A 72089-nucleotide genomic window follows, 5' to 3' on the forward strand; every position below is an offset into this window, starting at 1 on the left:
TATGTATAAAGTGGGCGGGCGCCGCAGCTCACTAGGCTAATCCTCCACCTAGCGGCGCCGGCACACTGGGTTCTAGTCCCGGTCGGGGCGCCGGATTCTGTCCCGGTTGCCCCTCTTCCAGGCCAGCTCTCTGCTATGGCCAGGGAGTGCAGTGGAGGATGGCCCAAGCCCTTGGGCCCTGCACCCCATGGGAGACCAGGAGAAGCACCTGGCTCCTGCCATCGGATCAGTGCGGTGCGCTGGCCACAGCACGCCAACCGTGGCGGCCATTGGAGGGTGAACTAACGGCAAAGGAAGACCTTTCTCTCTGTCTCTCTCCCTCACTGTCCACTCTGTCTGTCAAAAAAAATTATGTATAAAGAGAAAAATTATATAATGATAAAGGAATCAATTCAATAAGAGGATATAACAAATTAAATTATTTATGCACCCAATACTAGATAACTCAAATGTATTAAGAAAATATTATTAGGTCTAACAGAAGAAATAGATGCCATTATAATAATACTTGGGGACTTCAACACCCACTATCAACAATGGATATACCACCCACATAAAAAATCAACAAATAAATATTATAGTTAGCAAATAATATAAACTAAATAGGCATTTACAAAACATTTCATCCAACAGGTGCTTAATGTATCTTCTCAGAAAATCATGGAATATTATCTCATCTGTACAATGGAAGTATTAGTAATGTTTCCAACTTCATAAGGTTTTGTGGGAAATAAATGAGTTAATAAAGGAAAAAGTACTCAGCAAAGAATTTGTTAGGAGACATCAATTATTACAATTACACAATGAAAGGAGAGAAAAGGTCAAACAAATTAAATCATCTCAATCCCAAAGTAAAATATCAGTTTGAATTTCACTGAATATGTCAACATGGATTATTTATTTATCCAAAATGTGCCTTGAAATCTGGCTGTTGTTCAACTGACACTTTTCAAATATAATATCATATCATTATATTTTAATAATTTTATCTATTATTTCTGATGTGGTATATGTGACTTTTATTGTGGTTTTAATATCCTTACTAGTGAATATTGGTACTAAGGTGGTTGAATGGTAGTCAGTGGCAATAGACATTATTTATTCCCAGTGTTCAGAGGTCTATGGATTTCTGTCCTCAACAGGATGTAGAGACTACCTGTGCCCTTTTGGTCCAGGGTATAATCCCAAGGATTTCAAAAAGATTTGGTGTTCAAAATGATGAACAAATACCTGGGGATGAAAACTTTTAAGAGATCTTTGGAGATGCCAATGTCCACATAAAATTTGCCAAGCACAAGTCATGCAGTCACACTAGTTCTCATTTCCATCTCTCTTTTCATAATCACTCTCATTCCAATTTATCAAAAATGAAAGTATGCACACCTTCCATCGGAATCCTAACATACAGCATTGACTCTGCATGCAGAAATCTCTAGACTTCAAAGAGATAATTTAAGGTATTATTTTGTGACACAAAATTTTTTCTAGATCAGATAATATCTGATTTCTTACTTTTAATAAAAGCAAAAGAGATGCTAATTTAAAAGTGATTGAAAAATCATTTAAAATGATTTCTACTGACACATCACTGTCATTTTAACCTTTACCTTAGAGTCAAAGGAATAACTCTAACAAAGCTCATTCTTTCCTGCCTCTGACCATTTATATGACAACTATTTTTCAGTTTGTACTTATAAAGATGAGGAATATTTTCTCATTTTATCAATAAACAATATTATACATAGACTTATAAAATCAAAAAGACAAGCTCAACAAGAGATGCATTAGCAATTTACTTAACACATTTCATGATTGTCAAAAATTAAAATATATATATCAGGACCTTAGTCAAAGCTGCAAAAGTCTTTGCTAGTACCCAAATCACCAATGTATGCTTTGTAACAAACTCCATGAAGCCACTCAATTACTTCTTCCCTTTTACTATGTCACTTTACTATGTTATTTACTTGAGCCTACAAGATTTGTGTCCTGAGATCCAGCAGGTAAATGTGTGAGCTAATGCAGCCACTGCTTACTATTCCCATTGACCACCTAACACCAAACCTAGCAGATGTAATGCACACTCAGATTTTTTGCTCCAAGCTCTGTGTTGCCAAAGGAGCCACAACACAAAGAAAACTTAATTGGACATCTGAAATTGATTCCTTCACCTTGTTCATCAATTCCTCCCGTGACCACAAGAGCCTTTGAGAAAAGTCCTTTGCTGTGTGGTAGCCCGAAAGAAGAATGATGGAGAGAAAACAAAAATACTATTAGATTTTCTAAGATGAGAGTTTTGCCTTGTGTGTACTGTCCTACATGTGCTGTTTATAATGCTAGAAGCCAGTCCTGGTACATACATCCTGGAATTCCAATCCTGGAATACAACGTACAGTTTAGGGCCCCTTCATCTACCTGAATACTTATATCAAAGGTCATCATTCAAGTGGGGTAGTACCAAGACCAGTCAGTAATCTCTCAGTAAGGCATGAGATTTTGTCACCATGATTTTGCCTCTGTAAGACAATTCTTACAATTGCACTCAAATACACAGAATTTTGCAGTGACTATGCAACAGATAAAGGGTTAATAACCAGAATCTACAAAGAGATCAAGAAACTCCATGACAACAAAACAAACAACCCACTTAGGAGATGGGGCAAGCCAGCGCCACGGCTCACTAGGCTAATCCTCCGCCTTGCGGCGCTGGCACACCGGGTTCTAGTCCCAGTCAGGACACCGGATTCTGTCCCGGTTGCCCCTCTTCCAGGCCTCTGCTGTGGCCTGGGAGTGCAGTGGAGGATGGCCCAAGTCCTTGGGCCCTGCACCCCATGGGAGACCAGGATAAGTACCTGGCTCCTGCCATCAGATCAGCGCGGTGCACCGGCCGCAGCGCGCCGGCTGCGGTGGCCATTGGAGGGTGAACCAACAGCAAAGGAAGCCCTTTCTCTCTGTCTCTCTCTCTCACTATCCACTCTGCCTGTCAAAATTTAAAAAAAAAAAATAGATGGGCCAAGGACCTCAGTAGACATTTTTCAAAAGAGGAAATCCAAATGGCCAACAGACACATGAAAAAATGTTCAGGATCACTAGCAATCAGGGAAATGCAAATCAAAACCACAATGAGGTTTCACCTCACCCTGGTTAGAATGGCTCACATGCAGAAATCTTCCAACAATAGATGCTGGAGAGGATGTGGGGAAAAGGGGCACTAACCCACTGTTGGTGGGAATGCAAACTGGTCAAGCCACTATGGAAATCAGTCTGGAGATTCCTCAGAAACCTGAATAGAACCCTACCATACAACCCAGCCATCCCACTCCTTGGAATTTACCCAAAGGAAATTAAATTGGCAAACACAAAAGCTCTCTGCATCTTAATGTTTATTGCAGTTCAATTCACAATAACTAAGACATGGAATCAACCTAAATGTCCATCAACAGTAGACTAGATAAAGAAATTATGGAACATGTACTCTATAGAATACTATACAGCAGTCAAAAACAATGAAACCCAGTCATTTGCAACAAAATGGAGGAATCTGGAAAACATCATGCTGAATGAAATAAGCCAGTCCCAGAGGGACAAATATCATATGTTCTCCCTGATTGGTGACAAATAACTGAGTACCAAAAAGGAAACCTGTTGAAGTGAAATGGACACTATGAGAAACAATGACTTGATCAGCCTTCATCCCGACTGTTGATGAACAACTTAATACTTTATCCCTTTTAGTGTTTTTTTGTTCTACTTAATACTATTGGTTGAACTCTGTAATTAGGTATTAAGAAGGAAAAAAACAAATGAGCAGAAAGGTCATTCCTCAACAGTCAAAACAAAAGCTGTTCAAGTCATCACTTCTCAAAATGTCAATTTCACTTCTACAGGTTTCCTTTTAGGTGCCCTGTTAGTTATCACAGACCAGGGAGAATATGTGGTATTTGTTTCTTTTGGACTGGCTTATTTCACTAAGTATGATGTTTTCCAGATTCACCCATTTTGTTGCAAATGACTGGATTTCATTTTTTTTTACCACTGCGTAGTATTCCATCGAGTACATATCCCAAATTTCTTTATCCAGTCTTCAGTTCATAGGCATTTAGGTTTGATTCTATGGCTTACCTATTGTAAATTCAGCTGCAATAAATATGGGGTGCAGATAACTAGTTTATTTGCTGATTTCATTTCCCTTGGGTAAATCCCCAGGAGTGGAATGGCTGGGTGGCATGGTAGGACTATATTCAGATTTCTGAGGTAACTGTCTTTCATAGTGGTTTTATAGTTTACATCCTCACCAACAGTGGATTAGGTTACATTTTTCCCCACATTCCCACCAGCATTTGTCGTTTGTTGATTTCTATATGAAAGCCATTCTAACGGGGTGGTGGAGGGGTTGTGGTGAAAACTCATTATGGTTTTGATTTGCATTTCCCTGATGTCTAGTGATCCTGAAATTTTTTTCATGTGTCTGTTGCCCATTTGATTTCCTCTTTTGAAAAATGTCTGTTTTGGCCGGTGCTGTGGCTCACTAGGCTAATCCTCTGCCTTGCGGCACCTGCACACCGGGTTCTAGTCCTGGTTGGTGCACCGGATTCTGTCCCGGTTGCTCCTCTTCCAGGCCAGCTCTCTGCTGTGGCCCGGGAAGGCAGTGAAGGATGGCCCAAGTCCTTGGGCCCTGCACCCACATAGGAGACCAGGAGGATCACCTGGCTCCTGGTTTTGGATCAGCACGGTGCACCAGCTGCAGTGCACCGGCCGCACCAGCCATTGGGGGGTGAACCAACAGAAAAAGAAAGACCTTTCTCTCTGTCTCTCTCACTGTCCACTCTGCCTGTCAAAAAAAAGAAAGAAAGAAAGAAAAATGCCTGTTTAAGTCGTTGGCCCAGCTCTTAAGTGGGTTGTTTGTTTTGTTGTTGTGGAGTTTCTTGATCTCTTCATATATTCTGGTTATTAATCCTTTGTCTGTTGCATAATTGCAAATAATTTCTCCTATTCTGTTGGTTGCCTCTTCACTTTCCTGAGTGTTTCTTTTATAGTATAGAAGCTTTTGAATTTGATGTAAGCCCATTTGTTAAATTTGGCTTTTATTGCCTGTGCCTCTGGGGTCTTTTCCAGGAAGTCTTTGCCTATGCCAGTGTCTTGCAAAGTTTCTCCAATGCTCTCTAATAATTTGATGGTATTAGTTCATAGATTTAGGTCCTTAATGCGTTTTGAGTGGATTTTTGTGTAAGGTGTAAAGTAGGTGTCTTGCTTCATATTTCTGCATGTGGAAATCCAGTTTTCCCAGCACCATTTGTTGAAGTGACTGTCCTTACTCCAGGGATTGGTTTTGGATCCTTGATCAAATATAAATTGATTGTAGATGCTTGGATTGATACCTGGTATTTCTATTCTGTTCCATTCAACCAATCATTTTTATTTTTATTTTCTTTATTTATTTATTTTTTTGACAGACAGAGTGGACAGTGAGAGAGAGAGACAGAGAGAAAGGTCTTACTTTTGCCATTGGTTCACCCTCCAATGGCTGCTGTGGCCAGCGAACTGCAGCTGGCGCACTGCGCTGACTGAAGCCAGGAGCCAGGTGCTCCTGGTCTCCCATGCGGGTGCAGGACCCAAGAACTTGGGCCATCCTCCACTGCACTTCCCTGGCCACAGCAGAGAGCTGGCCTGGAAAAGGGGCAACTGGGACAGAATCTGGTGCCCCAACTGGGACTAGAACCCGGGGTGTCGGAGGTGCAGGCGGAGGATTAGCCTATTGAGCCACGGCGCCAGCCCCAATTATTTTTTTTTTAAGAGACATTAAGATATTAGCAGTTGCTTTACCCAGTTTCTTTGTTCTTGTTCAATTTATTTTTTAACTTTTATTTAATGAATATAAATTTCCAAAGTACAGCTTATGAATTGCAGTGGCTTTCCCCCCGATAACTTCCCTCCCACCGGAAACTGTCCCCTCTCCTGCTCTCTCTCCCCTTCCATTCACATCAAGATTCGTTTTCAATTTTCTTTATATACAGAAGATTGCTTTAGTATATATTAAGTAAAGATTTCAACAGCTTGCACCCACACAGAAACACAAAGTGTAAGTTCTGTTTGAGTACTAGTTATACCGTTAATTCACATTGTACAACCCATTAAGGACAGAGATCCTACATGAGGAGTAAGTGCACAGTGACTCCTGTTGTTGACTTTACAAATTGACACTCCTGTTTATGGCATCAGTAGTCTCCCTATGCTCCAGTCATGAGTTGCCAAGGCTATGGAAGCCTTTTGAGTTCTCTGACTCTTATCTTATTTAGACAAGGTCATAGTCAAAGTGGAAGTTCTCTCCTCCCTTCAGAGAAAGGTACCTCCTTTGAAGACCTGTTCTTTCCACTGGGATCTCACTCACAGAGATCTTTCATTTAGGTGTTTGTTTTTTGTTTTTTTTGTTTTTTTTGTTTTTTTTGCCAGAGTGTCTTGGCTTTCCATGCCTGAAATACTCATGGGCTTTTCAGCCAGATCCAAATGCCTTTAGGGCTGATTCTGAGGCCAGAGTGCTGTTTAGGACATCCGCCATTCTATGAGTCTGCTGTGTATCTCGCTTCCCATGTTGGATCACTCTCCCCTTTATTTATTCTATCAGTTAGTATTAGCAGGCACTAGACTTGTTTATGTGATCCCTTTGACTCTTAGTCCTTTCATTAGGACCAATTGTGAACAGAAATTGATCACTTGGACTAGTGAGATGGCATTGGGACATGCCACCTTGATGGGATTGAATTGGAATCCCCTGGTATGTTTCTAACTCTACCATTTGGGGCAAGTCAGCTTGAGCATGTCCCAAATTGTACATCTCTTCCCGCTCTTATATTTAACAGAGATCCATTTCAGTTAAATTTCAACACTTAAGAATAACTGTGTATTGAAACGGGGGCTGCCCGAGCCGCCCGGACCCCGTGGGCACCCCAGAGCTTGCCGTGTAGCAATTCTAGAGCTGCCTTTTGCTGGAGGGGCCTGGGCCGAGCTGGGGAGGGGGCCGGCCTGGGCCCCTCCCGAGGGGCGGGGCCTGGAGGCAGCTGGGACAAGTGCAAAAGGCCCCAGACGCCCTGGAGACTGAGCCCTGGCACTTGAACCCGCGGCGTCGGCCCGCCCGGCCTTCTCTGTGCTCGCTTCACTTTGCGTTTGGTTTTCTGTCTTACTTTGCCCCAAGTGTGGACAAAGCGGTGTGTGACGGCCGGCTGGGAGGGGCCCGGCTGCCCAGCCGCATGGGCCCTGTCCCCCTGGGAGGGGGGTCCCGGGGTCGGTGACGTCTGGTGGGGGTGACTGTGCCGCCCGGGGGTGTGGTGCTTGGAGCCGGGGGAGGGGCGGTGGGGGTGACGAGGCCTGGGCGGCCGACCGCGGGTCACGCGGGCCGTACTGTGGACGCCTCTTTGCTGCGGGCGGGGAGAGGCCGGGGCCTGAGCAGCCGCGGTGAGCAGGCCGTGGGACCGGCCTCTGGCGCTGTGATTACTGTTTCAGAAAATCGCTGCTGCAGGCTCCCCCGCAGGGCTGGGAGCGCGAGGTGGCAGAGGTGGTCTTCTGTCCGTCCGTCTGTCTGTTTTGTTTTGTTTCTTTGGGAAAAAAAAATACAAGGAAAGGCAAACCACAGGATGGAGAAGCCTCAGGGTGGGTGCCTGCTTGCGCGATCAGTCGCTTCCATTGTTAGCCTTGTGCACGACTCTAATTTCTATGTCAAAAGAAGCCAAAACTTGCAATACTATTTTTAGCAGACAAAAAAAAAAAGAACTCAGCATAAAATGTATAAATATTTTTGACTTGAAAATGTGGATGGCAGTGGGTGCAAACACGCTCGGAAGCCGTGCGTGCGGGAAGAGGGCGGGGCCGCAGGGCGTCCGGGACCTGTGAACGCCCGGCCGCCCAGGCAGACGCCACCACGGCGACGCCAGCTTTGGTTTTCTGTTTGTCTGAAGAGGGAGGAAGCGTCTCCCTCGTCCTCACTGGCTCCCGGCTGCCCTGGCGTCGGGGCCGCCATCCCCGGGCCACAGCCACAGGCGCGTTTCCGGCCAGGGTGCGGGGGCTCCCGGGCCGAGGCAGGAGCCCAGGATGTTTCGTTCATGATAAAAACGCTTTGTAAAATTCACATTTACAGAATAATAAAGTCAGTTCAAACCCCAAAAAAAGAATAACTGTGTATTAATTACAGATTTAAACCAGTAGTATTAAGTAGAACAGACAAAAAAATACTAAGAGGAATAACATATTAAGTTGTTCATTAACAGTTGGGGCTATGCTGATCAAGTCACTTTCTCATAGTGTCCATTTCACTTCAACAGGTTTCCTTTTTGGTGTTCAGTCAGTTGTCACCGATCAGGGAGAACATATGATATTTGTCCCTTTGGGACTGGCTTATTTCACTCAGCATGATGTGTTCCAGATTCCTCCATTTTGTTGGATCCCTTTGACTCTTAATCCTATCATTATGATCAACTGTGAACAGAAATTGATCACTTTGACTAGTGAGATGACATTGGTACATGCTACCTTGATGGGATTGAATTGGAATCCCCTGGCACGTTTCTAACTCTACCATTTGGGGCAAAGTCTGATTGAGCATATCCCAAATTGTACATCTCCTCCCTCTCTTATTCCCAATTTTATTTTTAACAGGGATCACTTTTCAGTTAAATTTCACACTTAAAAATAATTGTGTATTAATTGATCCCAGTAAAAAATAATAGTAGGAATAAGAGAGGGAATAGGAAGTTTGTAATTGTAATGCTGTATAGTTCTACAAACATACCTATAAACTTACTTCTAAGGATATGGTTTAAAAACTTGACATGGGACTCCAAGTCCCATTAAGCTGGGTGGCAATAATGCCATCTTAAGTGTTAAAGTGCTCATATTGTCTTAAATTGATCATATAGATAGGATTAAGTGTTAAAGGGATCATACAAATAAGATCAAGCATTTGGTAATAGTAATAGAATGAAAAAGGAGAGAAGGTTCCAACATGGGAAGCTGTCTACACAGCAGACTCATAGAATGACAATTGCTCTAAATAGCACTCTAACCTCAGAATCAGCCCTTAAGGCACTCTGGTCTGGCTGAAAATGCCATGAGAACATTTCAGGCATGGAAAGCCAAGATGCTGTGGCAAAAAAATAAATAAATAAATAAAATTTCCTTACATGAAGGATCTCTGTGAGAGAGACCCAAGCAGAAAGAAGGGGCCATCAAAGAAGAATGTACTTTTCTCTGAAGGGAGTAGAGAACTTCCACTTTGCTTATGGCCTTGTCTAAATACTGACAGATACTGTGGTCTCAAAAGTCTTGCATAGTAGGCCGGTGCCGTCGCTCACTAGGCTAAACCTCCACCTGTGGTGCCAGTACCCCAGATTCTAGTCCCAGTTGGGGCACCAGGTTCTGTCCTGGTTGCTCCTCTTCCTGGCCAGCTCTCTGCTGTGGCCCGGGAAGGCAGTGGAGGATGGCCCAAGTGCTTGAGCCCTGCACCCACATGGGAGACCAGGAGGAAGCGCCTGGCTCCTGGCTTTGGATCAGCATAATTCTGGCTGTAGCAGCCATTTGGGGTGTAAACCAACAGAAGGAAAACATTTCTCTCTGTCTCTCTCTCTCTCATTGTCTAACTCTGCCTGTCAAAAAAAAAAAAAGTATTGCATAGCCTTAGCAGCTCATGTGAAGAGCCTCAGGTGATCATTGATGTCATATATCAGAGTGTTTATTGTGAAATTAACAACAGGAGTCACTATGCAGAGGTCCCCCTGCAGGACCTCTGCCCTCAATGAGTTGTACTATGAGAATTAACTGTAAAACTTGTTCTCAAACAGTTTTTTATACTGTGTGTGTGTGTGTGTGTGTGCAAATTGTTGAAATCTTTACTTAGTATAGAATTGGTTTTCTGTATATAAAGTTAATTGTAAATGAATTTTATTGGAGAAGGGACTGGGAATGGGAGAGGGAGAAGGAAATGGGGTGGGATTGGGGGTGGGAGGGCGGGTATGGTGGGAAGAATCACTAAATTCCTAAACTTGTACTTATGAAAATTGTACTCATTAAACAAAAGATTTCTTTAAAACATTGGTTGGTTGGTTGGTTGGTTGATTTCAAAAGCAGAGCAATGAAGATAGAGGGAAAGAGGGAGAGATATTCCATCCATGTGTCACTCCCCAAACGGCTGCAACAGTCAAGTCTGGGCCAGGCCAAAGCCAGGATCTAAGAAGTCCATCTACGTCTTCCACATGGATGGCAGGAGCCATCTTCTGCTTTCTTCCCTGGCAGACTAACAGGAAGCTGGATTGGAAGCAGAGTAGCTGAGATGAACCACCACTCTGATGTGGTATGCTGGTGGTACAAGCAGGAGTTTAACCCACTGTACCACCATGCTGAACTCATCTTGTTATTTCTCTCATCCTTTTCTGGTTTAGGCTCCATAATGACCCATGTCCTGTGTTAAATCTCACTTTCTCTTTCCCACAAAGTTTCTCATCCTCCAGCACATGTTTGGACTTTAGTTTCCTATGTCCTGTTTCTCTGTAGATTTCATTCTACTTGTTCTCTACCTGTCTGCACATCTTGAACACTTCTAATCAAATATTGACACTTTCTTATCCTCCTCCACTGTTAAGTTGACTGATTACTACTTTTGTTTTAAATTCATTTTTGTTATTTTGCAAGATCTCTAAGTAGGATTGGCAAACATTAAACTGATGCTTTCTCTGTGTTCTTGTTCCAATATCAGTGGTTCATTTTGTTTGCTGATTTTCACTGTGGCCAAGTGCTTCAACTGACAGATAACTGTGATAATGAAAATGGCTTGGTAAAGGGCAATTTTGTTTGCTATGTTTTGTTTTAAAGCAAATGTAATTCCCTCTAAATATCCTTTTGACATTTACTTCTGTAATGAGAAACTATAAGCTTCCAAGATTGGATATTAGTGATGGAAAGGAAGATCATTCTAGGAAAAAGAGTTTGCAACACTAGGGAAATGTGTTCCAATGTCACATAGGGAGAAAATTAATGCAACATTCCATGATTCATGATTTTAGAATTTTTCTATCTGTAGGACACCATTGATTGGATGTCCTGATGTTTTCTCACGTACAACAGAGAAGTGGCAGCAAAGAAAATCACTTATTTCCTTCCCATACAACACCAACATGACCATAAGTGCTAGAGTTTGAATCGTCTCCAAATTCATTCATGCAGGAGTTTAAACGCCAAAGTCATAAATTAATGGTACTAAGAGGATGGAAATTTAATCCAATTTAATCCAATTATGGTGTTTTAATTCTTTGTACACAATGCAAGGCCACCTCTAACAGTACCAAGCATCAACATTCCCTCTTTTCTTTTCCTTCCAGTTCAATCTGCAAATACACTCACATTTTGAACACATTAAACACCACAGCATTTTACTTATCACAGATTCTTTGGATCACTGCTCTCAACAGAGCTTAAGTATGGAAAAATTGCAATTATAAAAACAATGATTTTACTAACATGAAGGCAAACTAAAATATTCTGTAGGCTAACTAATGACTTAAGGGTTTTATATATATATATATATATATATATATATATATATATATATATAACAGTGCTTAAAATTCATTAAGATGCATATTATCAAAAATTATACATGGGTTTCAACTTTTTTCATGAAAATAAATGTATTTTAACTCAAAAATAAACAAAATGTATTCTCTGAAAGTTATTAGATAGATTTTGGTCATTAGAGTGTTACCCCCGTGATTGAATCCTGCTGGCTTCATAAGAGACACACAGGCATAGAAAAACAGATATGATCCCTCTCTCTTGCCATGCGTGGTTTGTACTACCTCAAGGCTCAGGCGGGAAAGATGTCATCACCAGAGGCCCAACAAAGATCACCCAATCTTGAACTTGAACCTTCTCAACTGTGAGTTTAATAAACCTTTTGTTGGGGCCAGCACTGTGGCATAGCAGGTAAAGCCACTGCCTGCAGTGCAGGTATCCCATATGGACACCAGTTCAAGACCCAGCTGCTCCACTTCCAATCCACCTCTCTGCTATAGCCTGGGAAAATAGTTGAAGATGGCCCAAGTGCTTGGGCCCCTGCACCTGTGTGGGAGACCCAAAGGAAGCTCTTGGTTCCTGGCTTCAGATCTGTCCATCTCCAGCCATTGAGGCCATTTGGGGAGCGAACTAGAGGATGGAAGATCTCTCTGTCTGCTTCTGCTTCTGCCTCTCCTCTTCAAACTCTGCATTTCAAATAAATAAATAAATCTTTCTTTTAAAAAAAACCTTTTGTTTATACAAGTTGGCTACTCTCATGTATTTCATTATAGTAATGAAAATCTGTCTAGTACAGTACATTGGTACAGAATGGGTTTGTTGCTACACCTGAAGATGTGGAGGAGCCTTTGGAATGGGGTTACTGGAATGGCTGGAAGGGTTGGAGAAGTGGTCTAGAGAAAGTTTAGAATTCTGTCAGAAGAATATTAAGGATGGTTCTGGAAAGGACTCAGATGACTTGAATGCTAATACAAATCACTATACAGCACGTTGCTGAAGCTTCAGATGGAAATGAGAATTCTGCTGGGAATTACAATGAAGGCCACCATTGACCACAGGACAAAGAACCTTGCTGTACTGTGTCATGCCCTGAAACTGTGAGAGGTTGGACTTAAAGGTTATGCACTAGTTTATCTGGCGCAGGCAATTTCACAACAACAAAGCATTCAAGCTATGGCATGGGTATAACCAGCAGCTTTTTTACAGTGAGAATAAGAAGCAAGAAGTAGTAAAATGAGAGGATCCAGAAAATTTGCCATTTAGCTAGAGAAGAAATGAAGAAAAGCATGTTCAGGACAAAAGAGTGCAATAGAGAAACCATACCCAATTAGCACAGTGAAAAGGGAAATTTTGTTGTAATCAATAGAACAATGCTGTGGCCTGGGAGGGCAGTGGAGGATGGCCCAGGTGCTTGGGTCCCTGCACCCACATGGGAGACCGGGAGGAAGCACCCGGCTCCTGGCTTCAGATCGGCGCAGCACGGCCGTGGCGGCCATTAGGGGAGTGAACCAATGGAAGGAAGACCTTTCTCTCTGTCTCTCTCTCACTGTCTATAACTCTGCCTGTCAACAAATCAAAAAAAATTAAAAAATTTTTTAAATTTTAAAGAAAGATAAAAAAAAATAGAACAATGACAGGAGTGTTTTGAAAGCATCTCAGAAATCTTGAATCCACACCACCTATCACAGGCCCAGAGGCCTACAAAGGCACAACTGTTTCATGGAACCCATGACACGTCCCTTCACCCCTTACCAAGACCACCTCATGATTCATTTCCTGGCTTCAGCCTAGGAAGTACTCCATATCTGCAGCTGTAGCTTAAGTGGGCTCAGGTGCAGCTCTGGCCAGCAACAGACGCTGGCCTTGTACACGTGATGCTGGTTTTGCAGACATGCAGAATGCAGGAGTTATGGGGTCTTGGAAGTTTCCACTGAGATTTCAGTGAAAAGGCTGGGAGGCCAACTAAATGTGTTCTGTGGGAATGGAACTCGTACGTGGAATACCTGACAGGGTGATGCCTCGTGAAGCTGTGAGAGTAAAACTTCAGAGGGGATCCCAGGATGTTAGAGGCACATAGGAAAGCTGCAGGAAGCATTCAAAACCAGCCCAGGAGAGCAGCCATGTAATCTGCACAATGAGCAAAGCCATAAGGCAAAGCTGCCCCAGTCCTTGGACACTCATGTCCCACCAAAATGTATCTCAATTAATGGACATGGAGCTTTAGCATTTAATGTTTCCTTTACTGGGATTGAGTCTTACTTTGGACTGGCTCATCCTCCTTTCTATTTCCTTATCTCTCCCTTTTGGAATAGTCATACAAACCCTGTGCTGTCCCATCATTGTCTAGGAAGTCTGTAACTTGTGTTTTTATTTTAATTGAGTCACAGGAAAGGATTTTGCCTTGAGTCTCAAATGAGACTTTGGACTTTTGAGTTAACTGTGAACTGAGTTAAGACTTTGAAACCATTGGGGATGGAACTAGTGCCTGTTATACATGCAAAGAACATGAATTAGGGGGGATGGAGGTTGAATACTATGTGAATATGATTTGACCCTGGAACCTAAGCAGGACTTTAAATCCCAAACTCATAAGTTAATGGTATTGAGAGGGTGAAAACTTAATCCAACCTTGGCAATTAAAGGTGAAGCCTAGGGGAAGTAAGGTTGGGTCACTATGGTAGAGTGCCCATGACTGAATCCTTGTGGCTTCATAAGACACCACATGGACACAGTCATATGCCCTCCATGTGTCTTGCCATGAGATGCTATGCATTGCTTTGGATCTCTGCCAGCAAGACCCATCACCAGAGACCCAACCAGTGGAGCCACCTAGTCTTGCACTTGGATCTGCAAAACTGGGAGCTAAATGAACCTTTTCTAAGTTAGTTGCTGCTGGCGTTTCATTTTAGTAAGAAACACCAGTTAATATGATATCTTTTTTCTTAATTCCCTCTCACCTCCACGGCCCATGCAGAATTGTGTCTACTCAGCTTTGTTTCATAATTCCACCTGTCTATGTTGCACATCATTTCTTATCTCTTGTTCTATATGCATGGACTACAAGAATAGAATTGTTTATATACACCTGCCAGAATAATGCAGAATCCTCTTGTCAAGAAGAGAAGAGTTGGTGGTTATTTTGACCTGGAGAAAAGCCCAGTGAAATATTCACTTCATTTCAGTCACTGAGCTTTGCACATGGGAGAGGGATATAAGGACTTCTCCTAGTGACCAATCGCATATTGCGAATGTTCAGAGAGAGTATAGATTTTACATGAAATGATGCCATTCTAAGTTTCAACCCTATGTTGGGTTTAAGGAATATTCATTATAGAAGTCCTTCTACTAGATTTGGTGATTAAAAGAGTAACAAGAGGGGCCAGCTCTGTGGCACAGTAGATTAATCCTCTGCCTGCCATGCCGACATCCCATATTGGTTCGAGTCCTGGCTACTCCTCTTCTGACCCAACTCTCTGCTATGGCCAGGAAAAGAAGTGGAAAATAGCCCAAGTGCTTGGGCTCCTGCACCTGCATGGGAGACCTGGAAGAAGCTCCTGGCTCCTGGCTTCAGATCTTCCCAGCTACAGCCGTTGAAGACATTTGGGGAGTGAATCACCAAATAGAAGATCTTTCTTTCTTTCTTTCTTTCTTTCTTTCTTTCTTTCTTTCTTTCTCTCTCTCTCTCTCTCTAACTCTGCCTTTAAAATAAATAAATCTTTTTTAAAAAAATAAAATGTTAAAAATTAAAATTTTTCTTTTTTTTAACTTTTATTTAATGAATATAAATTTCCAAAGTACGACTTATGGATTACAATGGCTTCCCCCCCAATACCGTCCCTCCCACCCGCAACCCTCCCCTTTCCCACTCCCTCTCCCCTTCCATTCACATCAAGATTCATTTTCAATTATCTTAATATACAGAAGATCAGCTTAGTATACATTAAGTAAGGATTTCAACAGTTTTCTCCCACACAGAAACATAAAGTGAAAAATAATAGATGATTTTTTTAAATGATGATGAAATCAGATCAGACCTATTGTCATGTTTAATCCCAGTGAGAGTCACGTTGGGAGTTGATAATTTCTTTTTTTTTTACAGAAGATCAGTTTAGTATGCATTAAGTAAAGATTTCAACAGTTTGCACTCCCATAGAGACACAAAGTGAAATATATTGTTTGAGTACTCGTTATAGCATTAAATCTCAATGCACAGCACATTAAGGACAGAGATCCTACATGAGGAGTAAGTGCACAGTGACTCCTGTTGTTGACTTTACAAATTGACACTCCTGTCTATGGCATCAGTAATCTCCCTGTGCTCCAGTCATGAGTTTCCAAGGCTATGGAAGCCCTCTGAGTTCTCCGACTCTTATCTTGTTTAGACAAGGTCATAGTCAAAGTGGAAGTTCTCTCCTCCCTTCAGAGAAAGGTACCTCCTTCTTTGATGACCTGTTCTTTCCACTGGGATCTCACTCACAGAGATCTTTTGCCAGAGTGTCTTGGCTTTCCATGCCTGAAATACGCTCATGGGCTTTTCAGCCAGATCCAAATGCCTTTGAGGCTGATTCTGAGGCCAGAGTGCTATTTAGGACATCTGCCATTCTATGAGTCTGCTGAGTATCTCACTTCCCATGTTGGATCACTCTCCCCTTTATTTATTCTATCGGTTAGTGTTAGCAGGTACTAGACTTGTTTATGTGCTCCCTTTGACTCTTAGTCCTTTCATTATGATCAATTGTGAACTGAAATTGATCACTTGGACTAGTGAGATGGCATTGGTACATGCCACCTTGATGGGATTGAATTGGAATCCCCTGGTATGTTTCTAACTCTACCATTTGGGGCAAGTCAGCTTGAGCATGTCCCAAGAAAACAGTAAGGAAAGAGTCACCTACCACCCCTCCCCTAGCTCCAAGTCATGTTCATGGGGAAAGATGCCTTCCAGTTGGAGAAGGGAGAATAAATTAAGTACAGTCCAACTTTTGTCCTAATGCCAGGCTCACCACAATAAAATTCAGAGTCAGACAAGGTCCCACAGCCCCTGCTCCCAGGCCTGTCCCTACAGATTGAATATTTGGACTCTCAGTAGCCAACTAGCATTTGCCATTCCTCCACCAGCCTCCTGCAGGAAGCAGAGCAAGAATCCGGTTCCTGGGGAATAGGGCAAAGAGGGAGCTTAGAACTTGCCTAGGAGCTCAGATCTGGGCCCACTACAGTGAGCTCCAGAGGCTGATAAAGAATAAAAGTCTCCACTCACAAGCCAGTGCTCACAAACAGAACATCCAGATTTTCCTCAGCCTCAGGTATAGACTTGCACCTGTTGGGACAGACTCATCTTGGCATACAGCACTGTCAACCTCATTTGGGCCTGGCATGCACCCCCAAGATTGTAGGTGATGACTATGAGATCTATGTGTGAGACAGCTTAGTGCCAGCCTACCAGCCAAGGGGCTGCTGTCCCTACATTACCCACAGAGAGCAAGGTACAGGACCATGTGTTAGAGCTTGGTGTCAGGCTAGAGAAGTGCAACATTGGGTAGGCAGATACTAATGGTCCCTTTCCCCAGCCTGTAGCCAGGGCAGAACTTCTAGACCTGCCCCAGTGCCAAATGGATTCCTGCGGCTCCAGTTCATCAGACTTATGCTCCAGCCAGCATCACCTGTGACTAATTGTAGCAGCCATTGTGAGCAGCTGTGAGTCCATCTCAGTAGCAGGCAGAACACAGTAGTTCCAGCTCTCCCTGTGCTGTGCTAGTATGGGCAGGCTGTGAGCCTTAGGTGTGATCTCACATTGCAGTATTGGTGACCCACAGGAATAGGTGTCAGGCTCTGCCTTGCTCCCTGAGGGAGGCTTATAGGAATGGACAACCCTCTTTTTGATGCCTCCTTGTTTCATTCTGAATGGCATACTCACTGTAGATTTGGTTCAGATCTGAGCTCAGGCCATCACTGAGCCCATGACAGCACACTGGTAACAAACCTTAATGTAGGGCACCACCTAGTGCTGAAATGGAAGAAGAGTCCACAATCTCACAGGAAGTAAGTGAACTGCTTAGAATTTCCGGAAGGGTGGTCACAAAGCCAGGTCATGAAAACTGAGTAAAAGCAACTAGTCCTTCAATGTCCAGATGACACCATATACCAACGAGTGTCAGGAACTCTCAGGGAACCATAACCTGATGTAATAAATAAAATAAAGCTCCATAAATCAGTTACCTCAGATTTGCCACTGTCAAATGCTCATAACTCAATGAACTTCAAGTGAACATGGGGAAATGGTTTAATACTCTAACAGAGAGACTTCATAAAGAAATGGAGGTTGTTCTTAAACATCAAATAGAAATCCTTTAGCTGAAAAGTATACTGAGTGAAATTGAAAGCATGATAGAAGCTATCAATTGAACAGAAGAATTAGTGAGCTCTAAGATATGCTGTCTGAAAATGCGTAAAAGAGAAAAAAAGGAATCAAGAGAAATGAATAAAGTTTTCTGAAATTTGAGACAACATGGAAAAAAATCTCTAAGTAATTGAGATTCAAGGGGGACTTGAGAATGCGAAAGGTATATTTTTTATGATCTTTGTTTTTTAAATTTTATTTAATAAATATAAATTTTGAAAGTACAACTTTTGGATTATAGCGGTTTTCCCCCCATAACCACCCTCCTACCCGCAAACATCCCACCTCCCACTCCCTCTCCCATCCCATTCTTCATCAAGATTCATTTTCAATTATCTTATAAACAGAAGATCAATTTAGTATATACTAAGTAAAGATTTCAACATTGAAGCAAAGAGCTGTTTATTTGAAAAGATAAATAAAATTGGGGGGCAAGATGGCGGAATAGGAAGGGAGCACACTGATAGTCCGGGGAGAGACAGTTTAATAAAAGTGGAGATACTGCAGGTTCAAGGAAGAGTAGGGGAAGAAACAGCAGAAGAAACTCTTCCAGAACGAGTGATTCACAGTGGACCTGCGTGGAGAGCGTGGGAACCCCCAGTTCGGGACACCAGTGGCAGACTCAACACGCCAGCACTGGAACGCGAGGTGAGCCGAACCTCAATAGCCCAAGACGCCAGCAGGCAAGTGGAAAGAGGAGACTAGAGGGAATGACCCCGGGGGGAAAAGTTCACCAGGCTAACTAGAAGGAGAGAGGGGAAAAAAAGTGACTGATACGGACACGGGTTTCTCTCTCTCTGCTCACCTCTCAAAGGCGAGCAAGACAAAGAGCAGGTGCCACCTTGGACATACGTCATAAGCAGAGCGACCTCAGGTCTGCACCGGCCCTGAGCCTAGCAGAAAAACCTGACTCTGGGCGGGGTGAATTAACAGGAGATTAGGACCTAGTGAATTTGTGGTGCTACTGAACTGAGACTGTGAAAAAAGAGACGGTGGGGGAGAGAACTCACGGAATTCACGTGAGTACTCTCCAGAGACGCTACAATTCCTTAACTTTGGCAACCCAATGGGAGACTGAAGGAGAATTTAAGCCCACTCTGAGGGCCGAACAGATTCCCTTTGTAGTCCTTGGGAAAGAGCTTCCGATCTCTGGCTCCTGTGGGTATATCATTTCCCTGCTAACTACCTCCAACTTCGTTCAGCTGTGCGGAATTACTTCCCTTTTGAATCAAAAAAAGAAAGAAAGAGAGAGAGATCTACCACGCCTAACCTGGGAGTGTCACCTTTGACACACCAAATAGAGCTCACAGGCCACACCCATCTCAAGCCTCTAAGGCTCCATCAAAAACAGACAGTCCACTTAATCTAGAGTCATAGTATAACAAGAAAAAGCACCACATTGAAGAAACCAAATATCTCCAATATGCCAGATAACAAACGCAAAAACCAAGGTAATAAAAACAAGGAAGTCACTATGACACCCCCAAATGAAAAAGACACCCCAATTCAAGATTATGAAGATGATAAGTTAGAAGAAATGCAAGAAGCAGATCTCAAAAAATTGATAAGAACATTAAGAAGTTCTCAAAAACAAATTCTTGAACTACAGAAATCTTTATTGGACAGGATTGAAAATCTCTCTCGTGAAATGAAATTTTAAGGAAAAATCAAAATGAAATGAAACAACTAGTAGAACAGGAAACTGTGATAGTGATGAGAAATCATAATGAAGTGAATAATTCAATAGATCAAATGAAAAACACATTAGAGAGCCTTACAAACAGAATGGGTGAAGCAGAAGAGAGAATATCGGACTTAGAAGACAGAGAACAGGAAAGGATACAGTCAGACCAAAGAAAAGAAGAGGAAATTACAAATCTAAAACATATTGTTGGGAATCTTCAGGATACTATTAAAAAAAAAAAAAACAACATTCGGGTTCTAGGAGTTCCTGAAGGCATGGAGAGGGAGAAAGGATTAGAAGGCCTTTTTAGTGAGATATTAGCAGAAAATTTCCCAGGTTTGGAGAAGGACAGAGACATCCTAGTACAGGAAGCTCATAGAACCCCTAATAAACACGACCAAAAGAGATCCTCACCACAACACGTTGTAATTAAACTCTCCACAGTGAAACATAAAGAAAAGATCCTAAAATGTGCAAGAGAGAAACGTCAGATTACTCACAGAGGATCTCCAATCAGACTCAGCTGACTTCTCATCAGAAACCCTACAAGCTAGGAGGGAATGGCGAGATATAGCCCAGCTACTAAGTGAGAAAAACTGCCAGCCCAGAATATTATATACTGCAAAGCTATAATTTGTGAATGAAGATGAAATAAAGACTTTTCATAACAAACAGAAATTGAAAGAATTTGTCGCCACTCGTCCAGCCCTGCAAAAGATGCTTAAAGATGTGTTGCACACAGAAACACAGAAACACGGTCATCAATATGAAAGAAAGCAAAGGAAGGAAACCTCACAGCAAAAGATCACAGGGAATTCAAAGCATATATTAGAACTTATCTTTGGCAAATGGAAGGGTAAAGTTACCACTTATCATTAGTCACATTGAACATTAATGGCCTGAACTGTCCAGTTAAAAGAAACCGATTAGCTGATTGGGTTAAGGAACAAAACCCATCTATTTGCTGCTTACAAGAAATACATCTTTCCAACAAAGATGCATACAGACTGAAAGTGAAAGGCTGGAAAAAGATATACCACGCCAACAGAAATGAAAAAAGAGCGGGCATAGCCATCTTAATATAGGACAACATAAACTTTACCACAAAAACTGTTAAGAGAGACAAAGAGGGACACTATATAATGATTAAGGGATCAATTCAACAGGAAGATATAACAATTATCAATGTATATGCACCTAACTACAGGGCACCGGTTTATCTAAAAGATTTGTTAAGGGTCTTAAGGGAGACTTAGACCCCAATACAATAGTACTGGGGGACTTCAATACTCCACTGTCAAAAATAGACAGATCAACAGGACAGAAGATCAACAAGGATACAGTAGATTTACACGACACTATAGCCCAAATGGATCTAACAGATATATACAGAACTCTCAATCCTACAGCTAAAGATTTTATATTCTTCTCAGCAGTACATGGAACCTTCTCTAGGATTGACCACATACTAGGCCATAAAGCAAGTCTCAGGAAATTCAAAAGAATTAGAATCATACCATGCAGCTTCTCAGACCATAAAGGAATGAAGTTGGAAATTAGCAACTCAGGAATCCCTAGAGCATATGCAAACACATGGAGATTGAACAACATGCTCCTGAATGAACAATGGGTCATAGAAATTAAAAGAGAAATCAAAAACTTTCTGGAAGTAAATGAGGATAACAGCACAACATACCAAAACTTATGGGATGCAACAAAAGCAGTGTTAAGAGGAAAGTTTATATCAATAGGTGCCTACATCAAGAAATTGGAAAGGCACCAAATAGATGAGCTTTCAATTCACCTCAAGGATCTAGAAAACCTACAGCAAACCAGACCCAAATCTAGTAGGAGAAGAGAAATAATTAAAATCAGAGAAGAAATCAACAGGATTGAATCCAAAAAAACACTACAAAAAATCAGCCAAACGAGGAGCTGGTTTTTTGGAAAAATAAACAAAATTGACACCCCATTGGCGCAACTAACTAAAAAAAAGAAGAGAAAAGACCCAAATCAATAAAATCAGAGATGAAAAAGGAAACATAACAACAGACACCACAGTAATAAAAAGAATCATCAGAAATTACTACAAGGACTTGTATGCCAGCAAACAGGGAAACCTATCAGAAATGGATAGATTCCTGGACACATGCAACCTACCTAAACTGAACCAGGAAGACATCGAAAACCTAAACAGACCCATAACTGAGACAGAAATTGAAACACTGATAAAGGCCCTCCCAACAAAGAAAAGCCCAGGACCAGATGGATTCACTGCTGAATTCTACCAGACATTTAAAGAGGAACTGACTCCAATTCTTCTCAAACTATTCAGAACAATCGAAAAAGAGGGCGTCCTCCCAAATTCTTTCTGTGAAGCCAGCATCACCTTAATTCCTAAGCCGGAAAAAGATGCACCATTGAAAGAGAATTATAGACCAATATCCCAGATGAACATAGATGCAAAAATCCTCAACAAAATTCTAGCCAATGGCATGCAACAACACATCAGAAAGATCATCCACCCAGACCAAATGGGATTTATCCCTGGTATGCAGGGATGGTTTAATGTGTGCAAAACAATCAATGTGATACACTACATTAACAGACTGCAGAAGAAAAACCATATGATTATCTCAATAGATGCCGAGAAAGCATTTGATAAAATACAACACCCGTTCATGATGAAAGCTCTAAGCAAACTGGGTTTGGAAGGAACATTCCTCAATACAATCAAAGCAATCTATGAAAAACCCACAGCCAACATCCTATTGAATGGGGAAAAGTTGGAAGCATTTCCACTGAGATCTGGCACCAGACAGGGATGCCCACTCTCACCACTGCTATTCAATATAGTTCTGGAAGTTCTAGCCAGAGCTATTAGGCAAGAAAAAAAAATTAAAGGGATACAAATTGGGAAGGAAGAAGTCAAACTATCCCTCTTTGTAGTTGATATGATTCTTTATTTAGGGGACCCAAAGAACTCTACTAAGAGATTATTGGAACTCATGGAAGAGTTTGGCAAAGTAGCAGGGTATAAAATCAATGCACAAAAATCAATAGCCTTTGTATACACAGGCAATGCCATGGCTGAGGAAGAACTTCTAAGATCAATCCCCTTCACAATAGCTACAAAAACAATCAAATACCTTGGAATAAACTTAACCAAGGACGTTAAACACCTCTACGATGAAAATTACAAAACCTTAAAGAAAGAAATAGAAGAGGATACCAAGAAATGGAAAAATTTTCCATGCTCATGGATTGGAAGAATCAATATCATCAAAATGTCCATTCTGGGCCGGCGCCGCGGCTCACTAGGCTAATCCTCCGCCTAGCGGCGCCGGCACACCGGGTTCTAGTCCCGGTCGGGGCGCTGGATTCTGTCCCGGTTGCCCCTCTTCCAGGCCAGCTCTCTGCTGTGGCTAGGGAGTGCAGTGGAGGATGGCCCAGGTGCTTGGGCCCTGCACCCCATGGGAGACCAGGAAAAGCACCTGGCTCCTGGCTCCTGCCATCGGATCAGCACGGTGCGCCGGCCGCAGCGCGCCGGCCGCGGCAGCCATTGGAGGGTGAACCAACGGCAAAGGAAGACCTTTCTCTCTGTCTCTCTCTCTCACTGTCCACTCTGCCTGTCAAAAAAAAAAAAATGTCCATTCTCCCAAAAGCAATTTATAGATTCAATGTAATACCAATCAAGATACTGAAGACCTTCTTCTCAGATCTGGAAAAAATGATGCTGAAATTCATATGGAGACACAGGAGACCTCGAATAGCAAAAGCAATCTTGTACAACAAAAACAAAGCTGGAGGCATCACAATACCAGATTTCAGGACATACTACAGGGCAGTTGTAATCAAAACAGCATGGTACTGGTACAGAAACAGATGGATAGACCAGTGGAACAGAATTGAAACACCAGAAATCATTTCAAACATCTACAGCCAACTCATATTTGATCAAGGATCCAAAACCAATCCCTTGAGTAAGGACAGTCTATTCAATAAATGGTGCTGGGAAAATTGGATTTCCACGTGCAGAATCATGAAGCAAGACCCCTACCTTTCACCTTACATAAAAATTCACTCAACATGGATTAAAGACTTAAATCTACAACCTGACACCATCAAATTATTAGAGAGAGAGCATTGGAAAAACCCTGCAAGATATAGGTACCGGCAATGACTTCTTGGAAAACACCCCAGAAGCACAGGCAGTCAAAGCCAAAATCAACTATTGGGATTGCATCAAATTGAGAAGTTTCTGTACTGCAAAAGAAACAGTCAGGAAAGTGAAGAGACAACCGACAGAATGGGAAAATATATTTGCAAACTATGCAACTGATAAATGGTTGATCACCAGAATCTACAAAGAAATCAAGAAACTCCACAACATCAAAACAAACAACCCACTTAAGAGATGGGCCAAGGACCTCAATAGACATTTTTCAAAAGAGGAAATGCAAATGGCCAACAGACACATGAAAAAATGTTCAAGATCACTAGCAATCAGGGAAATGCAAATCAAAACCACAATGAGGTTCCACCTCACCCCGGTTAGAATGGCTCACATTCAGAAATCTACCAACAACAGATGCTGGAGAGGATGTGGGGAAAAAGGGACACTAACCCACTGTTGGTGGGAATGCAAATTGGTTAAGCCCCTATGGAAGTCAGTCTGGAGATTCCTCAGAAACCTGAAGATAACCCTACCATTCAACCCAGCCATCCCACTCCTTGGAATTTACCCAAAGGAAATGAAATTGGCAAACAAACAAGCTGTCTGCACATTAATGTTTATTGCAGCTCAATTCACAATAGCTAAGACCTGGAACCAACCCAAATGCCCATCAACAGTAGACTGGATAAAGAAATTATGGGACACGTATTCTATAGAATACAGTCAAAAACAACGAAACCCAGTCATTTGCAACAAGATGGAGGAATTTGGAAAACATCATGCTGAGTGAATTAAGCCAGTCCCAAAGGGGCAAATATATGTTCTCCCTGATCGGCGACAACTAACTGAGCACCAAAGGGGAAGCTTGTTGAAATGAAATGGACACTATGAGAAACAGTGACTTGATCAGCTCTTGTCCTGACTGTTGATGTACAATGTAATACTTTACCCATTATAGTATTTTTTTTGTTCTAGTACCATTGGTTGAACTCTGTAATTAACACACAATTATTCTTAGGTGTTTAAATTTTAACTGAAAAGGGATCCCTGTTAGGAATTTGGAAAACATTATGTTGAGTGAAATAAGCCAATCCCAAAGGGACAAATACCACTTGTTCTCCTTGATAGGTGACAACTAACTGAGCACCAAAAAGGAAACCTGTTAAAGTGAAATGAACACTATGAGAAACGGTGACTTGATCAGCCCTTAGCCTGACTGTTGATGAGCAACTTGATATGTTATCCCTCTTAGTATTTTTTTTTTGTCTGTTCTACTTAATACTTTTGGTTGAATACTGTAATCAATACACAATTCTTCTTATGTGCTGAAACTTAACTGAAAAGTGATCGCTGTTAAATGTAAGAGTGGGAATAAGAGAGGGAAGAGATGTGCAATTCGGGACATGCTCAAGCTGACTTGCCCCAAATGGTAGAGTTAGAAACATACCAGGGGATTCCAATTCAATCTCATCAAGCCATTGTAATCCATAGGCTGTACTTTGGAAATTTATATTCATTAAATAAAAGTTTTAAAAAAATTGATATACCCTTAGTTAAACTAAAAAAAAGTATTCGAATAAATAAAATCAGAATTGAAAAGGGTGATATTACAACTGACACCACAGAAATATAAAGACTGATTAAAGATTATTATTATCAATTATAGAAATAAATTCCTGGACACATACCTTGCCAGGACTGAATTTTGAAGAAATAGAATACCATACAGATTGAACTGTGTATTTGGTACAGCAGTTCAGACACTACCTGGGAAGCTTGAATTCCATGGTTTTGAGTCCAGTGTCCACTCCTGATTACAACTGCCTGCTAATATGCACCCTTAGAGGCAGCAGGTGATGGCTCAAAGACTTGGGTTCCTCCCATCCATGTGAGAGACTCAGATTGAATTCCTATTATTTGACTTTGGACTGACCTAGCCCCAGCTGTGTGAGCATTTGAAGAGCGACTCAATGGATGGGGTTTCTCTCTCTCTCTCTCTCTCTCTCTCTCTCTCTCTCTCTCCCCTTTTCCTTCCTTCTCCCTCTCCACTCCCCCTCTCCCTTTCAAAAACATAAAATAAAATAAATGTTTAAAAAGAATACCTAAACAGATCAATAATGAGTAGCAAGATGTAAAGATGTTCCATCACCATTTATGGGAGAAAACTAGTCTCATTTTCCATAATCTAGTTTAAAATGGTTTCTCAGTAGGAAGTTGAGTGTCCTGAGACTTGGAGAGGAAAGTAAGTAAAATAATGCATTGGAGGTCTGTGTATAATTTTCCAATTCTGAGATATGGAATAATGCCAGCTTGGGAAAGCCATTTAGTCTAAATCTCAGCACATGAAGACTAGACTGTTTTAGTCACAAGGATAGTCTTTGTATGAAATACTCAGAATGGTGCCTCCTTCAGATGGCCCCTTGGACATGATCTTTAAATCCAATCAGTCTCATTCCTCTCTCTCTCTCTCCCTCTTTTTTTTTTTTTTTTTTTTGACAGGCAGAGTGGATAATGAGAGAGAGAGAGAGAGGGAGAAAGGTCTTCCTTTTGCCATTGGTTCACCCTCCAATGGCCGCCGCGGCTGGCGTGCTGCAGCCGGAGCATCACACTGATCCAAAGTCAGGAGCCAGGTGCTTCTCCTGGTCTCCCATGGGGTGCAGGGCCCAAGCACTTGGGCCATCCTCCACTACACTCCCTGGCCACAGCAGAGAGCTGACCTGGAAGAGGGGCAACCAGGAAAGAATCCGGCACCCCTACCGGGACTAGAACCCTGTGTGCCAGCACCGCAAGGCAGAGGATTAGCCTATTGACCACGGTGCCGGCCCTCATTCCTCTCTTAATAAGGCACCTTGGCCGGCACCGCGGCTCACTAGGCTAATACTCCGCCTAGCGGCGCCGGCACACCGGGTTCTAGTCCCGGTTGGGACGCCGGATTCTGTCCCAGTTGCCCCTCTTCCAGGCCAGCTCTCTGCTGTGGCCAGGGAGTGCAGTGGAGGATGGCCCAGGTGCTTGGGCCCTGCACCCCATGGGAGACCAGGAAAAGCACCTGGCTCCTGGCTCCTGCCATCAGATCAGCACGGTGTGCCGGCCGCAGCGCGCCGGCCACGGCAGCCATTGGAGGGTGAACCAACGGCAAAGGAAGACCTTTCTCTCTGTCTCTCTCTCTCACAGTCCACTCTGCCTGTCAAAAAAAATAAATTAATTAAAGAAAATAAGGCACCTTGAGATATTTTCACTTTAACTCTAATTTTATCTTCTTCCCTATGTCAACATGCAATGCCTCATCTAGTCTCTGCTCAACTTTTATCCTGTATTTTTGACTCACCTAGGTTACCCTCTATTTATTATCTCTTATTTCATGGGGATAAAACCCATGGGAAGAGCTGTAATGAACAGCTTCCAGAATAATGTAGAATCTTCTTTTATGAACAAGAGGAGAGCTGGTCAGTTAATTTGAATTTGAGGAAACCACAGTGCAACTTTGATTTTACTTCAGTCACTTTGTGCTTTGCTTCTGAGAATGCACTTGAAGGTTCATTGTAGTGACCAATAGTATATTGCAAATGTTCTTGGAGAGTCTAGATTTTACATGAAGTAGTGCCACACTGAACTTTAAACTCATGTTGAGTTTAAGAAATATTCATTACGCAAGTTCCTTGCTACCCCTGGTAATACAAGATTAAGAAGGCCCACTCTTGGGGACCAGTGTTGTGGCATAACAGGAAAAACCACTGTGTGATTCGCCAACATCCCTTATGGGCACCAGTTTGTGTTCTGGATTCTCCACTTCCAATCCAGCTCCCTGCTAGTGGCTTGGGAAAAGCAGTGGAAAATGGACCAAAGTGTTTGGGCCCCTGCTACCTGCATTGGAGACATAGGTGAATCTCCTGGCTCCTGGCTTCTGTCTGACCCAGCCAGGGCCACTGTGGCCATGTGAGGAATGAGTGAATAGATGGAAGATTCTCTCTCTGTGTGTCTGTCTCTCTCTCCTCTCTCCCTTTCTTTTGTAACTCTGACTTTCAAATGAATCAATAAATCTTTTTTTAAAGGCCCATTCTTGCATCCAGGGATTTGCCATCTTGTGGGGGAAGGCAGACTCACATGTACATTAGTTCATCACTATTGTAGTGAATACAATTGAACAATAAGCAAGGGTTTGAATCAAAAGGTGCCTAAGGGTTTATATAGAGACGTTCTTTAAAAATTACAGACCATGGAAAATGACCACCTAAACCAGATGGGAATCAAAGGGAAGCTTCTTCATTTATAAAGAAGATAGTTATTTTTAAAAAGATTGGTTTTTTATTAAGTTAAAGCAATAAATATTTCAGAAATTTCTCTATTTTCATTTCCAAAGTGATAAATACAGGGTCCTCAACAATTTTTGAGAAAGTAGAGTTTGGAGAATCCAAGATGGCAGAAGAGGGTGGGGAGCTTACTGCTCTAGTCTAGGAGAAGACAGTTTTTAAAAAGTGGAGAGAGTACAGTCTCAAGGAAGAGTTAGGGAGAAAACAGCAGAGGAAACCACACAAATTAGAGGCACACTGTGAACCTACATGGAGGGTGTGAATACGCACAACTCAAGACCCCAGCAGCCAAGATCCTCAGCTCTGGAGTGAAGTGAGACCAGAATGCAGCAGCCCAAGCCGCTGGAGATAAAGCTATGGGAAGAGCCTGGCAGGAATCTAGCTTGGAGCCCTGGGGGACAGTGTACCTTCCAAACTAGACAAGAAAAAGGGGGGGGGGGGCTTGTTTCTCTCTCCCCAACCACCCTGCACTTGTGTCTTGCAACTAGCCAAGAGAGGACGGGTACCATTTTGGACATAAGTAACAGCTGCACCAGCTCATGTCTGGGTGCCCAGCAACTAGCCAAGAAGAGACACCTCAGTCTGGAAGGGAGAATGCACAGCTGGGTGAACTCATGAGCTGGGTGTTCATGATTGTAGGGGGCTTGTGTGCCTGGACTGTGAAAACACTGTGACAGCATGGGCAGCACAGGCTGAGATTTTGGGCAGTCACTGTGGGAGGCTCCACATGCTCAGGGCTCCCTGATTCCCTAGCTAGAGTCATTGCTGTGGAATCCATGCTTATACTGCAGACTGCACAGATCCTTTCTATGATTCTTATGACAGCACAGACGAATATTACACCCATTGGGGCTAGTGCCCAGGCACTGGTCTCCTTTGAGGAGAGGAGGTAAGCTTGAGACTATGCCAACAGAGCAGAACACATCTCCCCTCTGATAAAAAGAGAGAGCCAGGGGGCGCGGGGGGGAGGGCATTTACCAGGCCCAGCCTGGTGTCACCTTGGACACACCCTTCACCCTGGAGCACTGAACAGACCTCCCTGACCACACCCACCACACACTTCTAGGTATTCACTGAGAAAGCACACACTACACTAAGCCACAGAGACATAGTCCAAAGATAAAAGCTGCCACAGGGGAAAAACAAAGAAGAAACCAATGAGTAAATCCACAAATCCTGAATAATAAATGCAGCAACTCAGAAAACATGGAAAAGGAAGACAACACGACGCCCCCAAAAGAACATAACACTTCAATACTAGAATGTGAAGATGAAGAGATTGAAGAAATGCCAGAAATGGAATTCGAAAAATTGATAAGATTACTTAGAATTAATCAGAAACAAATCCATGAACTAATGAAATCCATATATGACAGAAAATTTTTCCCATGAAATAAAATACTATACAGCAGTCAAAAACAATGAAACCCAGTCATTTGCAACAAAATGGAGGAATCTGGAAAACATCACGCTGAGTGAAATAAGTCAATCCCAAAGGGACAAATATCATATGTTCTCCCTGATTGATGACAACTGACCAAGCACCAAAAACGAAACCTGTTGAAGTGAAATGGACACTGTGAGAAACAGTGACTTGATCAGCCCTTGTCCTGACTGTCAAGGAACAACTTACTACTTTATCCCTTTTAGTATTTTTTTTTTGTTCTACTTAATACTATTGACTGAACTCTTTTATTAACACACAATTATTCTGTAGTATTTAAATTTAACTGAAAAGTGATCCCTATTAAAAATAAGAGTGGGAATAAGAGAGGGAGGAGATGTACAGTTCAGCACATGCTCAATTGGACTTGCCCCAAATGGTAGAGGTAGAAACATGCCAGGGGATTCCAATTCAATCCCATCAAGGTGACATGTATCAATGCCATCTCTCTAGTCCAAGTGATCAATTTCTATTCACAGTTGATCATAATGATAGGATTAAGAGTCAAAGGGATCACATAAACAGTCTAGTGCCTGCTAATACTAACTGATAGAATAAATAAAGGGGAGAGTGATCCAACATGGGAAGCGAGATACACAGCAGACTCATAGAATGGCAGATGTCCTAAACAGCACTCTGGCCTCAGAATCAGCCCTTAAGGCATTCGGATCTGACTGAAGAGCCCATGAGAGTATTTTAGGCATGGAAAGCCAAGACACTCTGGCAAAAAAAAAAAAAAAAAAAAAAAAAAAAAAAAAAAAAAAAAAAAAAAACTAAATGAAAGATCTCTGTGAGTGAGATCCCAGTGGAAAGAATGGGTGAAATAAGGAGGTACCTTTCTCTGAAAGGAGGAGAGAACTTCCACTTTGACTATGACCTTGTCTAAATAAGATCGGAGTCAGTGAACTCAAAAGGCCTCCATAGCCTTGGCAACTCATGACAAGAGCCTAGGGTAATTACTGATGCCATAAACAAGAGTGTGAATTTAAGCCAACAGGAGTCACTGTGCACTTACTCCTCATGTAGGATCTCTGTCCTTAATGTGTTGTACGATGTGAATTAAAGGTATAACTAGTACTCAAACAGAACTTACACTTTGTGTTTCTGTGTGGGTGCATGTTGAAATCTTTACTTGTGTTTACTAAATCAATCTTCTGTATATAAAGATAATTGAAAATGAATCTTGATGTGAATGGGATGGGAGAGGGAGTGGGAGATGGGAGGGTTGCAGGTGGGAGGGAAGTTATGGAGGGGAAAAGCCACTGTAATCCAAAAGCTGTACTTTGGAAATTTATATTTATTAAATAAAAGTTAAAAATAAAAATAAAAAATCAGCACATGAAACAAAAAGAAAAGAAATTGAGATCTTAAAGAGAAATCAGAATGAAATCTTGGAAATGAAGCATCCAATAGAACAAATTAAAAATGTGGTGGAAAGCTTTAACAACAGACTTGGTGAAGCAGAAGAAAGAATATCCAAGTTAGAAGAAAAATCTCTGGAAATTTAGAACTTAGATATTTGTTCAGGGAGGAATTATTTTTTTTTTTATTTTTTGACAGGCAGAGTGGACAGTGAGAGAGATAGACAGAGAGAAAGGTCTTCCTTTGCTGTTGGTTCACCCTCCAATGGCCGCCGCGGCTGGCACGCTGCAGCTGGCGCACGGCACCGATCCGATGGCAGGAGCCAGGTGCTTCTCCTGGTCTCCCATGGGGTGCAGGGCCCAAGCACCTGGGCCACCCTCCACTGCCTTCCCTGGCAGAGAGCTGGCCTGGAAGAAGGGCAACTGGGACAGAATCCAGCACCCCGACCGGGACTAGAACCCGGTGTGCCAGTGCCACTAGGTGGAGGATTAGCCTAGTGAGCCGCGGTGCTGGCCTCAGGGAGGAATTATTTACCACAGATGTTATTTAGAGGGGCCAGCTCATATGATAGTAAAAAGCAGGCTGCATTTTATTCTGTTTTAATATCACTTTAATTTCTCTCATTACCCACATGCTGCTGGAAGATTCCCAAGTCCCACTCTCAGAATCCCATGCCTTCTGTGAAGCATTACAGTCAGACCAAAAAAAAGAGCAGAAGAAGAAGAAATTAGAAAACTAAAAGCACTGTGGGAAATACATGATATATATAAAGTGATATAATATATTAAAAATAATATATAATTTATGAGTATAAATATATGCAATTTATATTACATTACAATTCATATTCTAATTATGTATAAATATGTATTATGCAAAACTACTCATCCATAAGAAAAGAATGAAATCCTGTCTTTTGCAACAAAATGCAATTGAAAACCAAGCTTAGTGAAATAAGCCAGTTCCTAAAAGACAAATACCATATGTTTTCACTGATCGGTGGTAACTAATAGAGTAAATTGTATTCTATAGTAGTGAAAATTACATTTTGAGATTCAATGATTGTTTATAGCCATTGTCTCTACTGTCAAGGAACAGTGTTTTGTTCTCCGTTCTTTATGCTGAACTCTTTAGTTACTGTAGGGATAATCTTATATGTATAAAGTAAACTGGAAAAAGATCATTGTAAAAATTAAGAGAGGAAGGAGCAGGAAGGGTGGGAGTGTGGGCAGAAGGGAGGGTAGGATGACAAATATCACTATGTTCCCAAATATGTGTGATACATTATATGAAATGTGTTTACCTTAAATTCAAAAAAATTTAAATGTGCTATTTAGTTGTTGGACTCTGTATCCCCTGCGAATACACTTCTCAGAAATATTATTTGGATTCAAATGTGTAAGATTTCTCTGATTCTCGGCGCCACAGTTCACTAGGCTAATCCTCCACCTGCGGTGCCAGCACTCCATGTTCTAGTCCCAGTTGCGTCACCGGATTCTGTCCTGGTTGCTCCTCTTCCAGTCCAGCTCTCTGTTGTGGCCCAGGAAAGCAGTGGAGGATGGTCCAAGTGCTTGGGCCCTGCACCCGCAAGGGAGACCAGGAGGAAGCACCTGGCTCCTGGCTTCAGATCAGCGCAGCATGCTGGCTGTAGCAGCCACTTGGGGGGTGAACCAACGGAAGGAAGACCTTTCTCTCTCTCTCTCTCTCTCTCTCTCACTGTCCACTCTACCTGTCAAAAAAAAAAAAAAGATTTCTCTGATTCTCTATCTTCTTTTCTTTATTTGAATACATATATAAATTAATACTTCCTCCATTTTTACATGAATGTTATCTCCAAGATTTCTATAATAATAGTTTATCATTATGTATTACATCTCAAACCTACAGAGATTACAGGATAGGAGAAACGCCTCACAAAAGACATGGGATTCTGAGGGTGGGACTTGGGAATATTTCAGCAACATGTGGGCAATGAGGTGGTGTGCGTTGGCTGAGAGAATTTGAAGTGATAATAAAACAAATTAAAATGCAACCTGCTTTTTACTATCAGTATGAACTGGCCCTTCTAAATAACACCCATGATCAAGTATTCCTCCCTGAATAAAAAGCTACATTCTAAATGTTCACTACAGTGACCAGGTACCTGGACAGGTCCATCCCAGTGCCCTGTCCCTGAAACGCCCCTGACTCCACGCAGTCACGTAGGAACCCAGGCCTTTCCAATGAGTGGATCCATGTATCTTAGGGCCTGAAGGTTTCCTCGGTCTCTCCATGTGGTGGCAGATAAGGAGGAGGCTTTATGCCCGTACCTAGAAGTGAAGGCTGTCAGCTTCCCCACATTCCACTGGCCTGAACTCAGCCAGTGGTCATGACCCATGGACATCATAGCTTAGCTAAGTGTCCCTTAAAAACAAAAAAGGAATGAATAAATTGGTCTCTACTTTCTATTTTTTTAACATTTAGTTATTTATTTGAAAGGCAGTGATAGACAGAGAAAAATGTCGGGAGGGATAGAGAGATCTATCTACAGGATCATTTCTCAATGGCAGCAAAGACAAAGGCTAGGCCAAACCAAAGCCAAGGACCTGGAACTCCATCCAGGTCTCCAATGTGGGTGACATGGACCCAAGTACTTGGACAATCTTCAGCTGCTTTCCCAGGAGCATTAGCAGGAATCTGCATTGAAAGCAGAGCAGCTAGAACTCAGATCAACCTTGGATTTGGGATGCTGGAATTGCAAAGGAGGGTTTAACCAATTATGTCACATTGTTGGCCCCTACTTTGTACTTTAACATCTTTAGGTTGTATATCACAGAATAGTTTGAAAATTGTTAGTCCATGTCAGAAGACACCATCTTTTATGTCTATTCCTGTCAACCTCAGCAAGAACTAGAAAAGAAAATATATTTACTACAACTTCCATTCATAGGCAATTGCCACCCTAGTCACCCTAGACTGAGAAGTGATTTAATTCCAATGTCACTTTTACTTCCTCAAGATGTGATACTCACCCAAATTCACATACACCTGTTAGAAGCACAGTAGGCCGGCGCCGCGGCTCAATAGGCTAATCTTCCACCTAGCGGCGCCGGCACACCGGGTTCTAGTCCTGGTCGGGGTGCCGGATTCTGTCCCGGTTGCCCCTCTACCAGGCCAGCTCTCTGCTGTGGCCAGGGAGTGCAGTGGAGGATGGCCCAAGTGCTTGGGCCCTGCACCCCATGGGAGACCAGGAGAAGCACCTGGCTCCTGGCTTCGGATCAGCGCAGTGCGCCAGCCGCAGTGCGCTGGCCACAGCGTGCCGGCCGCAGCAGCCATTGGAGGGTGAACCAATAGCAAAGGAAGACCTTTCTCTCTGTCTCTCTCTCTCTCACTCTCCACTCTGCCTGTTAAAAGAAAAAAAAAAAAAAGCACAATAGGCCGGCACCACGGCTCACTAGGCTAATCCTCCACCTGCAGCGCCGGCACTCTGGGTTCTAGTCCAGGTTGGGGCACAGATTCTGTCCTGGTTGCTCTGCTCCTGTTTCAGTCCAGCTCTCTGCTCTGGCCCAGGAGGGCAGTGGAGGATGGCCCAAGTGTACCCGCATGGGAGAGCAGGAGGAAGCACCTGGCTCCTGGCTTCGGATCAGCGCAGCGTGCCGGCCATAGTGACCATTTGGGGGGTGAACCAACGGAAGGAAGACCTTTCTCTCTGTCTCTCTCTCTAACTCTGCCTGTCCAAAAGAAGTAGAAGAAGAAGGAGAAGAAGAAGAAGAAGAAGAAGAAGAAGAAGAAGAAGAAGAAGCAGCAGCAGCAGCACAGTAGAATGATTCATTTATGTCGGCACCAGTGTTGCTCTCCACTCTTCTGTTCTGGCCATGCCCTGCATTTTCTGCATAGTATTTGCAAAACTGGGCTGGGAGAGGGAAACAGCAGAGTCATATCCACAGAGTCCCCTCCCCTGTTCTCTTTTTGCCATAAATTATGGGCAATGGTGAGCAGGTTCAGAGTAGACATAAAGACTGTGATGGGTGGAATTTTCTGAGCATGACTCACCCTCAGAAACTGAGTCGATCACATGTGACATCATGGCAAGGAGGGAGGAAAAGTGCTTTTCCATGGAAGAACCACTGCTTGAACTACAGACTGTGAAGGAAGAAAGCTTAATGGAGTCTTCAAACCCAGACCCTCGACTCCTTTCATGCATGGTGATAGGTGAGCCCCTTAAACCTCCGTTTCCATGGGAGAACAAAAAAGCACCTTTAGTTTTTTGCAGCAGGTTTATTAAAAGGAAATGCATTTGAGGTTTCAACAATTATCTTGCAGTTTATGGATAAAAGGACAGAAAAAAAAAAAAAGACACGTCATCGCTGGCGGTAATCAGCAGTCGGTTTTTTAGTCCAGTCTGTAGTCCTCTGAGCCAAACGTCTTGTCAGAAGTTATAACCCTTTACAAAAAGGGCTATTATATACCGTTTCCTGGAAAACAAAAACAGAGATGTCACTTAGTTTTTCAACTCTCTCTTGCAAAGTCAAATATGGGCACTCAAGACTTTTATTATTATTGTTTTCCTGAATTTTTAAAAAAGCATATAATACAGACCTAAATAGACATTTTTCAAAAGAGGAAATCCAAATGGCCAACAGACACATGAAAAAATGTTCAATATCACTAGCCATCAGGGAAATGCAAATTAAAACTATAATGAGGTTCCACCTCACCCCGGTTAAAATGGCTCACATACAGAAATCAACTAACAACAGATGCTGTCGAGTTTGTGGAGAAAAAGGCACATTAACCCACTGTTGGTGGGAATGCAAACTGGTAAAACCACTATGGAAGTCAGTCTGGAGATTCCTCAGAAACCTGAATACAGCCCTACCACATAACCCAGCCATCCCACTCCTTGGAATTTACCCAAAGAAAATTAAATTGGCAAACACAAAAGCTGTCTGCACCTCAATGTTTATTGCAGCTCAATTCACAATAGCTAAGACATGGAATCAACCTACATACCCATCAAAGAAGACTGAATAAAGAAATTATGAGGTATGTACACTATAGAATACTATAAAAATAAAAATGCTATAAAAAATAAAAATACTATAAAAAAAGAAATCCTATCATTTGCAACAAAATGGAATAATCTGGAAAACATCATGCTGAGTGAAATAAGCCAGTCCCAAAGGGACAAATACCATATGTTCTCCCTGATCGGTGACAACTAACTGAACACCTAAAAGGAAACCTGTAGAAGTGAAACTTACACTATGAGAAGCAGTGACTTGATCAGCCCTTGACCTGTCGAGGAACAGCTTGCTATTTCATTCTTTTTAGTATTCTTTTGTTCTACTTAATACCATTGGTTGAACTCTTTAATTAACACACAGTTATTCTGTAGTGTTTAAATTTAACTGAAAATTGATTCCTGCTAAAAAGAAGAGTGGGTGGCTGTGGCTTGGGAAGGCAGTGGAAGATGGCCCAGGTCTTTGGGCCCCTGCACCCATGCGGGAGACCCAGAGGAGGCTCCTGGCTCCTGATATCGGATCGGCACAGCTCTGGCCATTGTGGCCATCTGGGGAGTGAACCAGCAAATTGAAGACCTCTCTCTCTGTCTCTACCTCTCTCTACAACTCTGTCTTTCAAATAAATAAAATAAATCTTTAAAAAAAGAGGAGTGGGAATAAGAGAGAGAGGAGACATACAGTTTGTCACACTCTCACGTGGACTTACCCTTAATGGTAGAGCTTAGAAAGGTGCCATGGAACTCCAAATTCCATTAAGTTGGCAGGTACCAGTGCCATCTTACTAGTTTAAGTGATCAGTTTATGTTCATAATTGATCATAAAGATAGGATTAAGTGTCAAAGGAATCACATAAATAAGACCAATGTCTGCTAATAATAATTGATATAATAAAAAGGAGAGAACGGCCCAACATGGGAAGCAGGATACACAGCAGACTCATAGAATGGCAGATGTCCTAAACAGCACTCTGGCCTCAGAATCAGCCCTTAAGGCATTTGGATCTGGCTAAAAGCCCATGAGAATTTCTCAGGCATGGAAAGCCAAGACATCATGGCAAAAAAAAAGACCTAAATGAAAGATCTCTGAGAGATCCCAGTGGAAAGAAGGGGCCATCAAAGAAGGAGGCACATTTCTCTGAAGGGAGGAAAGAACTTCTACTTTGATTATGACCTTGTCTAAATAAGGTCGGAGTTGGTGAACTCAAGAGGCTTCCATATCCTTGGCAACTCATGACAAGACCCTTGGGTGATTACTGACATCATAAATAAGAGTGTCAATTGTTAAGTCAACAACAGGAGTAACTGTGCACTTATTCCCCATGTAGGATCTCTGTCTTTAGTGTATTGTATTATGCAAATTAACAGTAAAACCAGTATTCAAACAGTACTTTATACTTTGTGTGTCTGTGTGGGTGCAATCTGTTGAAATCTTTACTTAGTATATACTAAGTTGATCTTCTGAATATAAATATAATTAAAAATGAATCTTAATGAAGGATAGGATGGAAGAGGGAGTAGGAGATGGGATGGTTTATGGGTGTGAGGGAGGTTACGGGGGGGGGGGGGGGATTCACTATAATCCAAAAGTTGTACTTTCGAAATTTATATTTATTAAATGAAAGTTTTCTTTAAAAAAGCATATAATATCCAAGAGAGTGCTGAAAGCAAAATCAGATTATCTACTGACATGTTCTATCATTCCAAAGACATCCATTGATGCCAAAGATGTGCTGCTATTTCTGAATCTTTTCTCCAACAAGGACAACTTTTTTTTTCTTTTTTTATTATTTAATAAATGTGAATTTACAAAGTGCAAGTTTTGCATTGTTGTGGCTTCCCCCCCAACCTCTCTCCCTCCCGCGGTCCTCCCCTCTCCCACTCCCTCTCCCATCCTGCCCTTCATCGAGTTTCATTTTCAATTACCTTCATATACAGAAGATCAACTTAGTATACACTAAGCAAGGATTTCAACAGGCTGCCCTCACGCACAAGGTATACGGTATTGTTTGAATAGTAGTGTTGTTTTTAAGTTTCATAGTAAAGCACATTAAGGACAGAGATCCTACATGGGGAGCATGTACCCAGTGACTCCTGTTGTTGATTTAACAATTGGCACTCTTATTTATAATGTCAGCAATCACCCAAGGCTCTTGCCATGAGCTGTGTAGGCTATGGAAGCCCCTTGAGTTCACCAACTCTGAACTTGTTTAGTCAAGGCTGTATAACAGTGGAGGTTCCTTCCTCCCTTCGGAGAAAGGCGCTTCCCTCTAACAAGGACAACTTTAACACTTCCTTTTCCAACTTCAGTAAATATTCTGGACTTATTTGTTGAAAACCTGCCAGTTCTAACTATTCTGTATCACTTTTCAACACAGAATTATTAAAATCTAGCTCAAATGAAAAAGATGTGATTTTTTTAGTTCCTCTATGACCTTAAAAGTCAGAAAAGTTGCAAACTGAAGGCCTCCACAGTTAATTGTGCCCTACAACATATTGGAGCTCAATGCCATGAATGATTCATCTCAGCTGGGCTTTAAACACAAAGTAATCGCACGATTCTCAAGTGCAGGTGGTGTTTAATTTATCCTGATGGCTTTGGTTTATTTCTAAATTTCTCCCAGAGAATGCCTCAGATAAATTATTAGGATATTAAACAAAATATTTATAAACTAAATGATATTTATTTTTAAACAGAAAGATATTAATATACTATTGATTTCTGTTTTAAATAATCCCATACCAATCGTGGTTTTTGAACTTTATTTAAGTTATACAAGTTTTATATATTTCATATATACAGATTTAGGAACATAGTGGGACTTCCTCCCCTATCCTCCTGTCACAACTAGAAACCATTGCACTCAGTGACATAATCCAGTCCCAGAAAGACAGATATCATATGCTTTCCCTGATCCTATGTAACTAATAGAATACCTGAAATGCAATTGTTGGAGTGAAATAGACATTTTGAGAATAGATGATTATTTATAGCCTTTGTCTCTTCCATTGAGGAATGATGGCATTTCCATAATAAGGATCTATTCTAGTTACCTCCTGGGTGTTCAGTGAAAGAGTTCAAGGTTTTCAAACTAATGTGCTAGCAAGCTTGGTTGCTTAGGAATACACTTAATTTGTTTTAATTAAGTACATAGACTATTACTCAAATGATATTTTCTAGATTCTGAAAGGAAGAATGAAGGACAGTGGGAGCAAAGGAGGGTGGGGTGGAGTGTATCATTATGCTCTTAAATCTGTATATATAAAACACATGAAATTTGTCCCCCTATTAGAAATTTTTGTATGCTTATGGATGTTTTTCTTATTGGCTTCTTAGAAAGGGGTGGACCTGTTTTGTTGTTTATCCCCTACAAGTGAGTGCATCCTGAAAAGCAGGTGATTTCTCTTCATAGAGAACATGTATGTGTGTATGTGAAAGTGTGTTAGTGTGTGTGCATGTTTGTGTGTGTCTCCTAGAGAGCTGAGAGGTAAATGGGCCATTTCCTGACCTTTCCCTCCTTTTGCTTTCTTCAGTTCTCATTCACTGAAGATTCTCAAGGTGAAGTTGGCAAATTAAGTGAGACCTTGGGTGACTTTCTCAAAGAAAAGTCATTAGACTCACCACATTTAATTATATGATATTGTTTAAAACTAGCATGCGCACCTGTTCCTCTGAAAGTGTTAGTACCAAACCCAGAGCCTGCTTGATCCTAGTCAGCGATTATTAAAATCATGTAAGAAGAGAGATTCGAAGATGGTGGAATAAGGAAGGGATGTACTGCTTTAGGCTAGCGGAAAATAGCAGCAAAAAAAGGGGAGGAAGTACATTCCCAGGGGAGAGCTGGAGATAAATCTACAGTGGAAATTATATGAAAAGAAGAGGGAACCCACGGATCACTGTGGAAGTTGCAGATATGCAGCAACAGCATGAACACAACACACGATACCACAGCTAAGAGCCGGAAGAAGCGCCAGCTTTGGAGAGTGAGGTGAGACCAGACTGTAGCAGCCCATCCCACTGGTAATAGACTCAGAGGAAGAGCCTGACAGAGTGTACTTTTGTTGTTGTTTTTGTTGGGTTTTTTAAAACTAGAAACCTTTTATTTGAGATATGCATACATCATATATTTCATATATACAAATTAAGGAACATAGTGATTCTTCCCACCCTAGCCTCCTTCCCAGTGCCACTCCCAACCCTTCTTCCTCCTCCATCTCCTATTCCTATTCTCATTTTTTACAAAGATATATTCTCAGTTAACTTTATACTAATAATATTAACCCAACACTAAGTAAAGAATGTTAAAAAAAAAAAAGTATGGAAAAAATACTTCCTCAACAGTCAAGACAAGAGCTGTTCAAAACCATTATATCTCAAATTGTCAATTGCACTTCTACAGATTACATTTTAGGTACTCTATTGGTTACCACAGATCAAGGAGAACATAAGTTATTTGTCTTTCGGGGAGTACACTATTTTTGAGTCCAGCCTGAAGCCCTAAAGGGGAGAAGGTACCTCCTAACCCAGCAAAAAAAGGGAACTTTTCTCTCTCCCAATCCCCCAACAATGGCACCCAGTAACTGCCTGGGAGAGGGTGCCGTTTTGATATAAGTAGCAACTAGTATGGCTCTTGTGCGTGTGCCCAGCAACTCACTGGGACAAGGCACCATCTTTACAAAGGTAGCAGCTGTGATAACTCAATGCACGCATGCAGCAACAGACGGGGAGAAGGAACCATTTTGAAATCATTAGCAACTTCAGCACCTCTTGTGCACACATGTGGTCCAGGAATTTTAGCAGAGGGAAAAATCCATGTTCCCCACTGATCTGGAGTCTGGCTGGGAGGATTGATAGGGGGCCGGGTACCCATGTAGGACTGTAAGGTGCCCCCAGCCTCTCAACATATAATAAGCTCAAACTGCCAAGATAGAACATCAGCACAAGCAGCTGACTCTGGGAACGTCTCTGTGGACAGGATAACCTAGCAGGCCAGAGTGCATCCTATGCATCCCAGGACTGTGGGAGCCTTGTGTGCTGAGATGGTGGGAACTATGTGATTATGTGATACGGCACAGGGTGTAGCTGGTTCTCTTGGCAATCAGTGTCAAGGGCTCAGAGGTCCCTGATTGCCTGGGGTGGGACATGGTAGCAGGATCCATTTTCTCACAAGGACTGCACTGATCCCTTGTGTGATTATTGTGGCAGTGCAGGTGAGTGTTGTACCCACTAGAAGCTAATCTGGGGCACTGAACACTTTAGAAGAGTGGAGGTGACCATATCTTCTTCCCAGCTGACAATAGAGATCAACCACACCCAACTTGGATGTCACCCTGGAAACTTGCCCCACCCTGGAGCAGCGAACAGAGCTCCCTGGCCACACCCAGGAAATGGTTCTGGATATTCACCAAGAGAGCAGACAATATGCTTAGCCACAGAGGCATACCTCAAAGATAAAATCTATCCGAGGAGAAAACCAACTGTATTCTGACAAATGCCTAAAAATAAATTCAGAAATTCAAGTAATAAGGATAAGAAAGACAACATGATCCCCAAAGTAACACAATAACACTTTAATATTAGAATGTGAAGATGAAGAGATTGACAAAGTGCCTAAAAAGGAATTCAAAAGATTAATCATAGAATTACTCAGAAGCAATGAGAAGCAAATTCACAAGTTAAAGAAATCCAGCCAGTGCCGTGGCTCAATAGGCTAATCCTCCACCTAGCAGCGCCGGCACACTGGGTTCTAGTCCCGGTCAGGGCGCCGGATTCTGTCCCAGTTACCACTCTTCCAGGCCAGCTCTCTGCTATGGCCCGGGAAGGCAGTGGAGGATGGTCCAAGTGCTTGGGCCCTGCACCCCATGGGAGACCAGGAGAAGCACCTGGCTCCTGGCTTCGGATCAGCATGGTGTGCCGGCCGCACCGTGCCAGCTGTGGCGGCCATTGGAGGGTGAACCAACGGCAAAGGAAGACCTTTCTCTCTGTCTCTCTCTCTCTCACTATCCACTCTACCTGTCAAAAAAAAAAAAAGAAAAGAAATCCATACATGACATGGAAGAAAAATTCTCCTATGAGGTAGAAAAATGAAAACTGGAATATTAGAAATGAAGAATTCAATGTGTCAAATAAAAAATACAGAGAAAAGCCTTAGTAACAAACTTGGTGAGACAGAAGAAAGACTATCTGAACTAGAAGACAAATATTTGAAAATTTCTCAGATCAGAAAAAAAGAAGAAATTAGGAAAATTAAAAACAGTATTGGAAATTTATGTGGTACTATCTAACACCCAACATTCATGTCTTAGGAATTCTTGAGGATCTGAAAGGAAAGAGTGGAATTAGAAGCCCTATTCAGTGAAATAATTACAGAAAACTTCCCTAATTTGGGGAAAGAAAGGGTCCTAAAAGTACACGAAGTACATATAACTCCTAATAGACATGACCAGAAAAGATCTTCACCACAACACATTGTATAAACTTTCAACAAGAAAAACATAAAGAAAATACTCTAAAATGTGCATGAAAGAAATGCTACATTACTTTCAGAGGATCCCCAATTAGACTCACAACTGACTTCTGATTGAAACCCTAGAGACAATGGAGAGACATAGTGCAAGACCTAAAAGAAAAAAAAAAAACTGTCAACCCAGAACACTGTACCCTGGAAAGTTCTCATTAATCAATGAAGGTCAAATAAAGAACTTCCATAATAAACATATATTGAAAGATTTTTGTCAACACTCACCCAGCCTTACAAATGATGCATAAAGGTGTACTACACACAGACACACAGAATGATAGTCACCATTATGAAAGAATGTGAATGCAGAAAGTCACCAAGTAAAGGTACAAAGTAAATACAAAGCAAACAATAGGAATATTTACAGAAAAGTGCCAAGACCATGTCATTTTTGTCAATAGTAACCTTGAATTTAAATGGCTTAAATTCTCCAATTAAAAGACACAGAGTGACGGGGCCGGTGCTGTGGCACAGTAAGCTGAGCTTCTGCCTGCAGTGCTTCTATCCCAGTTGGGCTCCAGTTCATGTCCTAGTGGCTCCTCTTCCTATCCAGCTCTGTGTTATGGTCTGAGAAAACAGTAGAAAATGGCCCAAGTGCTTGGGCCTCAGCATCATGTGGGAGACATGGAAGAAGCCCCTGACTCCTTGCTTCAGATCAGCTCAGCTCCAGCTATTGCAGCCATTTAAGAAGTGAACCAGTGAATGGAAGAACTCTGTGTCTGTAACTCTACCTCTCAGATATATAAATAAATCTTTTGGCATTGAGTTCCCAAGATGGTGAAATAGGGAGGGAGCACACTGATAGTACGGGAAAGACAGTTTAATAAAAGTGGAGATACTGCAAGTTCAGGAAAGAGTTAGGGAAAAAACAGCAGGGGAAACTTTTCTGAAACTAGTGGGACATAGTGGACCTACGTGTAGGGCACGGGCACCCACGGATCAGGACCCCAGCCGCCAAGTCTACACACCAGTGCTGGAAAGGGAGGTAAGGTGAAACCTCAGTAGCCCGAGACACTGGTGAGAAAGCAGAAGTAAGAGCCTAGAGGGAATGAGGCTTGAAGCCCCATGGGGGAAAGTTCACCAGGCTAACTAGAGGAAAGAAAAAATAATAATAAAATAAAATAAATAAAAGGGACCAGTATGTACCATGCCTAACCTGGGTGTGTCATCTTTGGCACACCCTTAACCCTAAAGAACCGAACAGAGCTCTCTGGCCACACCCATCACAAGCCTCTAAGGATCCATCAAAAGCAGACAGTCCACTTAATATAGAGTCATAGTATAACAAGAAAAACCACCACAGTAAGGGAAAAGAAGAAGAAGAAACCAAAGAATATCTCCACAATGCCAGCAACAAATGCAGAAACGGAGGAAACAAGAACAAGGAAGACATTGTGATGCCCCCAAATGAATAAGACACCCCAATTCAAGATTATGAAGATGATGAGATAGAAGAAATTCAAGATACAGATTTCAAAAAATTTATGATAAGAACAAATACAAGTTCTCAAAAACAAATTCTTGAACTACAGAAATCCTTACTGGACAGGATAGAAAAATCTCTCTCGTGGGAGAGGGAGCCAAGATGGCAGAATAGAGAGGGCATGCACTGATAGTCTGGGAAAAGATAGTTTAATAAAAGTGGAGATACTGTAGTTTCAGGGAAAGGTTCGGGAAAAAACTGCAGAGTAAACTCTTCTGGAACTAGTGAGACACGGTGGACCTATGTGGAGGGCAAGGGCACCCATGGCAACCGACAGAATGGGAAAAAAATATCTGCAAACCATGCAACAGATAAAGGATTAATAACCAGAATCTACAAAGAAATCAAGAAACTCCACAACAACAAAATGAACAACCCACTTCAGAGATGGGCAAAGGACCACAATAGACATTTTTCAAAAGAGGAAATCCAAATGGCCAACAGACACATGAAAAAATGTTCAGGATCACTAGCAATCAGGGAAATGCAAATCAAAACCACAATGAGGTTCCACCTCACCCCGGTGAGAATGGCTCACATTCAGAAATCTACCAACAACAGATGCTGGCGAGGATGTGGGGGAAAAGGGACACTAACCCACTGTTGGTGGGAATGCAAACTGGTCAAGCCACTATGGAAGTCAGTCTGGAGATTCCTCAGAAACCTGAAGATAACCCTACCATTCGACCCAGCCATCCCACTCCTTGGAATTTACCCAAAGGAAATTAAATTGGCAAACAAAAAAGCTGTCTATACCTCAATGTTTATTGCAGGTCAATTCACAATAGCTAAGACCTGGAATCAACCTAAACGCCCATCAACAGTAGACTGGATAAAGAAATTTGGGACATGTACTCTATAGAGCACTACACAGCAGTAAAAAAAAAAAAGTGAAATCCTGTCATTTTCAACAAATGCTGAGTGAAATAAGCCAGTCCCAAAGGGACAAATATCATGTGTTCTCCCTGATCGGTGACAATTAATCGAGCACCAAAAAGGAAACCTGTTGAAGTGAAATGGACACTATGAGAAATGGTGACTTGATCAGCCCTTCCCCTGACTGTTGATGAACAACTTAATACTTTATCCCTCTTAGTATTCTACTTAATACTATTGGTTGAATTCTGTAATTAATACACAGTTATTCTTAAGTGTTGAAACTTAACTGAAAAGTGATCCCTGTTAAATATAAGAGTGGTAATAAGAGAGGGAAGAGATGTACAATTTGGGACATGCTCAATTGGACTTGCCCCAAATGGTAGAGGTAGAAACATGCCAGGGGATTCCAATTCAATCCCATCAAGGTGACATGTATCAATGCCATCTCTCTAGTCCCAGTGATCAATTTCTGTTCACAATTGATCATAATGATAGGACTAAGAATCAAAGGGATCACATAAACAAGACTAGTGTCTACTAATACTAACTGATAGAATTAAAAAGGGAGAGAACGATCCAACATGGGAAGCGGGATACACAGCAAACTCATAAAATGGCAGAAGTCCTAAACAGCACTCTGGCCTCAGAATCAGCCCTTAAGGCATTCGGATCTGGCTGAAGAGCCCATGAGAGTTTTCAGGCATGGAAAGCCAAGACACTCAGGGGAAAAAAAAAATTAAATGAAAGATCGGAGTTGGTGAACTCAAAAGACCTCCATAGCCTTGGCAACTCATGACAGGAGCCTAGGGAGATTACTGATGCCATAAACAAGAGTGTCAATTTGTTAAGTCAACAACAGGAGTCACTCTGCACTTATTCCTCATGTAGGATCTCTGTCCTTAATGTGTTGTTTAATGTGAATTAATGCTATAACTAGTACTGAAGCAGTATTTTACACTTTGTGTGTCTGTGTGGGTGCAAACTGTTGAAATCTTTAGTTAATATATACTAAATTGATCTTCTGTATATAAAGATAATTGAAAATGAATCTTGATGCGAATGGAATGGGAGAGGGAGCGGGAGATGGGAGGGTTGCGGGTGGGAGGGAAGTTATGGGGGGAAAAATCCATTGTAATCCATAAGCTGTAATTTGGAAATTTATATTTGTTAAATAAAAGTTAAAAATCCCGGCGCCGCGGCTCACTAGGCTAATCCTCTGCCTAGTGGCGCCAGCACACCGGGTTCTAGTCCCAGTCGGGGCACTGGATTCTGTCCCAGTTGCCCCTCTTCCAGGCCAGCCCTCTGCTGTGGCCAGGGAGTGCAGTGGAGGATGGCCCAGGTGCTTGGACCCTGCACCGCATGGGAGACCAGGAAAAGCACCTGGCTCCTGGCTCCTGCCATCGGATCAGCGCGGTGCGCCGGCCGCAGCGCGCTGGCCGCGGCGGCCATTGGAGGGTGAACCAACGGCAAAAGGAAGACCTTTCTCTCTGTCTCTCTCTCTCACTGTCCACTCTGTCTGTCAAAAAAATAATTAAATAAAAAAAATAAAAGTTAAAAATAAATATTTTGAAAAAAGACACAGGCTGGCTGAATGGATTAAAAAACAAGACCCTTCTATTTGCTGCTGACAAGAAACACATCTCATCAACAAAGATACACCCTGACTAAAAGTGAAAGTATGGAAAAAATATTCTGTGCTAATGGAAGGCAAAAAACAAGCAGGTGTAGCCAGCCTAATATCAGATAAAATAGACTTCAACACAAAAATTGTTAAAACAGATTAAGAATGGCATTAGTCATGATTAAGAGATGAATTTAATAGGAATATGTCTTCAGTAAATGTGTATGCACCAAATGCCAGAGTGCCTGGCTATTTTAAACAAATGTTAATGGCTCTAAAGGGAGACATGGACACCAATATAATAATAATGGGAGACTTAAACACCCCACTTTTACCAATGGACACATCAACTAGACCAAAAAAGTAGCAAAGAAACAACAGAAATGATCAACACTATGGATGAAATGGACCTAACAGGTGACCACAGAACTTTAATCCCACAGTTGCCGAATAAACATTTGTTTCATCTGTGCATGGAACTTTCTCTAGGATAGACCATATGCTGGGTCATAAAGTAAGTCTCAGCAAATTCAAAAAAATTGAAATCATACCATGTATCTTTTTTTTTGACCACAATGCAATGGAACTGAAAATTAACAACTAAAGAATATCTAGAACATACGACAACACATGAATACTGAGCAATATGCTCCTGAATGAACAGTGGATCATAGAAGAAATCAAAAGGGAAATCAGGGACTGTCACTGTGACATAGCAGTCTAAGCCTGCACCTGCAGTGCTGGCATCCCATATGGGCACCTGTTCATGTTCCAGCTGCTCCTCTTCTGATCCAGCTCTCTCCTGGTGGCCTGGGAAAGCAATAGAAGATGGCCCATGTGCTTGTGCCCCTGTACTCACTGGGCGACCTATAAGAAGCTCCTGGCTCCTGGCTTCAGATAGGCACAACTCCAGCCATTGCAGCCATTTGGGGAGTGAATCAATGTTGGAAGATCTTTCTGTCTCTCTTCTGTCTGTCTGTAACTCTACCTCTTGAGTACATCTTTTTTAAAAAAGAGAAATAGGTGGCTTGATCAGCATAGCCCTGACTGTTAATGAACAACTTAATACATTATCCCTCTTAGTAGTTTTTTTATCTGTTCTACTTAATATGACTGGTTTAGATCTGTAATTGATGCACAGTTATTCTTAAGTGTTGAAAATTAACTGAAATGTGATCCCTGTTGAACATGGTGGTGGGAATGGGAGAGGGAAGAGATGTATAATTTGGGACATGCTCAGGCTGACTTGCCCCAAGTGGTGGAGTTGGAAGCATACCAGGGGATTCCAATTCAATCCCATCGAGGTGGCATGTACTAATGCCATCTCACTGTTCCAGGTGATCAGTTTCAGTTCACAGTTGGTCATGGTGGAGGGACTGGGAGTCAAAGGGAGCACATAGACAAGTCTAGTACCTGCTAACGCTAACCGATGGAGTAAATAAAGGGGAGAGTGATCCAACATGGGAAGTGAGATACTCAGCAGACTCATAGAATGGCGGATGTCCTAAAAGGCACTCTGGCCTCAGAATCAGCCCTAAAGGCATTCGGAGCTGGCTGAAAAGCTCATGAGAGTATTTCAGGCATGGAAAGCCAAGACACTCTGGCAAAAGATCTCTGCGAGTGAGATCCCAGTGGAAAGAACAGGTCATCAAAGAAGGAGGTACCTTTCTCTGAAAGGAGGAGAGAACCTCCACTTTGACTATGACCTTGTCTAAACAAGATAAGAGTCGGAGAACTCAGAGGGCTTCCATAGCCTTGGAAACTCATGACTGGAGCATAGGGAGATTACTGATGCCATAGACAGGAGTGTCAATTGGTAAAGTCAACAACAGGAGTCACTGTGCACTTACTCCTCATGTAGGATCTCTATCCTTAATGTGCTGTACATTGAGATTTAATGCTATAACGAGTACTCAAACAATATATTTCACTTTGTGTTTCTATGGGGGTGCAAACTGTTGAAATCTTTACTTAATGCATACTAAACTGATCTTCTGTAAAAAAAAAAAAAAAAGAAGTTATCAGTTCCCAACTTGACTCTCACTGGGATTAAACATGACAATAGGTCTGATCTGATTTCATCATCATTTTAAAAAAATCATCTATTATTTTTCACTTAATGTATCTGTGTGAGAGCAAACTGTTGAAATCCTTACTTAATGTATACTAAGCTGATCTTCTGTATATTAAGATAATCAAAAATGAATCTTGATGTGAATGGAAGGGGAGAGGGAGTGGGAAAGGGGAGGGTTGTGGGTGGGAGGGACGGTATGGGGGGGAAGCCATTGTAATCCATAAGTCGTACTTTGGAAATTTATATGCATTAAATAAAAGTTTAAAAAAAGAGAGAAATAAAAATTTTCTAGAAATGAATGAGGGTGACAATACAACATATCAAAATCTATGGAATACAGCAAAATCAGTATTAAGAGGGAGGTTAACAGCAACTTGTGTCTACATAAAGAAATTAAAAAGACATCAAATAAATGAGCTATCAATGAATCTCATGGACCTAGAAAAACAACAACACAACAAACCCAAAATTAGTAGGAGGAAAGAAATAATTAAGAGAAGAGATAATCAAAATTGAAATATATATATATATATATAATTAACACACTGAAGAATAAAAACCACATGATTATCTCAATAGATGCAGAGAAAGCATTAGATAAAATACAACATCCTTTCATGATAAAATCTCTAGCAAACTGGGTATGAAGGAACATTCCTAAACACAATCAAAGCAAATTATGACAAACCCACAGCCAGCATCTTATTGAATGGGGAAAATTTGGAAACATTTCCACTAAGATCCAGACAAAGATGCCCATTTTCACCATTGCTATTCAATACAGTCCTGAAAGTTTTAGACAGAGCCATTAGGCAAGAAAAAGAAATCAAAGGAGTACAAATTGGAAAGGAGAAAGTCAAATTATCCCTATTTGCAGGTGACATGATTCTATACATAGGGGAACCTAAAGACTCCACTAAGATTGTTGGAACTCATAAAAGAGGTAAAGTGGCAGGATATAAAATCAACACACAAAAATCAATAGCATTTTCATACACAGACAATGCCATGGCTGAGAAACAACTTTTTTTTTTTGACAGGCAGAGTGGATAGTGAGAGAGAGAAACAGAGAAAGGTCTTCCTTTTCCATTGGTTCACTCCCCAATGGCCACTGCAGCTGGTGTGCTGCGGCCGGTGCACTGTGCTGATCCGAAGCCAGGAGCCAGGTGCTTCTCCTGGTCTCCCATGAGGGTGCAGGGCCCAAGCACTTGGCCATCCTCCACAGCAATCCCGGGCCACAACAGAGAGCTGGACTGGAAGAGGAGCAACTGAGACAGAATCAAGTGCCCTGACTGGGACTAAAACCTGGGGTGCCAGTGCCGCAGCTAGAGGATTAGCCTATTGAGCCACAGCATCAGCTGAGAAACAACTTCTAAAATCAATCCCATTCACAATAGCTACAGAAAAAAATTAAATACCTTGTAATAAATTTAATCAAGGAAGTGAAACATCTCAACAATGAAAATTACAAAATGTTAAAGAAAGAAGACACACAAAAAATAGAAAAATCTTCCATATTCATGGATTGGAAGAATTAATATCATCTACACTAATGAAGGCAATTTATAGATTCAATATAATCCCAATGAAAAACCAATGACACTCTGCTCAGATCTAGAAAAAAATGATACTAAATTTCATATGAAAACACAGGAGACCGCAAATAGCTAAAGCAATCTTATACAACACAAACAAAACCAGAGGCATCACAATACCAGATTTCAAGACACACTAGATGGCAATTAGACTCAAAACAGCCTAGTATTTGTACAAAAATAGACATGTAGACCAATAGAAAAGAATAGAAACTCCAAGAAATAAACCCATGTATCTACAACCAACTAATCTTTGACAAAGTAGCTAAAATAAATCCCTAGATAAGGACAGTCTCTTTGGCAAATGAGGCTGGGGACATTGGATCTCCATGAGCAGAAGTATGAAAGAAGACCTTACACTTTCTACAAAAATCAACTCAAAATGGATCAAGGATCTAACTCTATGACCTGATACCATCAAATTACTAGTGGAGAACATTGAGTAAACTCTGCAAATCATTGGCATAGGCAAAGATTTATTGGAAAAAAAAAAAAAAACAAGAAGCACAGGAAATCAAAGCCAAAACAGACAAATGGGATGACATCAAGCTGAGAAGCTTCTACACTGCAAAGGAAGTACTCAGCAAAGTGCAAAGGCAACTGACAGAATGGAAGAAAATATCTTCAAACTATGAAAATGAGGAAGGATTGATATTCAAAATTTATAAAGAGCTCAAGCAACTCAACAACAACAACAAAAAAAAACAATCCAATTAAGAAATGGGCAGAGGGCGATTAAGATAGCAGAGTAGGGAGGGAACTTACTTCTCTAGTCTAGGAGAAGAGAGTTCAAAAAAAGTAGAAAGAGTGCATTCTCAGGGAACAGTTATGGAGAAAACAGCAGAGGAAACTCTATGCAAATTGGAGGAACACAGTGGACCTACATGGAAGGCATTGATGCCCACAGCTCAGGACACCAGCAGCCGAGAGCCTCTGCACCAGTGTTGGAGAGTGAGACCAAACTGCAGCAGCTCAAGCCACCAGTGAAAAAGATGCAGGAAGAGCCAGAGTGAGTCTGGCTTGGAGCCCCATGAGGGGTAGTGTACCTGCCAAACTAGATAAGAAAAACAAAGGAAGGGGCACATTTTCTTTCTCCCCAATCATCATTCAAAGGCATCTTGTAACAAGCTGACAGAGAGCAAGCACATTTTGGACATAAGTAACAGCTGCACCAGCTCTAGTTCATGACCAGCAACCAGCCAAGTGGAAACTCCTGAGTCTGGTGGGGAAGCAGACAGGGGGCTGGATGCTTGTGACTGTTGGAGGCTTGTGTGCCAGGACTGTGAAAACACTGAAACTGTGTGGGAGGACTCAGGGTGTAGTTGAGACTTTGGGCAGTCACTGTGGGAGGCTCCATAAGATCAGGGCTCCCTGGTTAACTTGTGGGGGACATTCCTAGGGAATCTAAGCTTACACTGAGGACTGAACAGATCTTTTGTGTGGTCCTTGTGGCAGGCAGACAAATAATATACTCACTGGGGCTAGCATCCAGGTACTAGACTCCTAAAGAAGAGGAGCTCAGAAGAGTCTACATCAACAGATAAGAACAAACTTCCCCTCTGATAAGAAAAATAAGAGACTTACCACACCAAACATAGATGTGTCACCTCAGACACGCCCTTCATCCTGGAGCACTGAATAGACCTCACTGGTCACAACCACCACACACCTCTAGGTATTCATTGAAAGCAGACACTCCACTAACTCACACAGACTTAGTCCAATGATAAAAGCCACCACAGCAAAAAAAAAAATGAAGAAACCAACAAGTATCTCCACAAGTGCCAAATAACAAATGCACCAATACAAGAAACAAAAATAAGTAAGAAAACATGACCCCTCCCAAAAGAACACACACTTCAATACTAGATTGTGAAGATGATGAGATTGAAGAAATGCCAGAAACGGAATTCAAAAAATTGATCATAGAATTACTTAGAAGTAATCAGAAGCAAATGCACAAACTAATGAAATCTATACATGACATTAAAGAAAATTTCTGCCATGAAATTGAGATCTTAAAGACAAATCAAAATGAAATTTTGGAAATGTAGCATTCAATAGAACAAATAAAAAATACAGTGGAAAGCCTTAACAGCAGAAACAGTGAAGCAGAAGAAAGAATATCACACTTAGAAGACAAAGCACAGGAAATTATACAGTCAGACCAAACACAAGATGAATAAATTAGAAAACTAAAAATCACTGTTGGGAATCTACAGGACACTATTAAACAACCCAACATATGGGCTCTAGGAGTTCCTGAAGGCATGGAAAGAGAAAAAGGATTAGAAGGCCTTTTTAGTGAAATAATAACAGAAAATTTCCCCAATCTGGAGAAAGAAAAGGACATCCAAGTACAGCAAACACATAGAACTCCTCATAGACATGAGCAGAAAAGATCTTCACCATGACATGTTGTAATCAAACTCACCACAGTAAAAAAAAAAAAAATCTAAAAGGTGCGCAAGAGAAACACCAGATTACTTTCAGAGGATTTCCAACTGGACTCACAGTAAACTTCTCATCAGAAACCCTACAGGCTAGCACAGAATGGTGAGACACATCCCAAGTCTTAAGAGAAAAGAACTGTTGGGACTGGCGCTGTGGTGCAGTGGGTTAAAGCCTTGGCCTGAAACGTGGCATCCCATATGGGTGCCAGCTCTACTCTCAGCTGCTCTTCTTCTAATCCAGCTCTCTGCTATGGCCTGGGAAAGCAGTAGAAGATGGCCTAAGTCAGGCACAGTAGACCTCGAATAGCTAAAACAATTTTATACAACAAAAATAAAGCTGGAAGCATCCCAATATCAGAGTTCACAACATACTACAAGGAAGTTATAATCAAAACAGCCTGATTCTGGTACAAAAATAGATGGATAGACCAATGGAACAGAATAGAAACACCAGAAATCAATCCAAGCATCTACAGCCAACTTATATTTGACAAAGGAATTAAAATCAATCTGTGAAGCAAGAACAGTCTTTTCAACAAATGGTGCTGGGAAAACTGGATTTCCAAACACAGAAGTATAAAGCAAGACCCCTACCTTATACCTTACACAAAAAATCCACTCAAGCCCAGCGCCGCTGCTCACTAGGCTAATCCTCTGCCTAGCGGCGCCGGCACATCGGGTTCTAGTCCCGGTCGGGGCACCGGATTCTGTCCCGGTTACCACTCTTCCAGGCCAGCTCTCTGCTGTGGCCAGGGAGTGCAGTGGAGGATGGCCCAAGTGATTGGGCCCTGCACCCCATGGGAGACCAGGAGAAGCTCCTGGCTCCTGCCTTTGGATCAGTGCGATGCGCCGGCAGCAGCGCGCCAGCCACAGCGGCCATTGGAGGGTGAACCAACGGCAAAGGAAGACCTTTCTCTGTTTCTCTCTCTCACTGTCCACTCTGCCTGTCAAAAATAAAAAAAATCAATTCAAAATGGATTAAAGACCTAAATCTATGTCCTGTTACTATCAAAGTAATTGAAAACATTGTAGAAACCCTTCAAGACATTAGCACAGGCAAAGAGTTCTTGGAAAAGACCCCAGAGACATAGGCTTAAGCCAAAATTAACAAATGGGATTACATCAAATTCAAAAGCTTCTGTACTCTAAAAGAAACACTCAGGAAAGTGAAGAGGCAACAAACAGAATAGGAGAAATTATTTGCAACTGATAAAGGATTAATAACCAGAATATATAAAGAGATCAAGAAACTCCACAACAACAAAACAAACAACCCAGTGAGGAAATAGGCCAAGGACTTAAACAGACATTTTTCAAAAGAGGAAATCTAAATGGCCTACAGAAATATGAAAAAATGCTCAGGATCATTAACCATCAGGGAAATGCAAGTCAAAGCCACAATGAGGTTTCACCTCACCTAAGTTAGAATGGTTTTCATACAGAAATCAACAAACAACAAATGCTGGCAAGGATGTGGGGGAACAGGTACCCAAACCCACTGTTGATGGAATGTAAACTGGCAAAACCACTATGGAAGTCAGTTTGGAGATACCTCAGAAATCTGAATATAGACCTACCATATGACCCAGCCATCCCACTCCTGGGAATTTACCCAAGGGAACTGATATCAACAAATAAAAGAGTTATCTGCAATCCCATATTTATTGCAGCTCAATTCACAATAGCTAAGAGATGGAATAACCTAAATGCTCATCAACTGAAAGCTGGATAAAGAAATTATGGGATACACACACTACAGAATACTACACTGCAGTTAAGAAAAGAAAGAAATCTGGTCATTTGCAACAAAATGGATGAATCTGGAAAAAAAAATACTCAGTTAAATAAGCCAGTCCCAAAGGATCAAATTCATATGTTCTGCTTGATCTGTGATAACTAATAGAGCACGTAAGAGAACATCTGTAGAAGTGAAATTGACACTTTGAGAAGCAATGACTTGAACACCCCTTATCTTCACTGTTGAGGAACAGGGTTTTTTTTTTTTCATACTATTCATTGAACTCTTTACTTAACATAGAGTTAATCATTTGTGTATAAAGTCAATTGAAAATAGGTCTTAGTAAAAATAAGAGTGAGTATAAGAAAGGGAGGAAGAAGTTTGTAACTGTGAAGCTGTATAGTTCTGCATACATACCTAAAGACTTACTTTTAAGGGTACAGTTTAAAAACTTGCCATGGGATCCCAAATCCTATTAAGCTGGGTGGTAAAAATGCCATCTAAAGTGATAAAGTGATCATATAGATAGGATTAAGTGTTAAATGGATCATATAAATAGATCAAGTGTCTGGTAATAATAATAGAATTCAAAAGGAAAGAATGTTCCAACATGAGAAGCAGTCCACAAAGCAGACTCATAGAATGACAATCGCTTTAAATAGCACTCTGACCTCAGAATCAGCCCTTAAGGCATTCTGGTCTGGCTGAAAAGCCCATGAGAGTATCTCAGGCAAGGAAAGCCAAGATACTATAGCAAAAAAAATTCCTACATGAAGGATCTCTGTGAGTGGTGTCCCAAGGAAAGAAGTGGCCATTAAAAGGATATACTTTTCTCTAAAGTGATGAGAGAACCTCCACTTTGCTTATGGCCTTGTCTAAATACTGACAGAGATTGTGGCTCCAAAAGGCTTCCATAGCTTTGGCAGCTCATGTCAAGAGCCTTAAGTGGGGGCAGCGCTGTGGTGCAGCAGGTTAAAGTCCTGGCCTGAGGCGCCGGCATCCCATATGGGCGCCAGTTCATGTCCAGCTGCTCCTCTTCCAATCCATCTCTTTGCTATGGCCTGGAAAAGCAGTAGAAGATGGCCCAGGTGCTTGGGCCCCTGCACCCATGTGAGAGGCCCGGAGGAAGCTCCTGGCTCCTGGTTTCATATCGGTGCAGCTCCAGCCATTGTGGCCATCTGGGGAGTGAGCCAGCAGATGGAAGACCTCTCTCTCTCTCTGTCTCTATCTCTCTCTATAACTCTGTCTTTCAAATAAATAAAATAAATCTTTTAAAAAAAGAGCCTCAAGTGATCACTGATGTCATACGTAAGAGCACTGTAAAATTAACAACAGGAGTCACTGTGTGTGCTTACTTCCCATGCAGAACCTTTGTCCTCAATGAGTTGTACTATTAGAATTAACTGTAAAACTTGTTATCAAACTGTGTGTGTGTGTGTGTATGTGTGCAAGTTGTCGAAATCTTTACCTAGTATAGAGTTGGTCTTCTGTGTATAAAGTTAATTTAAAATGAAGCTGAATGGAGAATGGGACTGAGAATGGAAGAGGGAGGAGGAGGTGAGGTGAAAGTGTGGGAGGGAGGGCGGGTATGGTGGAAGAATCACTATATTCCTAAAGTTGTACTTATGGAATTTGTACTCAAGGTTTCTTTGGGGGGGGGTGGATAATGAAAAAAAAAAGAAATGGGAAAAGGACTTGAACAGGCATTTTTCTAAAAGGGAAATTCAAATGGCCAACAGACATGTGAAGAAATACTCGTGAACACTGCCATCAAGGAAATGCAAATCAAAACCGCAGTGAGATTTTATCTCACTCCACTTGGAATGGCTCTCATACAGAAATCTACAAACAACAAATGTTGGCATGGATGTGTTGAAAAAGGTACCCTAATCTGCTGTTAGTGGGAATGTAAACTAGGATAGCCATTGTGGAAGACAGTATGGAGTTACCTAAGAAAGCTGAAAATGGATATACCATATGATCCAGCAATCCCACTCCTGGGAATTTACCCAAACAAAATGAAATCAACATATGAAAGCTAAAATACAGAATCAAGCCAGATGTACATCAACTGATGACCAGATAAAGAAATTATGGTATGTATACACTATGGAATACTAGTCATCCATTTAAAAAAAGAAATCCTATCTTTTGCAATAAAAATTACTCAACTGGAAACCATTATACTTAATGAAATAAACCAGTCCCAAAAAGACAAATACCACATTTTCCTTGATCTGTGGTAAGTAATAGAGTATCAAAAATGTAATGTATAAGAGTGAAATTGATATTTTGAGCTTTGATGATTGTTTACAGATCTGAACAGCATTTTTTTCCTTTTATTTGTTGAACACTTTACTTAGTGTAATGTTAATCTTATGAATATAAAGTAAACTAAAAGTAGATCATTATAAAAATTAAGAAGGAAAATAATAGGGAAAGGAGGAGAGAGGGCACAGACATGGGCAGGGGGTGGGTAGGGTGGAAAGTACCTAAATCTGTATACATGATATACATAAAATTTGTTTTTAAAAGTTGGAAAAAGAAGAAACTGAAATTACCAGAAACACCTTGATATTGTTCAGAGTTTCATTGGATTGCATGAGAAAACACTGTTTGAAATCTTTCACAGCCATTTCAGCAGCAGCACCACTGCTCAAATTCTTAAAAAAATTATGGTAGTCAGTGAGAGATATCTGTGAATCAAGCGTCTTCGTGACCATATCATCCAGGAGTTGGCAGCCAGAACCTGGAAGAAAACATGAGAAAATGGGCTTATTACCAGAGATAGGAACCCATTTTGTGCAATACACAAAGCATGAATCATATTCCTACACAGTCATTGAGATATAGATTCAGAAAAGTTATGGTCTGTGGAGTAGAATTCTCAGGTAAAAATAGAAAACTTAGGTTCTGGGGATCCCTTTAAGTCCCCCAGTATCTGCCCCTTCCATTACCTCCAACCCATAAAAGTCAAACCCTATACAACTTTGTCTGACAAGGGCACTCATGATATTCTGACTTGGTGGAACATATTTAATATTATGAGGTTGTGAGATCCTATAGCTCAGGGGTTAGAGCACTGGTCTTGTAAATATGACGAGGGCAGGCGCCGCGGCTCAATAGGCTAATCCTCCGCCTGCAGCGCCGGCACACCGGGTTCTAGTCCCAGTCAGGGCGCCGGATTCTGTCCCAGTTGCCCCTCTTCCAGTCCAGCTCTTTGCTGTGGCCCTGGAGTGCAGTGGAGGATGGCCCAAGTGCTTGGGCCCTGCACCCATATGGGAGACCAGGAGAAGCACCTGGCTCCTGGCTTCAGATCAGCGCGGTGCACCAGCTGCAGCAGCCACTGGAGGCTGAACCAACGGTAAAGGAAGACCTTTCTCTCTGTCTCTCTCTCTCTCTCTCTCTCTCTCTCTCACTGTCCACTCTGCCTGTAAAAAAAAAATAAAAATAAAAAACAAAGTCATGTCAGACTTCACGACTATCACTCAGAGCATCAAATAGGGTTTGCAAGTCTTGTAAATAAGTTGGATCTAGAATACTGTCCATTAGCTCTATTAGGTTTATCTTAGTTTGCATCAATAAGTAACACCAAACAGAACTTCCTGTTCATGAAGTGATCTTCTACGGCAACTACTGTGGAGGAAAAAGCTGAAGACTTAATTCACAAGAACTGTTTTCACTCTTGGCTCTGCGATTTTCTGTCTAGCTGACTGTGAATGAGTCCCCATTTTGCCAGTCTGCACCATATTTGGGATCGATGAGGTAACCTATCTAAATAAGCTTTGAAATCACACAAAGCTCCCTACACAAGTGATGCTCCAGCACTGAGCAGAATCTGCTGCCAAAGCATCTTCATCACTGGAAAGAGATTCCTGAGAAAGTGAGTCCTTCTCCCCGTCAGGATTTAATGTGAAGGTCCTGGGAGCAAAATGGCTTTATGGGAGGACCCAGATCAACTCCATAAATGTGTGTTGTGTGGCTCCCAAGTTATTGTTTGACACGGCAGCCCGAGCCTTCTCTCTGGGAGGTCCCTTGTTTCCTTCCATATTTAAAGAGAAGGCACAGAGGGCCTTCTTCAGGAAACCCAAATGGATCCAATGCCATGGGGCCCACAACTCATATATCTCCCTTATCCCAGTGAAGTAGCAGGTTCCAATATTCAGTTCAGAGACTCATCCTGGTAGTTCTGATCATGGTGGGGCACCCTGAAGAGCAATGAGGCACTACACACAAAGCCCAAGAGGGAACTGCCCCTGATCACTTGTTACCAGTGGTGACCCTTAGGCTATTACACCCAGACCTTTTGCACTGGGACTGACCTGTATTGAGGCTTGGGGACCGGGAGTTTCCCAGGGGCTCAGGCAGCAATCCCCCATCCAAAAGCAGTTCTCCCTGCACCAAACTCACCTGCATAGCAGTAAAGGGGCAGGGCTGCCAACATGAGAGCTATCACACACTTCATGTTGAGGCAGCTCTTGCGGGCTCTTCACTCACAAATAACAGGAAACAAAGAATCCACTTTGGAGAACCCAGAACTGCTCTATTTATTGCCCTCAGGAAGCCACCTAACCTCCTCCCAGGAATGAGGGGAGGAGTCAAAGGATCACCTTGGCATTGGACCAGGAAATGACAGCAAGAATTAACCAAAGCCAAGACTGCCTGTGATCTGTTGGTAGAAACTAAGGAGACGGACTTTTGGCTCCCAGACAATTTTGAGACTGACTGAGCAAATGATCCATGTCAACAGGAAAAGTATGTGGAAGTACTTCCAAAACACAACACAAGTTCCAACACTGTGAGCCTGGGCTGTCATCTGTCGTGTTTTTGTTCTTATGGTGGTTGCCTCCTCCTCATCCTCCTACTCCTTCCCCTCCTTCGTCCATTATTTTTGTTCCTCTTCTTGTTTCCTTCACTTTGTATTTTTGCTGACAGAACTGGGCAAAGTGTAACACCACACACACACTCTAGGAGGCAGACTTTCCTCATCTATGGGCACAGTTTTCAGTGAGGTGCTTTAAAGTCTGGGGAAAACTTGTAAATGGCGAACCTCTAATTTCACTTAGTTAACTTCATCCATAAATCTGAGTTAATTTCCTTTAGTTCCTTGTTTTTCAGTACTTTCCATACACTGATTCAAAGGATGATATGAATCAGTAGAGTACTTGTGTTTGGGGTTGAATAGTGGATAGGATCTCGACTCAGACAGGTGTGGATCTGGATCCTGGAGCTGACCACGTGCCCTTTGTCAATTGCAATGCTGGCCTCTTTGAGTTTCCTTTTATATTTTGCATTATATTTTTTAAAAATGTATTTATATTTATCTGAAAGGCAGAGAGAGAAAGAGGGAGGGAGGGAGACAGAAAGCTCTTCCATCAACTGTTTCACTCCCTAAATGGTCCCAATGGCCAGGGCTGGGCCAGGCCAAAGCCAGGATCCTGGAACTTCATCCTGGTCTCCCACATGGGTGGCAGGGTTCAAGCACTTGAGCCATCATCCATGGCTTTCCTAGATGCATTAGCAGGAATGGCACTATGGTGAGTTTTTGCAAGGATAATACATGCTCTATGTAAAGTTCCTATCATATGTTCTAGCATAAGATCATCATGAACAAATGAAATAAATGTTCATGGAGAGTTTTCATTGCCCATCCATGCAAACATGAATCCACTCACATAAATGTGGAACCTACCCTATGACCTGGTGCCTGTGCTGTAGTATAGATTTATACCCATTTCTTGCTCTGGTATGGCTCATTTTCTAATGAATGCCATTAACAATGCTACCAATGAATGAGGTACTAGAAAGTAGTAACTTTTGCAAAGAAACCAAAATGTACACAAAAGGTGAATGACATCTTAAACCTACTGTCCAAGGGCACCTTCTTGTAGGCAGTCCCAGGCAGCCCATATGAGGAGATGACATCATAGCTGAGGCTTGAGTGAGTGAGTATATGATGACATCCAGGGACAGAATTGGAGAAGAGTGTTGTAGACAGGGGGAACAGAAAGTACAGAAACTCGAGGGCAGATGGTACTTGGCAAGGCCAAGGAAGGCAAAGAAAGTGGTCACATGGGGTCAAGAGAGTGACAGGACAGCATCGTATGATGGAAAACCCAAACTTATTTAATTAGGCACAAAGGGAAGGGAATAAGAACACGAAAACAACATTGTCTTTGGGGGTCTTTGGGAGGCTTTAGGGTTTTTTTAAGGTTTATTTATTTGAAAGTTACAGTTACAGAGAGAGGGAGAGACAGAAAGAGCACGAGCAAGCTTCCATCCACTGATTCACTCCCCAAAATTTCTGCCACTGCAGGGCTGGACCAGAAAAAAAACAGGAGCCAGGAGCTTCATCCATGTCTCCCACATGGGTGCAGGGGCCCAAGCACTTGGGTCATATTCTGCTGCTTTCCCAGGCACATTAGCAGGGAGCTGGACTGGAAGTGGAACAGCCGGAACTCGAACCAACGCCCAAATGCAATGCCAGCGTCACAGATGGTGGATTTACCCTCTAGGCCACAGCACCAGCCCCCAGCTTTGTATTTTTATAAAACAGAGGAGAAAGTCACAGGGGTTAGTCAGTTCTTAAACACTGTGCTATCTGGATTACTCTTGACATCTATCCCTCCATCATTCAGCTCGAGCATATATTGCCAAGAACAAAACTGACTTAGGAAGTGGACACAAAATGGAAAGATATGTGCTTAAGTGTGTACTTTGACGCAGTTGACCATGGCCTGCGTCATTCCTTCCAAAGCCAAGTGGAGAACGTTGACAATGAAATGGGAAACCATCTCCCCACCCAAGACTTAATGGGGCTCTGGCCCCCGACCCAGTCCATATGGACCTGCCCCAACACCTATTGGGTCAGATATGCCTTCCGAGTTTCATTTTTTTCATCTGAAAAATATCTCACATCACAGTTGCCCACCCTATGGAGATTGTGTTTTCTTTAATCTCCGTGTCTTATCCTCTGGTGAATCAAATGGCAGTGACTCATCCCAGAAAAGATCCATTTGCAAACCAACATTTACAAGGAGAATAAGGAGAGCCAGAAACTTGAGACTATTTGTGTGTTGCTAGTTCAGCTCTTTTCCTTCCCAAAATGCACCCTGCCACAGGTGTCCAAAAGAAGCTCAGGAACTGGAGATTCTGGGGTCCTTCAGGTTTCCATGTTGTGGGGCAAATATTTACAATCACCTGCTAAGGCAAAGCCTGGAACAACTGCACGCTTTTCACAGATACTGCCCTGGGTGAGCTTCCGTTTCAGAGGAGAAATGAAGGAAGCATATAGTAACGGTCAATTTGGCCTGGCCACTGGCTCTTAGGACCCCTGAGATACAGTCAAATTCACACCTTTTGGCATTTGAAAGTCCTTGCTATCCATAATATAAAGTAGCAACATTGTGTGAGAGCCATTTTTTATCCATGAATCATGCATTTGCCCAAAAGCCTTCAAAAAGTTATATTCCTGTTTAGATGATTTTTGAGTCTTTTTTTAGTAAGTTACAGGTATGCATGTGTACTACATTTGGTGTGAGAATATCTCATTTATTTCCCTTTTTTTCTTATTTAGTTAAACTGCTTCTCCCTCCCCTCATCAGTTCTTCTGGGAAATCAGTCTCAGTTACGTCTTTAAAAATGTATTTATTACCCACACGAACGAATCTTGGAATCACGATGCAAGGCCCAAGGGGCAGGTGGCAGAAGCGTGCGTCACATGATCCCACCGACGTGAACGTCCAGAGTGATGTCTGGGTGGCCCACAGTGAGTGTGGAGCCAAGGCTGCCAAGGCCTGAGGGGCGAGGGTTGGCTGGCAAGGGTGGAGGCTGGGCGTGTGTACCAAGATTTTCTACAAAGCTCCAGGCAGGTTGTGATTTCAGCAAAGCTGCACAAAAAGAGGGTCCAAGCCCACTCAGGACGGGGCTGCCTCCACCACTCGGTGTTAACGGGGCCACTGACGCTGGAGGGTGCGTGGCTCAGAGGCCAGCGAGGATTTTCTTCCCTGAGTTCCTTCCCGTGGCTACTCTGGCCTCCCAGCCTGCCTCTGCTACCTTCCCCCGGGGCTCTGCCCGCCTTCAGCTCTATTCAGACCTGCCCTCTCCAGTTCACACCCCACACCCGGGTGCTCCTGTCTCACACCTGTTTAGGATGGCTCAGATACAGCCTCCTCAGGGGAGCAGTGGGCTTTGCATACCCCCTGCACTTTGACCTTGAGAGAGGGAACTGAACATCTCCAAGGAGGTAGAAATGATGTCTTCAGAAGCCAGCTGTGATCATTAGAGGTGTTAGAAATATTAAAAATATGCTACAACCTACATATTACGGGTACTGATAATAGTTATAGATGAAGAGCACACACTAAGCTGTGTATCCAACACTCTGGGCAGTGCCTTGTGCAGTGCCCACTGAGGAGCTTGGCTGTTGAGCTGGTGGTTATCTTTGCCCACTGCCAGACCTGGATCCACCACGTAGTACACCACCTAGTCGCCTAGGCATTAGTAAACATCTGGTCGACCCCCTTTGTCCATGCTGGCTGGCTTTGCAGCTCTAGGTATTTTGCATACATATAGTCTTGGTGAAGCTGTAACTCAAAGATTTTTTTTCTTTTTCTTAGTCGAATGACATAAAAAAAAAGAAAGACAAAGAGTATTTACGTTTCTTTGATTTCTGAGCCTGGGCCGTGTCTAGTCCCGGGGGGAGACTCTGTGCCTGGCTTGGTCCTTCCCATGGGACCACCACCCTTTACCCCATGCAGAGACTCCTCTCCTGGCCACGATGATTTTCAAAGAACGTGGTGGTGTGAGTTTGCACTGAGTTCACATGGGGAAACCATCCAACTATCTAAGGCAGTTGGTGGGGGAGGAAGGAGGAGGAGGCTGTAGCCGCCCACTGAGTGTCCCCCTGGTCCCCAAAGGCAGAAGTGGCCTAGTTTCCCTCTTGTTTGTATTGGAGCATTAGGAAGCTCTGAGAATAGAAGGCACATTCATCAGATAAGCACTCAGATGGGTGGGGAACCAGACCAGATGAAGGAATTACCCTAGCTGTTCTTTTCAAATGCAGAGGAGGACAAACTGGCTCAAAAGAATTGTTTATATACTGATTTCAGGTATTATTTATGTAAAATGTCATGCAAAGTTATAAAACAATAGAACTAGGTTAATGGATCATCTTCATTACAAAAAGGCAAAATAAAGCTGTTTAAGCCAAAATATTTTAGTGTTTATAAGGTTTTATAATAAAGAAATTTTAATTAAAAAATTATTTACTTAAAAGAGTTACAGAGAGAGGGACAGAGAGAGAGAGATCGATCTTCTATCCACTGGTTCACTCCCCAGATGGTTGCAACGGCCAGCGCTGGGCCAGGCTGAAGCCAGGAGCCGGGAGCTTCTTCCAGGTCTCCCATGAGGGTAGCAGGGGCCCAAACACCTAGGCCATCTTCTGCTGCTTTTCCCAGACCATTAGCAGGCAGTTGGACCAGAAGTGGAGCAGCCAGGACACAAACCGGCGCCCATATGGGATGTTGGCGCCACAGGCAGCAGCTTTATCCACTACACCACGACACCGACCCCTCAGTTATGTTTTCAGAGGTGACCCTCCTCTTCTTTGATATTTTGCAAAGTCTAGACGTGGAGTAGACAGCTGCTTATCAGGATAGAAGCCTCAAGAGAGGCCTCTGGTTCTGGGGGCATCTTGGTTGGCAGTGAACTGTGCTTGTTCAAGTCCTCAAGGCCTGCCTTACATTGGACCAAGCCTGAGACAGGGATCTCATCCCTGTATTGCTCACTGTTCAGTCCACACCTCACCCCATCTCAGGATCAGCCACCTCTGAGATCCCTGCATGAGGAAGGGTGTAGGTCCCAGCTCGCTTGGATGCACCTTCCCAAGCCCGGCTGCCCAAGGGAGGGACCCTCCAGGCCTGGGCATGTTCCCCTTCAATTTGGAGCCCCAGCTCCACTGCCCACAGCCTCTCCCCTCCCCCATTCTAGCTCAGTATCCCTCCACATGTCAGAAGCCGACATATGATTGACTTTCCCCTTGGTGTGTATGCAAATAGGCTATAATGTTTCGGAGAAGATCAAAGGGGGATCATGTGGTTCTTCTAAGAGACACTTACAGGCCGGTGCCGCGGCTCACTAGGCTAATCCTCCGCCTGCAGCGCCAGCACACCGGGTTCTAGTCCCAATCGGGGCGCCAGATTCTGTCCCAGTTGCCCCTCTTCCAGGCCAGCTCTCTGCTATGGCCCGGGAGTGCAGTGGAGGATGGCCCAAATGCTTGGGCCCTGCACCTGCATGGAAGACCAGGAGAAGCACCTGGCTCCTGCCTTCGGATCAGCGCGGTGCGCCGGCCGCAGCGCGCTGGCCACGGCAGCCATTGGAGGGTGAACCAACAGAACAGTACAAGGGGACAGAGTGAGCACGAAAACACAGGTGGGGGAAACAGTTCTAGTGTTAAACAGAATTACACTGAGCTAATTGTAGTCTTCAACAAGTAGGAAAATGTTTCAGAACAACTAGAGAAGACTTTGATGCCAACACAGAGAAGTGATAATATTTGAAGAGATGAAAATTCTAAGTACCTTAATTTGACCATTACATATTGTATTGAATTGTAATACTAAAACCCATAAATAATACACATAGTACATAAATCAAAAACTAAAAATTTTACAACAGAACATAAAGGTTACTTGGTATTTTCTGAGTTCTCTTTTCAAAGAATTTCATTGATATAATTTATAAATAACTTTATCTGCCAGACATATTCTATATACTGTTTTCTCACTTTAACCCTCCCAGAGCCCAGCTTCCAGAACATGTTTCAAAATGTTGCATACAGGGATCAGCATTGTGGCACAGTGAGTTAAGTCACCACCTGCAATGCCGAAATCCCATAGGAGAGCCAGGTCAAGTCTTGTCTGCTCCACTTCTGATTCAGCTGCCTGCTAAGGTACCTGGGAAAACAGCAGAAGATAGCCCAAGTGCTTCAGTCTCTGTCACTCATGTGGGAGGCCTGGGAGAAGCTCCTGCCTCCTGGCTTTGATCTGGCCTAGCCCTGACTGTTGCAGCCATTTGGGAAGTGAACCAGCAGATGGAAGATCTGTGTGTATGTGTGTGTGTGTGTGTGTCCCCGTCTTTTCCTATAACTCTGTCTTTCAAATAAATAAATAAATATTTTTAAAATTCCATAAAATATAAATGCTGAACAGCAATACACCAGCTACTAGATGATAGGCACTGTTTTAAGACTGTTTGTGATCTTCACCACATAACACTTTGAGTCAGGTGACCATGAATTATATTGCCCGAACTGGGGCAGTTTGGAAGATGAGAGGAGGCACTCAATGGATGGGACAACAGGCTCGAACATATACCTGGATTGCTCTGGGTCCACTAGGAGGTGTGATTCCCCTCCCTGGAAGGAGGGCATAACATTTCACTCCAGTGAGCAGGAGAAATGTTAAATAATTTGCCAGAGTATAACAGCTTGGTGGTGGCAACAGCAGGATACAAAGCCAGGTGTGTGCCTCCAGATATTTGTCTCAAGTCAATTTACCTCCTGAGCTTGACCGCTTAGGGACCTCACACTGTGGCTCTACTGGATCCTTGTGACCTTGACTCCTTCTGCTGTGCTGTGTGAACTCCAGTTTAATTTGTACAAGTCCTGCAGTTTTCTGTGCAAAGTCTTTGTCCCTGTAGACTCTCCTAAATCCCTCTAACTGGAACACCTTACTTCTCCCGTATTCAACACCACAGGCAGCCCCTTCTTTGCCCCTTTCCTGGCCTCTGTAACTCCAGGAATCTCCCTGTTCCCAGGACCCCATAGTTTCCTATGAACAGCTCTCTCCTGATGTTTCCAACTTGCCTGGACCCCCTAATGTCTACCATGCTCCTTGAGAACACAATCAAACACTTCTTGTCTTTGTATCACATTCTCACATGAAATCCTTAATAAATATTTGTGTATGGATGCTTACTCTCACTCCCATTATTCAATATACTTATGGTAGCTTTAGCCAGAGCCATTAGGAAAGAAAAAGAAATCAAAGGGATACAAATTGAAAAGGAGGAATTCAAATTATCCCTGTTTGCATATGACATGATCCTTTATATAGGGGAACCAAAATACCCAACTAAGAGACTACTAGAATTCATAAGAGAATCAGCAAAGTTGCAGGCTATAAAATCAACACACAAAAAATCAACAGCATTTTTATACACCAACAATGTTCTGGCTGAGAAAGAAAATATATGATCAGTCTTATTCACAATAAGCACAGAAAAATGTAAATACCTTGGGATACCAAGGATGTGAAAGATCTCTACAATGAAATTCATGAAACATTAATAAAAGAAATAAAAGACATTGGGGCTGGTGCTGTGGTGAAGCTTTAAAGCCGCTGCCTGCGGCACTGGCGTCCTATGTGGGTGCCAGCTCCAGTCTTAGTTGGTTGCTCCACTTCCAATCCAGCTGCCTGCCAGTGTCTGGGAAAGCAACAGAAGATGGCCCAAGTGCTTGAGCCACATGGGAGAACTAGAAGAAGTTCCTGGTTCCTGGCTGCAGATGGGCCCACCTCCTGCCATTGTGACCTTTTGGGGAGTGAATCAGCAGATGGAAGATATCTCTCCATAATTCTGCCTTTCAAATAAGTAAATCTTTTTTTTTTTAGAAAAAAAAAAAACAACCTATGTAGATCAATGGGACAGAATAAAAATTAACCCATGCATCTACAACCAGATAATCTTTGACAAATGAGCTGAAATCATTCCCTAGAGAAAGGTTAGTCTCTTCAACAAATGGTGTTGGGAAAACTGGATTTCTGAATGCAGAAGTTTGAAACGAGACCCTTACTTTATACCCTAGGCAAAAATTAGTGCTTTGGGGTCAGAGAATGAGAAGGTAGATGTAACCCTCACCATGATATGATAGAACCCGGATGCCACTAAAGACACTGAGATCAGGAGCCGGATTTAGAAGCAGAGCCATGGTCAGATGCCAGCCCTCGGGAGATTCTACTTGGCTTCTTTACCAAAACCCTGAACCTTACATACTAAACATTACCAAATAGATGCAGTTAAGTATTTAATCCCTGTACAAAGTGACGTTTTGTTTGAGTCTTTAGAAATGTACACTCATATATTCTCCATGAGTTAGTTACTTTTCCTACATGTCAATGCTCAAATTTTCCCTCAGACTATAAGCACTCCCACAGACGTAAGCAGCTGTCTTCAAGGGCATTACCAGAGTATCATGGGGAGATTGATGTGTTTGCACTGCTAACACACACCTCAACTCTGGCAGCTCTACAGACCCTGCCTGCGTCCCTCTGAGTGTTCTCCAATTCTGGAGATCTTTTCAGTTGTCATACCTGAATAGGAGTGGGTGGGCTGTAGTCATTATGTGTGTAACAGGCCAGGAACGCAGCTAAACCTCCCAAAGGCATAGGACAGCCTTCAGTGTCAATAAGAGTGATGCTGAGAAAACTTGCTCTAGAGAAATAGCTGAGGCATGCAGTTGGCAACAAATGATCAGAGGCTAGCATTAGCCTCACACTCGCTGGACTGACTGTGGAGGAGGATTCTGGCAGGAGTGTTGTCACCTTTATCTTCAAGGATCCTGGACTTATCCGTACATCAACCTTTTCCCAGGCTGCTCCACACACCTGGAAGGTCCTACTTCCTCCCAAATATCATCTTCATCCTCTAAATCCTTCATGGTCCAGATCAGCTATCACACAGCTCTCCTTCCTGCAGAATTCCCAGCTCATAAAGACTGAGCTCCTCTGGGAATCTCGTAGGCCTTTAAGTTCTGTGATAAGGTGCCCTGCCAACTGCTATGCTCATAGCTTCCTGAAGTTCTGTGTGTTGTATCTTGTCTTTCAGCAGATAATTAATTACTTCAGATATCCATTAATATTTCAGCAGAATATGTCAAGTTCCTCCCAGGTTTTCTGTGAAGTAGATTCCAAGTGGATCTGAGATCATTTTCAGCATCTTAACCTCTCTCTGCCAAATGATGTGCCATCCCAAATTTTCTTTTTCCTCTCTCCTCTCCTCCCTTCACATGTGTTCCCCTCAGTTTGTTATATCTTTCTCTTTTTTTTTTTTGACAGGCAGAGTGGACAGTGAGAGAGAGAGAGACAGAGAGAAAGGTCTTCCTTTTTGCCATTGGTTCACCCTCCAATGGCCACCACGGCCAGCAGGCTGCAGCCGGCGCATTGCACTGATCCGAAGCCAGGAGCCAGGTGCTTTTTTCCTGGTCTCCCATGCGGGTGCAGGGCCCAAGGACTTGGGCCATCCTCCACTGCACTCCTGGGCCATAGCAGAGAGCTGGCCTGGAAGAGGGGCAACTGGGACAGAATCCAGCGCCCCAACCAGGACTAGAACCCGGTGTGCAGGTGCCATAAGGCGGAGGATTAGCCTATTGAGCCACAGTGCCAGCCATGCTATATCTTTCAAAGTTTTAATTTTAAAAAGTGATGTGTAGGGGCCAGCACTGTGGCACAGCAGATTAAGCTACCACATGTGAAGTTGGTATCCCATGGGCACCGGTTCAAGTTCTGGCTGCTCCACTTACAATCCAGTGCCTTGTTAATGCAATTTGGACCCCTGTGCCCATGTGGAAGACCTGAATGAAGCTCCTGGCTCCTGGCTCTATGGCCATTTTGGGAATGAACCAGAAGATGGCAGATTCTCTCTCGCGCGCGCTCTCTCTCTCTCTCTCTCTCTCTCTCTCTCTGTGTGTGTGTGTGTGTCTAACTCTGCCTTTCAAATAAATAAATAACTCTTTTTAAAAAAAAAACAGTTACAGCTGTCAGCCTTCTTTTTTTAAAAAAAAAAGTGATATATAGGCATTCTTTGAAAATGAAAATAATTACAAAATGCTTCCAATTTCCAATGAAAAACATTCCTTCTTTGCCTCTCCTATCCGGATACCTACCTTCACCCTCCCCTTCAGGCTCCTCATTGTCTGTCCCAGGATTTACATTTTCTAAATAGTTTTTATGACTGTGCTCTACTGAGTCATTTACTGACTCTTAGGAGATAAATCCCCCGTTACTAGATCTCATGCCTTTCATTCTTGTTCTATACAAGAACAAGGAGAGGGTAGGGGTAAATCTTTATATGTTTTATCTATTTTGCAATTGAAAAGTACAAAATCGTATATTTATTATTTACAACACATTTTAAGGTTTTTTTTATTTATTTATTTGAAAGGCAGAATGACAAAGAGAGAGAGAGAGAAATATGTCTTCCATTCACTAGTTCACTCCCCAAATGGCTCCAATGGTCAGACTGAGCCAGGCCAAAATCAGAAACCTGGAACTCCATCCTGTCTCCCATGTGTGTGGCAGGGCCCAAGTACTTGTCCACCCCCACTGCTTTCCCAGGTGCATTAGCAGAGAGCTGGATTGGAAGTGGAGCAGCCAGGGCTCAAACTAGCACTTCGATAAGGGACGCAGGTGTCCCAAGCAGCGACGCGACCTGCCACACCACAATACCAGTCCCCATACTACATTCCTGTTCAGTGTAAGTACAACGTTGTGCAGAGCTGTGTCTGATTTCACTGGAACTTTATGCCTGTTGATTAGTAACTCTTCCTCCCCACCACTCAGCCCAGGAAGCTGCTAGTTCACACATTGACTATGAATGCGACTGCTTTAGGTAGCACGTGTAAGTGGAGTCATGCACAATTTTTCTAGGCCTACTATCTTTTCACTTAGCATAATGTCCTCAAGATTCATCCATGTTTTCACAAATGGCAGGATTTTCTTCTTTTTAAGTCCCAATAGCATTCTATGGTACATGCATACCCTATTTCTTTACCCATTCTTCTGATTATGAGCATTCTATGTTGTTTCCTCATCTTGGCTGCTGTGAGCAATGCTACAGTCGACATAGAATTACAAATACCTCTACAAGACCCTATTTCAATTCTTTTGAGAAAATACCCACTTGTAGGGTTGTTGGGTTATTGGACAGTTACAATTTTGATGTTTTGAGAAACTCAGTGTTTTCCACAGTAAAGACATCATTTTGCAGTCTCACCAACAGTGTGCAAGTATTTTAACTTCTTCACAGCTCTGCCAACACTTACCGTCTTTTGTATTTTGGGCAATAGCCATCCAGACAAAGTTAAGAAAATATCTCAGTGTGGTTTTGATTTGCATTTTCCCTGATGATTAGTAACATTAAGCATTTCTTCATACAGCTGTCAGACGTTAGTACACCTTTGGAGAAATGCCTACTTGAATATTTGTCCAGATTTTCTTTTTTTAAGATTTATTTATTTATTTGAAGGTAAAGTGACAAAGAGGGGAGACAGAAAGAGGGAAAGAGAGGTCTTCCATCTGTTGTTCACTTCCCTAGATGTCCACAACAGCCAGGGCTGGGCCAGGTCAAAGCCAGGAGCCAAGAGCTCCATCCTGCTCTTCCATGTGGATGTCAGGGACCCAAGTACTTGTGCCATCTTCTGCTACTTTCCAGGATGCACATTAGCAGGGAGCTGGATTGGAAGCAGAGTAGCCAGAGTCAAACTTGCATGCTGATCGGGGATGCAAGCTGAACCCACTGGCACACAACACATGCTCCATTCATTTGTAAGTGAGAATTAACTTTTCTTATTGAATTGTTGGTATTTTTATGTACTTTGGAAATCGGCTCTTTCTCACATGTAAGATTCACATTGGTTTCATCCAGTTATTAGTGGCTTTTTCACTCTGTTGGAGTTTCTTAGGTTTGTTGTTGGGGCAGTAGTTTGGTGTTTTGTTTGTTTTGCTGTCAGAAGCTTTAAGATTTAATCTGGTTCTCGCTGCTTCTTGTCCATCTGTGTTTTCTGGGATTTGGGTATCTTATCATATCGCTATTCCTAAGATCAATGTCATGACACTCTTTCCCAGTTTCCGTCTAGGAGTTTTATAATTTCTGTCTCACGCTGAAGTCTTTAATACATTTCATCTTATTTTTGTTTACGGTATTGGATAAGGCCTAGTTTCATTCTTCCCGTGGAAACATAATTCCTCAGTATCGTTTGTTAAAGAGACTAGCACTTATACCATTGTGCTCTTGGAATCCTCGTCAAAGATCCATCACTATGTATATGTGAGTTTATTCTGTTCCGTTTATCTGTATGTCCATCTTGATCCTAGTTCCTTTGATTACTGTAGCTTTATAATATACTTTGAAACCAGGAAGTGTGCCTCCAGTTTGTTCTTTCTCAAGATGGACTTTGCTATTCGTGTTTTTTTGCAGTTCCATGTTAGTTTTAGAAATCTTTTTTACTATATCCTTAAAAATTTCCTTTAAGATTTTGAGATGACAGCAGTGAAACTTCAGATCACTTTGGATAACATGGGCACTTTAAAAATACTAAGTCTTGGGACCGGCATTGTGACACACCAGTGAAGCAGCTGCTACCTGTGACTCAGGCATCCCACATCAGAGTGCCAGCTCAGTCCTGCCTACTCTGTTTCCAATCCAGCTTCCTGACAATGTGCCTAGGAAGGCAGTAGATGATGGCCCAAGTGCTTGAGCCCCTGCCACCTATGTGGGAAACCAGGATGGAGTTCCTGACTCCCGGCTTCAGCCTCCCCTAGACCTGGCTATTTCAGCTATTTGGGGAATGAACCAGTGATTAGAAGATCTCTCTCTCTCTCTCCCTCTCTCTCTCTCCCCCTTGCTATGAGTAAATCTTTTTTAAAGAAATGTTTGAAATACTTTTATTCAGAAACATGTGAGGACTTTCCATTTATTCATATCTTATTTATTTTGTTTCATCAGTATTTTATAGTTTTCAAAAGT

At 42.3% G+C, this 72089-nt stretch overlaps 1 protein-coding gene across 1 annotated transcript; it reads right to left on the minus strand.

Annotated features, from left to right (window-relative positions):
- Positions 1-35172: 35172 nt before the first annotated feature.
- LOC100008796 (lipophilin CP) lies at positions 35173-58754 on the minus strand. The gene is given in 3 exon segments (NM_001082096.2): positions 35173-35378; positions 56849-57036; positions 58698-58754. Coding segments are annotated over 3 exon segments (282 nt in total). The 5' UTR covers positions 58753-58754; the 3' UTR covers positions 35173-35339.
- Positions 58755-72089: the final 13335 nt, after the last annotated feature.

This window comes from Oryctolagus cuniculus, chromosome 1 (assembly GCF_051225735.1).
Source record: "Oryctolagus cuniculus isolate XC-2025 breed Fujian yellow rabbit chromosome 1, ASM5122573v1, whole genome shotgun sequence".
NCBI lineage: Eukaryota > Metazoa > Chordata > Mammalia > Lagomorpha > Leporidae > Oryctolagus > Oryctolagus cuniculus.